This window comes from Accipiter gentilis, chromosome 34 (assembly GCF_929443795.1).
Source record: "Accipiter gentilis chromosome 34, bAccGen1.1, whole genome shotgun sequence".
Taxonomy (NCBI): domain Eukaryota; kingdom Metazoa; phylum Chordata; class Aves; order Accipitriformes; family Accipitridae; genus Astur; species Astur gentilis.
The window spans coordinates 11,909,290-11,981,378 of record NC_064913.1 but is presented as its reverse complement, the minus strand read 5'-3'; the positions used below and the strand labels follow the sequence as shown (position 1 = coordinate 11,981,378).

The 72,089-nt window shown below is 38.8% G+C and overlaps 1 protein-coding gene across 1 annotated transcript; it reads left to right on the top strand.

Moving 5' to 3' along the window:
• The first annotated feature begins 30,974 nt into the window (after positions 1-30,974).
• DCN (decorin) lies at positions 30,975-70,484 on the top strand. Its single transcript, XM_049792203.1, has 8 exons — positions 30,975-31,157; positions 35,245-35,477; positions 51,559-51,671; positions 61,661-61,874; positions 62,063-62,176; positions 63,403-63,496; positions 68,082-68,220; positions 68,959-70,484. Exons 2-8 carry the CDS (start codon positions 35,273-35,275, stop codon positions 69,151-69,153), a joined length of 1,074 nt encoding a protein of 357 aa, XP_049648160.1. The 5' UTR covers positions 30,975-31,157; positions 35,245-35,272; the 3' UTR covers positions 69,154-70,484.
• The last annotated feature ends 1,605 nt before the right edge of the window (positions 70,485-72,089 follow it).

Genomic DNA, 72,089 nt, shown 5'->3' with positions numbered 1-72,089 from the left:
AAAAAAAAAATCTAGACGAGAGCAAGATCCAAAAAATCAGCTCAAATGGGAAAAATGACACATCCGAATTACGACTACGAGACAGCAAAGTCTCTACGTTGTCAGTACAGCTAATTGCTGACATCAGTTGCAGCATCAATGGCAAACACCACCCTCTGTGAAGCAAAAAGTGCAACGGTGCCACAAAGTGTGAAATCACCCTTGCAAATGCTGAGCGAGACACTTGCTGTAGCGTGCGAAGCATCAGGGCAGATTGAGGAGGAACCTATGAGATCTTCCGGCTTTTTAGTTCTCTGCTTTCAGACGTTAAGTTTCCTTTACTTGGTGCAACAGAATTTGTCTGGAGAGCTGTAGAGAGAGACAGGAATCTGGGAGGAGAGATTATTTTTCAACATAGTAAACATGGTATTTCCAGAATTCCCTTGTATGTTCACCATCTACCAGTCTGAGACTATCCAGAGCACTAACCCCCTTTACACATAAGAGCTTTTTAGGCACTATCAAGCTATGAAATCCCTTTCTGAAATTTCCTGTCAGTTATCTTGCCATATTTGATATTACCTTGTTATTTGTAGTATATAGATAATAGAAGCTTAGTCCTGGATTTCAAAGTTAAGCCTGTAAGCTGGCCTGTGGTTTCCTACTAAACAGACATTTGGAAAATAAGACTTATGTGGAAAAGCTGAGAGAGCTGGCTTTGTTTAGTCTGAAAATGAGGAGCTGAAAAGGCGAACGATAACAGGTACGCCAAGAAAGCTACACAGAAGACAGTGACTGATTGGATTCCTGGATCACAGGGACGAGGATGTGCAGAAGCTGGCTTATTTTGCAGCAAGGCAGATTTAGATCAGACGTTAACTGAGCACTGGTATAGTTACTTAGAGAAATTGCAGAATCCCTTTAATCATCTAACATATGTTATTTTGAATGCACAGATGCCCGTATGGCACAGAAACACTTGGAGCTACCCCTGAACATGGGGATGGGCTGAACATCTGACCTCTTGAGGCACCTTCCAGCCACCTGCTTCTATGATGGTGCCCTAAGAAAACATTACTGGGACAGCCCCTGAAACCTGCCAGTGTTGCAAGAAGGATGTTTCTACAGGTGTCGCTCTACCTGATATTAAGCAGAAATTGAGCACTGAAAGGGTGGAGTGTTCGGAGACAGTGATACCCAAAGCAGTCAAGATGGGCATCAGAAGGACCGCCAGCAGCCCAGCAGCCCACGGTATAAGGTGTTGGTGAGGCTCGCTCTAGGTGTGCCAAGCAGTTGGGTGCTGTTTCCCTGCAGTCCTGTGGAGCCCACAGGGTCCGTGGCTTCCCCTGCCACCCCCAGGCACTGCAGGAGCTGGGCATAGCCAGTCAAATGGGGAAAAGCAAGATTTCAGGAGGAGAAAGACCACTCTCTCCCTGCCTTGGCCATCCAAGAAGTCTGACCAAAGCTCCTACCAGTAGCTCTGGTGCCAGAAAAACCAAAACCATTCCCTGTTCCTGCTGTGCCATCCTTCCCACGTGTCACCCTCTGCTCCCCACACAGACCCAGCTTGGATCATTCCACCTTCTGAGATCCTGTGGGGTCTCTGTGGGACAGCCCCAGACATTTTCTTTTCATGAAGACTCTAGATCCTATCCGGGTAGAAGTCCTCAGGATTGCCCTGCTATGGATGGTGCTGTGGCTGTGTTGTCACAATAACGAGTTGTGGAGTGCTATAGGTGACACGATGTATGAAGACAAAATGACTCAAAGACTCAAAGACTTTTGTGGTGCAGAAGTTTGGTAGAAGTTTCTTGAAACTCCTTTTTTTCTGTGCTGATGGTGGCTCTGCATTTCCCAATCTTGTACAGAAGTGGAAATTCCAAAGTGCTCACGGAAAAATTTTACTTGTGGTCTATGACCAAGCCATAGGCATAAAGTACTGGAAACATTGTGAGAGAATTTTACCCGTCAGCTTGGCAAAAACTAGCAATATTTATTTATTTATTACCTAGACTGGCTCAAGCATTTAAGTGGTAAGCACCAGGACTTCCCAGACATTTATTTATAGCATTTTTTTTTTCTATTTCTTAAACAAAACAGTTTGTATTTGTGATTGCCAGCATATCCTTTTGCACTCTGTACTGGTTCAGTATTGTCTTAACAAATCACTAAATAAAACATCTTCCAAATTTCTGAACTAGTTTTGCTTTCTACCCTGTTGTAAATGAAAAGCTTTAAGAAATCATTTCTGGAAGAGGCCCTGTCTTTCTTTTGGGGATTTTTTCACCAATTAAAAATGTTCATAAAGTATGTGGATTATGAGTTTGGTTTTTAGTTTTCACTGCTCTTGTGTTCAGTGGGCTTGAGTCTGGGCCTCAGCACTACTCTGTTGTCACAAACTGCCTTTTTCTGACTTCAAACTTGTGAAACTTCTGTAGGTGTAAAAAAGGACCCAGTGCTTCAGATTCAGGGAGAAGTAAAAGGTTTTATAGTTTCCTTAGTTTGCCAAAGACTGTTTAGGTTTACTGATACATCCCCCAAAAGGAAATAAAAATAAATGATATAAAATATTCCCCGCTGTTGAATTTGTGCTCAAGACATCTTACAGTGGAGCTTTGCACTTACTGCAGTGTCAGACAGAGAGGAAGAGTGAAAGGATGGCGTGAATGCAAAAGAGAGTTTGAGCTAGTATTTCTTTTTAGAAATTATGGCTGTGAACCCTGAGTCTCCACTGCAATTTCCTTGCTCTTCTGTAGTACCAGCCATTTTACAGTCATGTCCTTGAGAAGGGGAATGATACTTTTTTTCTTTAAATTTAACAAGAAGAAATTTAAATTTTATCAGTAGCACACTACAATGAAATGAGCAGTTTCTACAAGGCATTTATGGACATGCGCGCTTTTTGGATGGTCTTTCCAAATTCAGCTTCACATATATTATGAATCAACAGCAGTCTCTCATTTAAGGCTTGGACATTTAACCATCTATTGGACTCACAGGCAATGTGGGTTCTCGTTCAATGCTCACATGCTAAATTATGAGACTTTATACATTTAAATGTGGATTCAGCTTTGGATTTCTTCTCTCCCTTAGTATCTATCATTTCACTGGCAATCTCATGTTTAGAAATGCGGCTGGAGTCTCAGCAGCAACACATTCATTATCAAGGCCTTTCAGGTAGTCCAGATGTCCAAAAGAACACATGATTTCATGAGACAGAAATTTCTTTAACACAATCTAGTCTATTTACAATGAACACCAAGCCCCATTTGCTTGGAAAAGAAGAGGTAGATGGAGACTATTTCCTTCCTCAAATTTTCCAAGTCTTCAGTCTTTCTCTTTTAGCACCTTCTCAGGGCCACACTTGTTTCTCTTACTGTTTCCAGACTTTAATTTCTATCTGTTTCTGTCAAAGCAACCAGTTTCAACAAAAAAATGCCCAGTTCTGTACTCTCATCAGTTTGTGGAGACAGCTCCACCCATATTACTCAACCTCTGCTGAGACGTTGCCCACATCTGGAGCTCTGGCTTTGAGGGTGCCAGTCATCTTATTCTGGGTAGGAGCTCAACGGCTTCTTCCGTTTGGTCATAATGAAAAACGATTCACATATTCATGGCTGATAAACATATTTGCTGGCAGCTCTCCAGTATGAAAGATGTAGGCTGACAGGTATAAAGCTGACATTTAATTTAGCTCCAAGAGAGATGTTCCTAGCGCTTTATTTTCCAATGGAAAAGTTAAACATTTCAATTCATGCACAGCTGACGAATGAATACCACCTCTGACCCCCAAAAGCAAACACCCCCACAGCCAGTCATAAAAAAAAAATACACAAAAGATAGCCAGGGCCTGATTTTTGTTCAGATTTCATTGTGTCAATTAAAAAATTGCACACAAATTTCACAGATGAAAAGAGGAAAAATGTGATAATTAAACATTCTAGTTTGGCAATCAAGGTTCTTAAAACCATGCTGAGTGTCAACAGTTACAAGTTCTTTTGGACTGATATTGCAGCTTCCATCCCTGTGGAAACAGCTGTCATTATAGGCATTGTATTGAATCATGAAAGGAAGAAATGAACTCTGAAGAAAGATTGATTCTCTTTCTGGAAAATTGCAGAGCTTTCCTTTTCTCCCAAACTGAATTAAACCAGCAAAACCACAATTAGCTCAAAACAGATCCCATTTTTTTGGAAGTAAATCTTGCATTTCACGTAACGCCGGACCGACACCTCACCATGAGGTCTGCAATGCCGCAAAAGGGGTCTGTGGACTTTTCCAAGCAGAAAGAAAATGCATTTCCAAATGACACTTATACTGCTTTTCCAGCGCATATAACACATGCTTTCATGTCTCTTAAGAACATTCAGATTAACCTATTATATTAATGGGAAGCATTTATGCAGGCCTTGTACCCCAAAGATCTTTTACGATTAGCCTGAACTATTTATCGGGGTAGACATGAGATACATTGTTCTTCTTTCCCACATAAGTCGCTACATATGTAAAACATCACTGGAGGTCCTTCCTTTCTTCAAGCTGACTTTCCCTGCCTCTCCACATAAGTTTGCCTATTCCAGCACTTCTAAAGCACTCCATATGTTGATGAATAAACCGTCATTTCCCACTTGTAATGAGATTACTCAGTCCTTGGGAGCAGATTTATTAGCTACAGTTATTTCATGTCTAATCACAGCCTTACTTTCCAAAAAGAAAATGAACAGGCATGGATTGCATTTGAGAGCTTGGGGTCCTAAATATTTGGGTTACGTCTATGTAGACTTTGTTATTTGGAAGGAAAGCAAAAGGAAACAATAAAAGGCAGAGGGGGAGGGCTTTTTACAAACCTAGGCTAATAAACATGAAAAGTCTGTCAGTGGACTTTCTGCACATGCTTTAAAGTTTTTACACAGGCTGAATACACCTTCACCCTATATTTGTCCAGCAACGATGTCATCTGTTATGAATAAATGATGAGTGACAGAAAAATGCTATGGAGGGAATATGCTACAACAGTGGAATAAACAGGCCTTGTAGTAACTGTGTGGTGAGAGAGACTTTGTGTGAGGTAGAAACCACATTTCTACCAGACGGCATGGGCAGCTGTCCTGGAGGAGAAGGGATATGATGGGGCCCAGCTGTAAATCTTGCTCTCCCAAGTATCGCTCTGATCCCAGAACCTCTCTTGCAGAAGAGAGAGGTTTGGGAAAACTAAAATTCAGGTCATCTTCCTCTTTCCTACACATCCTCCAAGGTGAGATTCAGAGGGAAGATCCAGTCAGAAACTCGAGCTGCCAGGGCAGCTCCAGATGCAGCCTAAGGAGGGTTCTTCGAGCGCTTGGAGAACTTCCCACCTAGGGGAGGTTTGGACCTGTAATTACCATGCACTGACTCACCTCCGTCTAAGCAACAGCTGCCTCTCCTGCTGTTTCATTATCCCTGTTCCTTTCAATGTCCCCTTTCTCCTTATCTTTCCTTCTAGTCAGTGTTTTCCTCCAAAGTATCGCCCCTGTCCCTGACGCTACCACCAGCCTGAGGTCTGCTGCCTCTCCAGGGCTCATGTTTGTGCTCTCAAACCCATTCAGGAGTCTCTCTTTCTTGCCTGTAGAGATTCAATGCTTTTTGCAGCAAGCTGCAGCTCTGATTCTTCCAGGCCTGCCTTCTGGGTTGATGGTAATATAGTCATTCTCCACTGCTAACACACCAATAAACAAGGAATCAATAAACAAGAAATCAGCCTTTTTTCAGTTCCAGAGTTCCCTGGGGTGTCTTATTATATGGCTAGTGCAGTTTTGTGAGATGAAATAATAGAAAAGATAATTTTCCAAGCATATTTCTTAATGTGGAAGTCCACTTTCCACTGTTTCCCTTCTCTTAATAAATTTGTTGTTGCAGGTTGTGGGAATTAGTACTAAAAGTTATCATTTAGTTCAGAAAGTCTTACTGGCTGGGAAGAAGTAGTATATTTGAATATAGGCAAATGAACTGTAAATATTTCTTAACCATGGAAACCTTGGTTTGGTGATCACTTCACTCCTACAGAACAGTCTAGTGATCTTCTCAGCTTTCAAGGGAGAGACATATTAACCAAAAGATCCAGGCAATGCTATTGGGATTTATAGTGCTCACTGGCTGAGACCTCTCTCACGCTGTGCCTCTCTTGCCAAATTACATGGGAAAAGCGGTATAGTGCTATACTGTTAAAATAGCATACAGTTATATTGCCTGGTATATTTGGTACTATCACTTTGAATCAATACATTAGTATATTTAAGATTAGAGCTAGGAATTCAAATGGAGAGAATGGACAACTCTGGGCATTCTACCAGACCCCAACAAATAGCACATTTTTGTTTTCCCAATAAAGGCCAGACCCCCAACTCAGCACAGGTGGAGAATGTTTGGAAAGGAGGTGCTTTTATGCATCTTAGGAATCAAAGAAGCCTCAAGCCTGCTCTATTGTGGGTGCCCGCAGGACTGCCCTACCCTAGGTTCAAAACTGCTGTTTTCTGAAAAGGAGGGACTTTCAGAGACCTCTGGCATTTTACAGTCTCTACCCAGACCTGGGCAAAGATGCAGAACATGGTATAAGTATTCCACTTCTGGACTATGAGGTGCTTATGAGTGCTTAATGTGGCTTTGGCAATGCAGTACCTGCAAGTACCATTATTGTCTACTTTTTTGTGGACACTTTACTTCACAAAAGTTGCTAAGCATACAGTAGGAACAGTGAATGCACTAAAATTGTACCTAATTATGGCAAAACTTTAACTAACCTGCAGTTGTCAGCAACCAGGACACTAAATATTAATTACTCCAAGGCATTTGATGTGAAAACAAAATTAGCCAAGGTCAACCAAAACCACTACTGCCCTGTAGTAAAAGGAACTGGAGGTGATGTGCGTTCATTTCTTCCCTTTTCCGCTCTACTAAAACTTTCCTCACCAAAATCTCTGGCATCTTTCTTTTAGACCTCTGCTCAATCACATCATGCTTGCCATTCCTGCTTTCTTAACCCCTCTGAACCAGACTCTCCCATTCTTTTATTGTTCCCGTCACTTGCCTATATGTTCCCTCCTATTAATCTGCTGAGCCAGCTGCTATCCTTCAGAAATACTCCCTTGTTTCCATTGTCCTGCTCTGTCAGTGTGTCTCTTATGGCTCTTTTATTCTTATCCTTAGTTTTATATATTCTTGTCCTTAGCAATATGAAATTATCATATATCACTACTTCGTGATATTACTCTATTGCTTATTTGCTTTGTGGTAAAATTGTACAACTGTATTTGGTGCCTTGATCACAGGTCTTGAAACATTAATATAGGCCCTGTGGAAATATCCCACGATGATTCCTTCACCAGGGAATGTAAAAGTGTAAGAAAAGAGACAACAAAAAAAAAAAAGTAAGGCAAAGAGGGAAGGAAGGAAGGAAGGAAGGAAGGAAGGAAGGAAGGAAGGAAGGAAGGAAATGAAGGAAGGAAGGAAGGAAGGAAGGAAGGAAGGAAGGAAGGAAGGAAGGAAGGAAATGAAGGAAAGAAGGAAGAAAAGGAGGAAAGAGAGCACAAGCACTGTAGTGTCACATTGCTTTATTCACTTATCACTGTCTCTTCACATTGAAGTATTGCTAGCATCTTAAAGAATGGAATATGAGTTCCTTAATTTTCCCACACATCTTCTTGTTTTTACAGTCTCACAACTTCTGAAAATCCCAAACTACAGCAATCAACTTTAACATGTAACTTTCCTCCAAAAGCCTAACTGTGACCAGATTGTCCCTATACAGCATTTGTGGCCAAATTCTTCTGCTTCCAGCACATTAGACCTAAAGGTAATGTAATTCATATAACTACTTTTAGTTACATACTCCAACCATCACCTGGGAAATAAACATAGTATCTCTCAAATCTCGCATATCCTTACTTGAAATCATTTTCCCTGTAGAAACGTGTCCACTTTCAGGGTGTGAATTGTTCTTAACACCTAAAAACTAATGAGAAAACTGCTGAAAATTATCCTGCAACTTTGGCTGAGAAATTTGGTTTTCATACATGTGGACATGGCAGAGGGGAATTCCAGAGATTTCTGAAAACAAAATTCGAGGTTTGAATGACAGATGGTTTGTGCATTAATGCAAAGAACATGGGCTAAACTGAGTGGCATGTATGCTTTTTTTGATGAAACTGGAATATCAGCAGCTATAGGATACATTTTTGGTTTTGCTTTGGGAAAAGAGGGTTATCTTCTTTTAATTAGCAGTGACAGCATGTAGGGAACACCGAAGAGATTTGCTCTGTGCCAAAAATCTTCATGGGGCACATAGGGTCTGCACTTTGAGAAATTTGAACAGAAATGCATAGCATCAAGGGCAAAGTTTACTAAGGGAACAAGACTATAGATTCATGAGATGGTGGCTACAGCTGCAAAACCAGTATGGGAAGTTGCCACCCCTTGTGTACTGCCTTTGGTCATTAATTCATCTCCTGTGCTGTCTCCTCAGTTGTAGAGTTACAGTTGGTCATAGTGTTAAGCTGTCAAATAGCTCACTGAAACTACCACAAACAGCTTTTCAGAAAAGAGAAAATGTCTTTGTTCTTCACTCTCATTACAGCAGTGGTCTTGTGGGTGCAGAGAATTGAATGCAGGGGATATTCACACTGTTTTTTCTGTTATGGCCAGCCCCTTATCTGACTATAGATATAAAAAGTCCACCAAGCAACATATGGAAGTTGCTTAGGTACCTCTGAATGCGCTTTGTCTGTGCAGAGACACCCTTGGCTGAAATGACTTCTCAAAATTGTAGCTCATGCCAAAACTCAACTATCACTTAGAAAAAGGTCTTCCAGTGTCTCTGGGAAACCCAGCCTGGCAGGTATGCTCTGAACAAACCTGAGAGATATCGTTGAGTCCAACAAGAAGTTAGAAGAAGTTACGCCTTTTGTCGTTGTTGTTGGTCGCGGGGTTTTTTGGCAACCATGAAGTGGAAGACTTAGATTTATGCTCTTCAGTTTGATGGGATTCAAGATTAGCTACCCCAATTTCCAGGATATTGCTTAGAGCTTTGCCCAACCAGAAAGACTGAGTTGGAGCTACTCTTGCTTTTCAGTAAACCATTTTTAGTGGGCTGGGGAAGCTACGAGGGGTCTGAGATCTCAGTGAGTACAAGTACCACCGAGCAGATGACTCACCTTCTCGGGAAGATGGGGTCCATCTGCTGCATCTCTATATTGAAAGTGTACAGTCAGCTCCTGGATGATAAAGAGAAACCAGTATCAGCCCCGCACCTAGGTTAGTGTCCTCACTGCCTCCCCCAAAGAACTGGTAGGGGGACTCTGTACGTCACCATGCCAGGCTGAGTTGGGGAAGCCGGCAACCTCCCAGGAACAAGTATCAATCTACTATTTAACATGCATGCTATAAGCTACAGTAATAAAATAATTAGAATTCTGTATGCCCAATAAGTTCTTCTATCTGAACTGAGCAGCTTAAATATTTCAGTTTTATAATAGGGATTCTTCGGCAAACTTATTTGTTGGAATTCCTATGTCAGCTATTTATTACAAAAATTTTACTTCTCCATATAGTTTTGAAAGACTTGAGAAGGCTTTTGGCTTGGCATTTTTTCCTCTACCCTACTGCTTGCAAAGATAGTTTGAAATACATTTTAAAATGTAATTATTTAAATGTCATTCAATAGTGTAAGCAGTGAGCTTGGATACCTGTGGCTATGTAGTCACACAGCTACACAAGGGGAACAAAAAGAAACCATGGTAACAATGTTACTCAGAAATAACACAGATTGGAATAATCAGTTTAGGATGGAAGAATATTGCAGAAATTATGCAATTTATAGATAGGCTAGTATACTATCTGCCAGCAGGCAGCTTTGCCCAAATTTGTGCAGATGTGTGGTTACTATCTTTATGACTAGCAAAACGCTTTGATAAGAGGCACTAAAAAAAGAAAAGAAAAATTCTAGTATTTTATCAATTACAGTAAGAATAATGTCCTCATATTTGCTTCACTTAATCCTTATAGAAAAGTTCATTTTTGGATACATGGAAATAAATTTCAAAATTACTCTTCTGATAGAAAGGCAGTACAACTAAACTGGACATTTTTTCAAACATTGGCATATTAAAGCAATATTTAAAGCCTAAGCTAGTGATTTTAGAGAACTGTCTTTGGTAGATTATGTTAAGAAAGTAGTCAAAGAAGTTAGTAAATGCAAGAAGACTGAATACTGTTGAGCAAACTAATATCCCACTCCTTCAATCCCTTGAGCAGGAATGGCAATTCTACCTGACAGGAGGGGAAATAGTACTTGGTGGTATAATAAGTTGTAAATCAATTAAAAATACAAGAAGTAAATGAATAATGAATGTGTGATAGTCTGCCTATTTATGAATCTTTTCCTCATTTTCTCTCCTCTGTTTTCCCCAGTTCCTGCACACTCCCTAGCACCATTGTTTGGAAACATTTTAATGGGATTTTAAAGACAGAATAAAGATCTCTGAAATGCAACATTCTTCACATGGCAAATGTTTTTCAAGCACAGCTCTGGTAATTGTTTTCGTACTGGTATGTGTGAAAGAGGGCAGTAGATATGATTCCTCTTATGCTCCCAGAGAAATGAGGCAAGAGAGGTAAAGACTGCATTTTCAGAGGGGCTTATTGATGCTTTATTATTTATAGAAGCTTTTGCTTAATTTGATACTCCTTCTCATTCAACTATGTAGCATCCACAAGTCTTGTGAAGTCAGCTGGTAACAATGAGAGCTCAGCACCTTGGAAATTCTGGACTTTGAGTATCTAACAACTATCCACACTTAATACAATTTTTGAGTATGAGGCTGTGAGGCTTAGCATAATGCAAGAGAGGAATTCTGGTGCCTTTAGAGGACACACTCCTCCACGAACAGCTCTCCTCATTTCTTCACACCTTTGGAGAGTGGCTCCTTGCCACATGGCAGCCACTTCATCTTCCTCCTCCTCTCCTTCTTCCTCCTCCTCCTCTTCATGTCACAGTAACAGGTTCCTGGATCAGCTTGAGGGTCAACAATCTGCTTCTGTGTCAGTGATTTGCTCCCTTCTGCCACAAATGTCCCTTCTTACTTAGACCACGGATATTAATATAGTGAGTCCAAATTCAGGCTTGAGAAGAACAAATTTTGCTAGTTTGAGAGCAAGTAAATAGGAATTCCTCAGTTATCATTTTCTGCCTTTATACCGAGTTTTATTTCGTATTCTCTTTTGATATGTTAGCCTTACCTTTATTTTTCAATGGTTTTCCATCAAAAACCTCCTTCCTTTCCAGAACTTGCAGTTCAGCAACTGTATATAAGCAAACAGTACATGAGAAGGAGTTCCTAAAACCAGCAGCAGACAAGCTGCAAGCCAAAAGCCCCTTTGTCTTCAGTGTTAAAAACTCTGCAAACCCAGCTGTTTGATGATAGTGCAGCATCTGAACCACAGTACTATTGACCTTTTTTAAGAGTTGAAATGCTGTATAAGTAGTGAGAACAGTACATTTCTCCTTCGGCTTTGGATAATACTGGGTTTATAAAGACCTTGTGCTTATGCTGTTGTCTTTACTGGAGTTTCTGCCTTCATGTCTGCTGACTGGCTCGAGATCTTACTACTAATATGCAGGAATCAGCTGAAAGCTTCATTTGCAACAACCTTTTTGTCTGAAAATATCATGTTACTCCTTAGAGAGTGTTTTCTTCAAATTACAGCTGCTCCAACAATCTGACATCTAAGTCATTCAAAACAATGAATATTGTACTCATGCTATTGAGGCACAAAATGTCTTTATACTTCATCAGGAAATATTTTAAACCAATAAACAGGCAGGCAGAACATTCATAATTAAGGCTGCCAATTTGTCCTCAGTTCACATATTTTTTAAACAAAATACTATGTTGTTTTTCTGAAAAGAAAAAGAAAAAGTTGTGCAATTAGATACGAAGTCTGAGATAGCTGCAAAGGAAACCAAAGTTGACTCCTCTGGAACAGTGGGTTAGGGGTTTTATGCAGTGGTTGTCACTGCTGCTGGCATTTCCCTCCTCCCACAGACTCAAAAATGCCCTTGGCCTTACTCTGAAAGAAGCACTTTTGCTGTGACAAAAGTTTTTTTAATAACTCCCCCCCGCCCCCCAGGAATGTGATTTCAGTCTCCTTTTGAGCAGCAAATTCAGTCTCTCAGGTTTGGGTAGTAGTGCTATTATCTCGAGTCCTTTCTTGGTAAGGAAGAAATTGAACCTCTGATCATAATACTTACTTGGAACTTAGCACAAAACCAAGAACTGTTTCATTAAATTAACTTCTATTAGTGCTCCTCCTTACCAGAAATAAGGAAAAAATATTTGCCTTAAGGAGGCAATATTAATTTCAATACTCAACTTCAAGAAGTCAAAGTAAGTTTCAGTCCCCTTCTATTTTTGATAGCTTTGCAATATTTATTTTTTTATTTCTCTTCTCCTATAGTTGAAAAATGAAATTATCCCATTTCCCATAGCAACACAAAACAATGGAAAGCTGTCTGTGTATACATTGGAAAAGGTGAAATGATAAAATTTTAAGTTTTGTGACAGAGAACTCTGAACCACTAATCAGTATCAAAAGTGTTTGGCATGAATGATGAAATAGCTCACTTCCTATGGTACCAGGCCTAAAAATGACAAAATGGGACAGACTGCTAGATCCAGGGAGAGGCCAAGGTCCCCTGATGATATCTGCACATGTAAAAAAAAAAACCAAACAAAAAAAAACACTGGAAAAGAGGACAATGGAACATCTCCATACTCCTGGCTTCAATTTAAATTCAGGTTTTTTGTTGTTGTACAATTTCCTGACTGCAGTTATATTTATATTTATACTCCCTCATGCATAATTTGCATTATTCTGCTAAATATTTAAGCAACTGTCATAGTACTAGTTGCATTTTATGACTCTCTATAGTAGAGAGGAGTAAAACTGCCTTTCATTTTCTTTCTGTTATTAGTTCCCAATCTTTTAGCTTTATTTTTAGCTTGTCAGCTCTCTGTTCTCTAATTAGTTTTAAGGAAGCATACAGAACGCTAATATATTTTTAGTTAGTAAACCCCAACACTGTTTAATAAACCCAAACGCTTTCCTTTTGTGTCTATTTACAAATGATCCTCATGCAGGTTCAGTAGGATTAGCAGTGAAACATTTCCAAAGGAAGTTTGTAAAGATAGCATGTTTGCAGTGCTAAAGGTGTTAAGCCAGGCATTTCACAGTCTGTAAGATTTATCAGCAGAATTTATGCAGGCATACAATATATTTAATGAAATCACAAACGGGTTGCAGTCTTCCATTTGGCTTTCCACATTCTTCGGATTTGAATTTTTCGGATGACCTCTGGAGGTAGGCTATCATTCTGAAATAGCTGTAAAAAAACCCGGTTGGCACCTAATAAAAATGAATACAAAAACTTCCAAATCGCCTGTTCCTAATTGCCCAGAAAGTGTGAATTAGGCTCTAATCCTTCGGGTACTTTGCTTGCGTTTTACTGCACCTGTGAAGGGCCCTTGGAGAGGGTGGGAGGGATGGTGGCTCAGCCCCCCGGCTCTGTCCTGTGCCTCCAGCACCTGCGGGTCCAGCAGCTTCACTTCATCCACCTTCTGCAGGTGCAGCCTTGGTTCAGACAAGCCCAGGCAGCCTGGCACGTCCCGTAGGCGAATGTACCCCCCGCTGCCGAGGGGTGCCCCGGCACAGGGCATCGGCACTGCTCCCAGGAGCAGCCCCCAGAAACGACTTCTTCATTCATTCACTCTTCACGCAGCTGGGAAATCCAGTTTTTTGGGAGACCCCTGGCACTTACCTTTTCAACGTTCATCATTTTACCAAGGCTTTGAATGAAACTAGGGGAAAAAATTGTGACTGGCCAAATTTTGTCAAAAATAAAGTGCCTCTAGTAGTAAGATACACCTTGACAGTTCATATCTGTACCAGCAGTACACAGCTGGACTATTTGGACTTGATGATTTTAGGGTTCTTTTCCAAACTTAATGATTCTAATTCTAACCTTCCCAGGGACATGGCAGAGTCCCCACCACCGGAGGTTTTCAAGATGCAATTGGACAAGGTGCTGGGTAGTCTCACCTAGGCTCCCTTTCCCACGCAACGTTGGACCAGATGATCTTTTGAGGTCCTTTCCAACCTGGGCTGTTCTACGATTCTGTGATTCTATGCTTCTATTTATATGTTAAAGACCTGGATGTAAACTCAATTCTTCACTCAGAGCACATTTTTTAAACCAACACTGATGTGGTCACAGTAGTCTGAAGAATGATTCAACAGCTCTTAAGTAAAAGAAAGAGAAATCATCCATTCAATGGTGTACTCAGCTGCTAGGAAATTATCAGTAAGCCCCAGGAAAATGCCCTAATTATCAGATTCAAACAGGTTTCCATTGTGTGAAACAGTCCAGCCGTACACAGGGCTAATAACGGCACAAACACAGGATGGAGAGCAAATGGCTCGGTACTAATTCTGCAGAAAAGAATCTTGGCATGAGTCAGGTATGTCATGCTATAGGAGCAAAGGCAAAAAAAAAAAAAAAAAAGAGGATCTGTTATATACATACAGGAAAACTCCCTGTGAGATATACAAAATAATTTTTATAACCTACAGATATAGTCAATGTTGGGAAAGCATCAGCGGGAGTCCAGTTTTGGGCTGGTGTGGACCCACAATAAAAAACAGAAGACAACACTGAGAAAGATCAGGGGACAAGAAATCGTGTTCTCTGAGGAAATCTAGGGGCTAGAAAAGAAAGAGATGCACAGAAAAAGGTGTACAAGCTACTGAGACTACAAAAGAGACTATCTGGGTGCTGGAGGCGGCTGTCTGGGGAGCTGTAGGACCTTTGTCGCCCACGGCCCTCAGGTCCCTGGGCTTGGCAAGGGCATCTCAGGAGGGACCCGGCTACTGCTCGCCCTGTCCTTCAGCTCCAGGTGGGAATGGGTGTCTTTGCATCCCTCCCAGCTGCAGGTTTCTTCTCAGAAGAGGAGCTGGGGCTCTTACTCGTAAGCCAGGAATCATGGCACAAAAGACATGCATGGTTCGTAAGTGATGATGCTTGTTTGTTTAGGAAATAACATCAAAGAGTCAGGTTTAAAGAATATTTTCCTATTTTTTTTCATAGTTGGGAGTTCTGGGGTATGTCTCAATGCCTGGCACCGAAAGGTTTTATGAGGTTGTTACAGGCCCTGTAACTTCTTGGCGCCTTCTCGTTATTTACTGTTGGTTATTGCAGTCAAGAAGCAGAATTCAAGAGTTTGGTCCAGCAGGTTTGTTTAGTAATGAGCAAAACAGTACTGAGTTAAGAGTTCAGACAACATATCTAATAATAGGTGGTTTACATTTTAGCTATTTCTTTTATTGGAGAAGAAAATTATTCCCTGCTAGCTATTTCATTTCCATATCACTTCCACACTTCTTGGATGTATGTACAAGGTGTATCAAGAAATATGAACGTGCATGTCAAGACCAGTATGTTACTTAATATTTACAGTTATTGGGTTGACTAATATTTATGACCATCTTATAGGGTATAATTTTACCCTGGAATAATGCAAGCAATAAGTTACCTGTAGGATCCTAGAGATTGCTTGTCTCCATGAATCATATCCAAAATCTCAAACAGCTGTAAGAATATTCAGAAAATGTGAAGCTGTCCCTAAGAAAATAGTCAGCACCTGTCTATGGAAACCTTTATATGAAAACATGAGAGTTAGACATTTCACGCACCTACTAGAAATAAAATGTATTTAAACTGGGATGAGTTCTGAGTTATCACTACATTTTCGTGTGTATGAGGGCAAAATATTTTCAATATTCACACAAGTTGTAAGTTACATTCATTTTGGTTTCTGTATTTATTTTTACTGAACTTATGTACACATGGAAGTTGTTTCAAATGAATATCTGAATGTTACGTCCAATAATTTCTCAGCCCTTTGCTCAAAAGGAATTACAACAAATGTCAGTAGATTCCAAAATCACTGACAGTGAACAATTCAAAGGCAGAAATGGTCCATTTTTGACAGAGAAGTTATTTGCCAAGAATAGTTACTTGAGTTCAGTGACTTTTGTTGTTTTCTAGCTGCTGTTTTTGTCAACATGCTTGTACTTTCATGAGTGCTGGTAAGTGCAAGCTAATGCCATCTTTCAAAAAGATCACTTGGATGGAACATAAAAACCAGCCTTTCAAATGTCACTTAAATACATGTCATTTTAATATGAAGATTTATACTACAGCCTCTAGAGACCTGAAATGACAGATAAGCCTTATTTTCTTGTTACCAGATAAATATTTCATAAGAAACACTTCTAGTCAAAGAATCAAAAGCTTTACGACCTCAAACTTTCTATTGTTTCAACTTTTCAGATGGCAGAAATACGTTTTCTGGCATATAAAACTACTCTACTTGATATTTAGAAGTACTCCAAGTACGTTAAAAAGCAAAGAGGAATGCTGCCAAGAAGCCCGTGCATTGTCTGGCTAAGACACTGAACGCTAATTCACTAGCAGAGGCTGGTACTCTGCCTACTCTGATACTCTGCATGTATATGGTAATAAAATAGAACTCAACACTAACTAACACATAGCAGTATATTACATGCTCATTCCCAAACATCTCTACATGAAGAATGTCAGCCCAATCCCACGTCAGGGAAAGATAAAGTATTAGATACTGGAGCTGGGAAATGCTAAATGGTTTCTTACAATTAGTGGAGAAATACGCAGTATGGACAAAGTCCATTAAGTGAAATTAGTGGTCCTCCTAAATGTGTTCTGCAGAAGTAAAATACAAATCTTTATTAAAGTGTATGTGAGCCAACATTTTCCTGTTTCAGTACGTGAAATATCTGGTTACTCTTCCTGTAATGTTTTATTCATACATGATTTCACAGTAGCTTAAATTTTCTAATACAATTCCCCAAATACATACTTATGTCCAGATATGTGGTCTCATTTTAGAAGTGCTGAATTCCCACATCTCCCACTGAGCAAACACAACAGAGTTGATGCACAAAATTGACCTATTTATTTATGGTCATATTCAACATCCACCGAAATTAAGGAAAAAAGTAATTCCCTTGTGTGTAGTAAGATGAAGGAGTTTGCTAAGTCCCTTAACTTTAGGCACCCACTCAAACAATTTTGTCAAAAGAACCTTTGAAATGCCTAAAGAGAATTTGGCTAAAAAGTTTGGGTTTGGAGGAAAATGTTTATTTCTGATCATTAACACTTATTTTGGAAAGTGTGTTTCTAAGTGTTTTCTACCATAATGGTTGTTGATAAAGAACAGGGGCAAACCCCTAGATATTACAATATTTCTTATTCAGAATATCACACAGAGTTTTCCTTACAAACTATTTGGGGGGAAATAATTTCTTATTTTTCAGTGTTCTGCTATGAGGCAAAAGAGGTGTATCTGGACAAAAATGAAAATACCCTTGAGTAAATGCACCATAATAATACCATTCAAGCTATTTTCATATCTCAGCTTATTAATTCAGGCAGTTTCTCACGGCCTCTCATATAATCTATTTATACTGTGTCTGTCTGAACAATATGTGACTGAGAATGGTATTTATTTTACTTTTACATCATACTGGGAAGCGTTCATTGCCCTCTTTTAAATAAGCATTTAGAACTTCCTGCTTCTTGTGAAAAAAAAAAAAAAGACATTTTCTTTCAAATTATGTACAAAACTGAAGGAATTTGGAGGAAAAAACCTCACTTATTGAATAACTTGCTCCAAAGAGCAGCAGTATTTGTTAAATAAAGCAAATAAAAAAAACTTAAATGAAGGAAATAATTATTGGAGTAATAAACCTTATTAAAAAAAACACCCCACACAGTGCATATCCAGTCAACAGATTTGCCTACTAATTTATGAATGCCCATAAGCCTTGTGCTTCCCTCTGGGCCCAAGCTACACAAGCTTTCCTACATGCCTGTGACGGTCTTTACTCTTCTGCTCTTCTCACCCCAGAACTACACCAGGGCAGCCCAGCTGAAATATTGAGGTAAAACCCTGGCCGGCAGTGGTCAGTGAGCAGCCAGCTTGCTTTCAGTGGCCTCTGTGCGACATACAAACTTGAAAGGAGTCTAGTGCTTAACGATATTATTCCAGTGTTCAATCCACTCTACCTGTTATTTAGAAATTTCTAAAAAGCCCACTTTTTAAATTAAGAAACTTCGAACATAGAATTTGCCTTGTAACAATACAGGTTTCTTTTTCTAGAAGGGACTGAAGAAATTTCTCAGCATGACAGAAAGTAGAACGAAGTATAACCCTGTGGGAGTGTTCAAGCATACATATTTCTTAAGTCTTGGTGAATAATGGGAAAAGATGTCAGAAAAATATATGTGCTAAGGGAGGAAAACTTTAAGTGATTCAGTCTGGCGAGCCATAGGCGTAGCTTGAATTTTAATCCTTCTCCATCTAGCACTCTCTTTCCCCCTTTTTCTGTCTTATTTTTTCTTTATTTTCTCCTTCAATTTATTTAATACATTTATTTATTCACATTCAATCTTATACAAGTGATGTATTTTTGTCACAAGAGATGCTCATTCCCAGATACCACTTATTATTTATAGCGCTATCTGCTAGAGCTTAAACTTTTCAGATATTCAAAGGATACACATTTTTGCATACTGGAATGGCTTATATTTAGTAGCATATTTAATACAAAATACAATGAATATAACTACTTTGCCTTTTCCATATCCACCCTCCAAGAATGGCTTTCACAAGAAAATATCTGGATTGCAAACAGTCTCTTCAGTGCCAGAAAAAACTCTGCTGTCTCTATACAACTCTAGAGTCCTGTTGAACTGCAGTTTTAAAGTTGCCTGGCTATTCTTTCATGTCTACAAATCACATCATTGTGTGTCCCAGTGTTAATACATTCCCTCAGTAACTGGTTCATGTGAAACGGGTTGCTATAAAATTTGCATCCACATTTTTATTTTACCAGTGAAGAGGAAAACCCAGGCTCAATGGCATTGCAAATTTACTCCATAACTTCTTACTTCAGACACATATGAAAAGACAGGAATCTTTTTTTTGGACCAAATTAAACAAACCACAAGATTTCTCTGAAATAATATGTACTTCCCACGAAATATTTACAGATGATCTCTGCAAGAGTAAAAAGAACTAAATCAGTCCAATTTAAATGACTGCTGTAAACCTGGTTATAGTAGGTTCAAGATAGCCTTATATTAAATTTTAATCTTCAATATTTACACCAGACAAACTGAAGAAATCTAAGTCTGCAATCCCTCAGGGAAAATAGTAATTTTTGTGGACAGCTTTTTTTTTTGCACAGTCTCAGAAAGGTCTGCTACTCCAGACATTTGAAATAGATGTCCAATTTCATTCATTCTCTGCTAAATGCAGAACAGTGTTCAGAAATTACATCCAGATTATACGTATATTTTTGTTGCTGATCTCTTACTCTGTCTTCAAGACACGATGGTGTTTGCCTCCAATCTGATCAGAGCTGCTTTTGCCAGGTTCTCCTTGTGTTGATTGATGTGCCCACACGATCACTACACAAAAAAAGACAAAAGGAACCGAAATAAAATGTTACTACCCCTAGTTTTAGGACAGTTCTCAGAGCTTTGGCACTGATATTCACTGTCAACCCTGAAAAGGGTATTTAGACATTAGCCTTTTAATGGCTGAACTCACATTTGTTGATTGAGCCAATCCTGAAGTCTACAGAAAAGCCAGGAATTCAAGACAGTCACTTTTTACACTGTTTCAATGGGAAGACGACGCATCAACTTTTCCTTCTTGTTTCAGAATATGTAGTCATCTTTGTTTTTAGAGAAGCCGTTCTTTTTGATTTGTGAACTATTTTGTTGGATTCTGAAGTAAGAGAATTACCCACTGGATGTAGGTCTTGTTCCATTACTGTAAGTAGTTAAAGGCCGTGAGGGAAGGCCAAGCAATCAAATAATCCACCTCACAGTTCTTTAAAGTTTGATTATAAGCCACTAAGATGTAGAAAACCTTGGCAAGCTCAAGGCTACTTTTCAGACAAAGTTGGTGTCATCATTATTCCACAAAAGGGGAAACGAAGCTACAAGATGTGATGAAGTAATCAGAGAAAATTTGTAATTTTCACATGGTAGGTGGTATGGTGCCTTTGTATCAGATACGAAGGTATAGGTTTGCTCGTGTTCATATATTTTGAAGACATGTAAGAGAACATAATATGGTGACAAAGATTCCGTCAAAAAAAGGGCTGTTCATCCAAACCTGGGTTTTCCTTTCAATTCGTTAAGGCTAAAAATAAGAAGAGCTTTAATCACTGTCAAGGAAAAGGTAACTAGACCAAGAGTCAATCCTTTTGAAGATTCGTTACTGTCAATACCTCCAGAGAGATAAAACACAGGACTTTCTAGTGTAGCAGACAAGGCACAGAGGATGATTGCTCCACTCTTCTAGGCTCTGGTGAAACTCATATAAAGTGTGAGGCACCCTATTTTAAGATTAAATTAAGAGAATCTGTGGGAGAATAAATGAATCATCAGAAGAGCGGGAAAAAAACATATAATGAGAAATGGTTAGAGGATCAGCAGTTGTTCAGAGAAGTCTTAGGAAGGAAATGAGGACACTCCAACTGTGCAAAAAGTTGCTGTGAAGAAGACTGATGAGTTGTCCCAGAGGAACTAGAACAAAGAGTAACTGGCTTAATTTGCAGCAGAGACTCATGGTTGATATTGGGAAAGCTTTAATAACCATCAGTAGGGCTGAGAAACAGGATCCGGTGCTGGGCAGTGGAGCTCTCCTGGATCTGCCTGGGCACAGGGAACAGAAACTGCCGCGGGGGGGAATCAGCATCCCTGAGAGGTGTTTTACTTGATGTCGCCTCACAGCACATCCTACATTGCTATCGTTAGTGTGATTTTCCTGCTGCGCTTTGTCATAAGCTTGCGGTGGAATACCGCTAGTGAGAAAACGTGTGCTGGAGCTCCTCCTTCGCAGACGTAGCATGCAGTATATACACTATAAAGTGCTGCTGGGTTATCAGCTCAAAAGCATATCAGCATCAAAAGAGTGTTTGTCACACTTGTGTCTACAGTTTTTACAGACCCACAACCCCTGACACTCGTGTCAAATTAATTGTGTTAGCTTACCTTAGATAAAATATACTTTTTTTCTGGAAATTAATGAACACAGAAGGAAACCACTCCGTTATGTTTGGCAACCCTGTAAACACTATGTCATATTTACTATGTAATATATAGCTGGTTAATGACTAATGTACATTTAAATAAAAGAGATGTGGGACTCCAGCTTACAGTCACTCTTATTGAAAAATCTTATTGAGTTAAATAGGAATAAAATAAATGTGCTTTTACAGAAATGACTCAAAACCCAAGAGAACCAAATAATGAATGAGATTCTTTCAACAGAATTTTTACATGGAACAGGATGTAGAACAGAGCTCTATAGTAAGAATATAATTTTTCCATTAATTTTCCATTTGATTGTGTTGGCTGTTTTAAAAATACTATACAAAACCAATTTTATTTCCTGTTAAGTACTTTTGGACTTTTTCATACACACAACTCAGACAATCAGATTTCCTATCTGATGATTTGGGGTCTTTTATTCTTCAAAGAGCTGGATGGTTATAAAGACAAGCAAAAGGATATTCTGATAAAATAATTTAATTATTAAGACTCTAAATAAAAATACATGTGGATATAAAGCCATTTCTCATGGTGATAGAGAATATCCTTGAGTCCAGTTACTGCCTGTATTGAGTATACTGTTCCCCCAAAGCAAAGAGACTGGAAGAAGTAAGAAATTGATGCACAGTTTTCTGTGCCTTATGTAATCATGAGTTGATAGGTCTTGGACTACCTCTTGGACTGCAGAAAAGCTAACAAAGAAATCCAAAATTCAGCAAGAAGTGGTGGATCTAAACCAAAATCAAGGTTTTACACTTAAGTCTGGGAAATCTTGGCAAAGGGCACACTGTAGGTCAGAGATTGATAAAGCTATTGCATATGTCACATCAGTCACTTCTGTTCACCAGCTTTATACAAACAAAATGAAACTAGGAAAAAAAGAAGGTAAAGTACTCCGGATGTCAAGAAATGTCGCATTTAATTAAGTCACAATTTGTACTAATTTGCTGTATAATTGCCAGCTGCCCTGACTCAAGAGTTTATAGTCATAGCAATCATAGGGTCATCACAATATTTTCTATAGTCCCACTAAGCACCCAGCACAAGGCTTATCCCTCCTCAGTATCAAGCAGTAATTCCTCTTCTCCTTTAGAGTACAAAATGGCAAATCCCTAAGTTCACATCACTTTTTAACTGGACAAGATGAAAATACACACTTAAACGTTTGCTTTGGTGAAAAACGGGCATACATAAAAGGCAAAATTCACATTTTTTTCAGAACAGGCCAAGCAATGCTAAGACTGGTAAGGAAACCAATTCAAGCTACAATAAATATTGTACAAACTTTCATTATAAAGCAGTAATTTGACTCTGTTTTTCCTTGATGAAAGATATCTGACATTATTTTTAAAAACTTTAGACCTGAAATACAAGAATGTGACTTTTCATCTTCTGCAGCCACCAATCTTTTATTATAAACAGAAAGTCATATTATGGTTTCATTTTTTAAAAATAAAATATCCTGAGGTATAATCTTATAAGAGAAGCCATAAAAAAATAATACTCTCAGACAGGCTGAACCTTCTTTGAAGATTCAAAGAATACTTTTAAAAACTACAAAAAACCATGTTGCTGTCTGCAGCATATTTGGCAGTTGCATTTCATAGATTTTATAGTTTTTTATTGCCACCAATTTTGTTCTCCTTTAATCTGAAACATACAGTAATCAATTATCAATTCACTATTCAAAAAAGCAACTATGCGAAGAAGCTGCTTGCTTTGGAAAAGAGCATCAAACTGCCTCAATGAACACAAAATCTGAGAGGTTGTGGGGAGACTTACAGGAAATGAGGAAGAATTTCAGTAGATGGGAGCTCCATAACTGTACTAAATTCATATAAAGCGGTTGGCCAGTAATGTTTGTGGAGTCAAAACATACCGAGAAATGAAGCTATGTAAAGTGGTAGCAGGGGATGAAATAGAGATCTACCCCCAGAGCGACACGTTTTGTTGTCATTATAGTTGAATATTTGAGCTTGTCAGCCTGGTCAGGCCATTGAGCCTCTCAGCCTGGCAATGCCACCTCCTGCACGTCCTCGTAACGTTTATAACAAAGGGTATAAAAGAACCCACTGACTTCAGGTGACTTCAAATTTAGCACTTCAAAGCCACAGAACAAAATAAAAATGTATTAAAGTAATCTTAACCCTAAGTAACCCTAATTTGCCCCTGCAAGCCTGCTGTAACCCAAAGTCAAGAGGTTTATTTTGTTGGAGCTGAGGGAATGCAGTGTCTTTGGGACCTGGAAGAGGTGAGGTTGCAAAATGGAGTCTGTAAACCATATAGGTTTCTGTCCTGGATGTGGACTTGACAAATAGATTGTGATTATTAGGCACTTCAGACTAAATAGCTGGTGACCTTTAGGCTAAAATATAACCCAAGTTATAGCCATAGTTGGATAGGTGAAAAAACCCCAAACATAAAGCCACAAAAGTAAGGCTTTTGTGAGGCCCAAAAGATTCTACAAAGTCCTCGCAATGATTAAAAGTTTCTTGGATGTATTTTTAAAACTTGTTTTTCCCTCTTCTATCCTATAATTTGAAAAATAATTGCTTATTTTTGTGACTTAATTCCATTGCTTCTTTTGCCAAACATTTCTCATTTTAAATTGACACAAAAATGGCATTGCAGGCTGCGTGAATGGGTTACGTACAGTGTGAACTCCTCCTCAGAGCTGAATTTTCTAATTGTACCTGAAAGATAGGTAATTCCTTTTGCAGAGGTTATTTAAACAATTTGGAAGAGACACAAGGGGCAGGAACACAGTGGAAAACCTTTAACAACATGACAAATGACTGTTCCAACCTGTCCAAGTCTCAAGATCCAATTTGCAGTGGTTTTGGTTTTATAAATGAAGAGCAGTCTCTGAATAGATTTTTGCTTGCAAGCATATGTGTGGCTTCTTCAGAGGCAAGCTTCCCATCTTGTTATAAAAAGCTGATACATTCATTTTGAAATATCCTATTTAATTTTTACATGTAAGGCAAAATAACTCTATCCTTAAATTTAGTTGGTAGAGTCAAACTAGTTTAACATACTGAGATTTTCAAAAGTGGTTAGTTGGTGTGGGTGCCTGGCTGTTTTCTGTGTCCATCCTCCAGTGCATTATGCAATACCTGATTTTCAAAACCTGCTCTTTGAAAGACTCTTTGAAAATCAGACCTATTAGAGATATTTTGGAAAACTGTTAGTCACTTTTCCAAACTCCTGACTTAGATCTCTAAGGGTTTGGGTTCCTGGTATATTAAGATAGATGAAGATGAGTCAAGAAATTCAGTGGCTAAACTTTGAAATGGCATAAATCATAGGATGCTGCAATTCCAATAAGATGGTATGATTTATGTCCTGGGGGTGTGTCATGCTCATAAATTCATCTATTACGTATGCAGATCTAAAAACACCCAAACAACCAAAAACCCAAAAGTGAGAGAAATAAATGCAAACCAAGAATAATTTATAATCAAATACTAGCTTAACTTTTATTCCGTTGAAACAATGGATATGCGTGTTATCCTCTAAATTAAAATGTAGCTGGTCTATTTGGAACAGAAGGTTGCTCCACGAAGACGGTATGGAACAAAGAAGTAACTGAAAAACATGTTTGTAAAGAAGGAAATAAAACAATGAATAATGTAGAAAAAGTATAGCCTTCATTTTTTCTGATTACCAATAAATATTCCACTGTAATTCAATAGCTGAACGAATTACCATCACATGAAAAGTTTTTACATGTAGAATTAAACTCTGTTTTGTTTAGAAAACCTCACTATGTTTTATCCAGGATGACTATGGAAAATTACGGTTGAGGAACATCAGTGCAATTACTTGGTCAGAGCAATCCTCTGAAGAGCTTATTTATAAGAATAAAAGTAGAATATGCTTTAAATAGTAGTGAAAAGAAAGCCCATATCTGGTTAATAGCAAGTTAAAGTGAACGACTCTTCAGATGCTTAATGAAATGCAATGGATTTTTTTAAGGAATAACAATACTGTAACCTGGAAGTATTTAATGGCTGATGACCCTAATTCCAAGTGATCTTGGAAGAAATCTGATTCTATATTGATAGAAAAAGATTTTTAAAATATTCAAAACTTTTTTAAAAAAAATTCTACGCCATGATAGTGTGAAAATGAATTTAAAAGCTTCCTACTGCCCCTTTTTATGAACTTCCATTTCACCCTTCTTGAAAAGCCTTGTATTCTACTTTTCCATGTCTTCAAATCAGGTAAAAATTGAGTACAGTGTGTAGTGTTCTCATGATCACTTCTCCATCTCGAATGCCGGATATTGTCCATGCTATTTGGACTCTGCTCCCACATCATTACTTTTCTTTACTATGTTTTTAAATTGACTCAAATGCAGTGAGTTACTTCAAAGGTTCAAGAGTTATGAAAAGCACATCCTTTCCGTTTGAACGCCACAGGGCACACACACCCTGTTTAGACAGGGTTGGTTCCCATGTAACTCATCGTCATCCACCTTAGGATCCTCAACAGCTCTTCTCTATAGTGAGGTCACAGAATCCAAGCAAAACTGGTAAGTTTTGTGCTGTCATTGCTTATATCTTCAAAGTCACCATTTCATATGTTTAGCAGAAGTTAGTCATTATTTATTTCCTCAGCAGATTGCCAACATACAAAAATCAGCATTTTAATACAGAGACACAGATACAGACACTAGTGTAAAGGTCCTTTTTTTCTATTCCACTCCTTTTTCCAGGACTTTCCTCAGTAATACAGTCACTAGCTCCCCCTGAAAAAGTTTACTCTCTGTGATGACTAAATTGGAAGTCAAGGATGACCTGGCTATTCACATGTTTTTCATAATCTGGGAAGAGGCTGTTCAGAGCTGCACAGGATGTGTCTCATTTTGAATGCTGGTTCATAACCCCTGACTAACAGAGGACATGCAAGGAGTATAGTTCCAACATTTGCATGAATTACTGTCATCTTTTTCTAGGGCATTGTGTAATCCAGCTGGGATGATGAGGCTTGTCCAGAGCATGACCTAAGGGCCATCAAAATGAGAATTAAGTTTTGGATTTTTCATCTGAACTTTGAAAATGGTTGGACTCCAATTCAAGAGAGTGCAAAATAGAAAGAAAGGCCAAAATCTGATGAAACAGCTGCTCACTTGAAATTTCATCTTCTCTTACCTAAACTAATCCTCTCTCCTCACCGGTCATCACTCCCTCTTTCATGGCCCGCACTCCCAGAGTGATGTTCTTTCACTCTTTCCTTCATGTAAGCGATTTTCTGGAGGGCAGGAGGCTGCTGACACTCATACAGAAGCCAGGCAGGAAAAAAATGCAATGCTGTCTGTCACTGAAACACAGCAAATGGAGCACCAGAGTACTAATATAGACATATATCAGTGTATATGACAGCAAATGTTTTTGCATATGTTTTCTTCACCATTATTTAAAGGTGAAGAGGTAAAGTCAAAGTGGGGTTCTGGGGTCTTTGGTCCATGATCACTTTTACTTTTCTCTCACTCTTTGTTTCTAGGATGGCTAGGAACTGCGAAGACTCATACAAAGTCTAGTTTTACCTATTTACTGCAGTTTTGAGCGAGAGAGATAACAGTGATCTCAAAATGTATGTCTACGCTACAAAAGCGTGAGCAATAGTTAGGACAGGCTTCCTCCTCAAAGGTGGAAGTTGAGTTCAGAGCATTTGAAATCATAGTGAGTAGTAAGGCTACCCTGATAGGTGGTTACATCCTGCAGCTGCTGGATGCACCTGGACAAAACAGTTTGATTCAGGAGAGAATAGAAATGCCAGCAGAAAGGAAAGCCAATGTCGAGGACAGGAACAGATTAGCCTCTCCAAAGAAAAGAGACCAAAGGAAAGGACATGATCACATGTCGGATACTTCAGCTGAGGACAATTTGAATTTGTGTCCTAGAGTGACCTGTAGATCCCACAGACCCTCTTCAGAAGAGTGCAGGGAGATGACGTGAGGGGAACGCGGTACGTGTTCTTGCAGAGTGGGAAGGGGGAGAAAGGAAGACAGACAGTGATGGAAGAAACTATTACTCCAGAGAGAAGGCTCTCTCTTTGGAAGTTTGGTTGCATTTTATTCAAACAGTTATACAAGACGCGCTTTCACAGCCGCAGAAAAATAATGCTACTGGTAGCACACGTCCAAAATCTGATACATTGGCCCTTTTGATCTGTAGAAATGTCAAGAAGTTGAGGGCTATCTTTTCTGAGGTCACAGAGCACTGAAGGAAACTTTGATACTCAGAATATCCAGAAATTACATTTCTGTCTCTTTAGCTAGCTTGTCCGGCTGTGCCTGGGTCAATATTTACCCCGATCAATGTTTACTAAGCTCGGGTCAATATTTACTCACATTTTTAGTAAAGGAGCTCCATTGCTATGGTAAAGAACAGCTTACTACAGGTGATTGGAAGAAATTATTACGCATAGAGTAGAAAGGAGAGGAGAGACAGGGAGTAGTATATTAGAGAATGTGGAGGATGCCGTGCTAGGGAGCCAGTAAAGCCCAGGAGGTGGAAAGGGCCCCCGAGAGGCAGCCAAACAGGGGATCTGGTTTCATCCCTTCCTGATGGGGACTGGCACTTACCTAGCTGGTTCATGAGGACTTTGAGGCGGATTTGCCTGCCTCTCTTCCTTACCACAACAACCACAACAACGCTAACCAGTCTTTGATCATCAAAGCTGGGATCTATTAGAAGGCAGCTCAAGAAAAAAAAAAAAAAAGCCTTTTTCTGTAGTGGAAACTTAGAATGAGGAAGAACCTGAAACTCCAGGCCACCATGTTTCTGCAGGACAGATCCTGTCCTCCTGCTTTGGTTTTATTCCAGTAACATTCTGGATGGCAATAAACACTACGCTTTTTTTTTTTCCCCCCAGGCTCCCCCCCCCCCCCCCAAAAAAAAAAAAAAAGCCTTTCTTTCCACCCCCCGGGGCAAATTATGTCGGCTCCCATTCTTCTGAGGAGTCTGCAACCTGTGCTGGCAGCGCTGGGTGCCTGCTGGACGTGCCTCTCGCCCAGCCCAGCCCCAGGAGCTCTTCCCCCAGGGTATGTTTGCTCCTTACCGGGCAGCCGCTCAGCTCCTTCCTGCAGAGATTTCCACCGGACCCAGGCAAAGCAGTCAACAGCAGGCAGGTTTCCTGTCTTCTCTCCCACCACTGCCCTTTGAAAGGTCCACAAAATGAGCTGTGAGCAAATGAAGCAGATGCTATCCATCAAAATTTAATAAAAAGACTGTTATATAAATAACATTAACATGCAGTTGCCTGTAACTTTCTGGAAATCAGTATTTGGAGCAGCATCTAGCCCTATAAGTTTGTTAAATTGGAGTAATAAAGTCATATAGAAACCAAGGTTTTTCTAAACATGATTTTTTTTATACTGACTGAGCTGTAGTCAAAGTAGGTCAGACTGGGAAGGAGAGCTTATCGATGCTGGGCCCTGTGTGCGGTCATGGGCCTTAAAATTACATAATGACTTAATATTGTTGTTGGGTTGTTTTTTTAAAAAAAAAGTTGTTTATCTTCTGAGTGCCAAAGCAGGGGGCAAAGAGTGGGGTTAAAGGAATACTTGTATCAGAAAGGATCCCACATTCCCATAAAAGCACACAAATGACACAAAACAATGAACAGGGTACTGCACCAATATTCAATGACCCGAGACCTCTCCCATTCAGTTGCTCGGTCCTCCACATACTCCACTTTGCATTTCAGGTGGGCTTGGACACCTGACACATACCCCTTCTACCTCTGGGTATCGACAGGCAGTGCAAGTGTTTTCCTAATTCCTAAAGGTAGTAACACCTTCTCCCCTCTGAGCTGCTTTGGCTGGACTTTATGGCAGAGAAGAGCAGTTCCCTCTGCGGCAGAGTGGGAGCCCCAGCGCACCCAGCAGGCACCCAGTGCTCCACTTGTTCCCACCTTGATCGTCATGGGTTTGTTTGACTCGTCCTAATGCATAAGACAAACAAGAAGAAGAGGTGGCCCTCCATCCCCTCCTGTGCCTCCAAAGAGATGACTAAGCTATTAAATTATAGCGCCTTTCAACCCGCTAACAGATATCAGAACAAATGTATTACGATTTTACTGGGAAAGGATATGAATGGCTTTTGTGAAGCAAACTGACAACAAGTTTACCCTGACCTGTTCCTCATCAAAATCTTGCTTTGAAATGTTTTTAAACACCAGATGCAGCCGGTGACCAAGGTTCAAATAACTGACATTACTAAGATGCAGCCAAGATTTCAGCAAGCCTCATGGTGACACTTCTGGACAAAGATAAGGCTTTGTTGTAAGCATGAAAGCTTGGAACACCACTAATCATATGTAGAAAAATGTCACAACAAAAATCATTAGCAGTCTTGAACCCAGTGGAGAGGCAGGGGAAAGAAGTCAGCTCAAGGACTAGGGGCGAATAAATGATCCTTGACTTTTAGAGTCAACTATATGAAGAAGTTGTAATGCAAGATGTCTGATTACACCTTTGTGCTACACTGACCAAAACCAGCAATTATTCTACCATGTTTTCTTCCACCAAAGGAGAACAATTATAAGAGCTGTTTTAATGGCTCTTCTTGAAATTAATGAAGAGAATAGCTAAAATTTCAAGATTTTATTGTGTTTCTAAAAAATTCATGTCACATTCTAAACATCATGTCACATTTTACAGGCTTTAATTTCAGATTTGCACCTGGTCTTAGCCTAGGGGCAGAAATAAAAGGATACAAGTCAAAACACAGAGACACAAGCCTCCAGTATTTAGATAGGACAGCTAGCAGCACAGGGAAGCTACACATGTTCACAATGTGTTTGGATTACTAAATAAATAGTAATTATTGTATTTGCTCTCCTTTCAGTTTGCTGGACTTTAAAAATTGTGCAGGAATAGAGTAACTGCATTTTAGCTTCCACTGATATTTGCGTCAAACCAGAAATTACTAAAATAAAATATAAATCTGAACAATGAGTCAGATACATTTTTCCTTTCATGCTTTAGAAAATCTCCACTGCTTCTTAAAAAACCCAAAAACCCAAAAGAACCCACCCCCAAAAAACAGTTAAAGCTAATTTCCCCTCTGCTTTGCTGTCCTGGTGAGAAAGCAGTAAAAAAAAGCAAAGTTTATATAAAGCAGTTCTAACCACAAATGTTAGAATCGCTCTACTAATGAAAACATGATTTTCATATATATCAAAACCATGCTGTAGTTTGAAGAAATACATAAAAACTCTATTATTAGACAGGATAATAGTATATTACACTATATACTACTTGGTATGACAATGATTATAGCATAAGCAAAGGCAGGTTGATATCTGTTTAAATAGTTTTACCTAAAGCTACCCCTTTCTTCTGATATTAATCTCCACTTTGACTAACTCCAAGATTAATTTTATATTATTTCCTTGAATTACAAATACTATAAACAAGAGGAGCAGCCAAACATTCTTCTCAGTAATGAGTCAGAAAAAAAAACATAGTTAAAACCAAGAAAACTTTCCTAAATATATGTTGTAGGGACATAAATAAAATAAATAAGATGAATTACAGCTAAGCATCTGTCTTATAGTGTACAAGTAGTTTGGGATTCTAAACAGATGAAAAAGAAATAAAGCAAATGAAAAAGAAAAAGGAGGAAAAGAAAGCAAAAGAGCTGATAAAGTTTCTGGCTACAATACAGGAGACATATCATTACCATATGATCTAATGTGGGTGTCAGCCTGGATTGTGTTCATTGAGAGAAACCTTATTTTTTAACTGTGCTATGGAATAGAAGCAGGAGGGTTTTCCACCAAGTGACAGTCACTGAGCTGAACTTACCCCCTCCTCCTTTCCACACCTGCAAAGCCTTTTGCCTGGGTTGAATATTTAGTTTAATTACATCTCAGCTTTGAGAGCTCCTGTTGCAAATCCCTGGATTAAAAGGTACGGTTTTCAGTAATTCTCCTGAACTATGCTGCACTAATAAAACTTCAGGCAAGTCTACGGCAAGAACTAGTTGAATTTTAAGAGAAGCAAGGAAAAAATCCTACTAAATGTTTAGCAATGTTAAGTTTTGTATCCAGCACTTTTGTTTCTTGGGAACATGAGAATGCATTCTCAAGGACTGTGCAGATTTCCTACTGTTTATTTGACTGTTCTGTCTCTTGTTTTGATTTGTGTAAGCACTGCTATAGTCCTTTCTTTTTCCTTACTGTAAACTTTTGCAGCAGTATATTCTCTGTTTGCAATCCAGTGTTTAGAATCGGTGATGTAGTGAGTGTAGAAAATGCGTGAGTTCTTACATTTCTGTTTTAAACTGCACTCTGTGATTTCTTTTTCATTCGGATTTCTTCATATATTTTCCAAACATTAATGAATATAATTTCAATTTCAGAGAAAAAAACCCGTAGTAGTTAGTTAAACGGGCTCAGTGTATGCCTTTGTAATGTTAGAAAGTGCTACGTTACAGTGTACAAACAAGGGACTCACATTTAAAGAAGGTTCCTATGAATGAAATAGTAGAAAAGAAAATGCCTGGAGTTGAAACTCCTGTTAACAGAGTTTTAATCTCTGTAAAACTTCCAGCTCCTATGTTTGCACGTCTAGAGTTTATTACACAAAATGGGTAAAACATATAATGTAGGAGATTTTTTTTGAAACTGCACATATTGTTTAACTTGTCTTTTGTGGCGTTTTGAGAAGTTTCTGACAGTAGGTGAACAAATATTTAAAACTTAATATTAAGGTAAACTGACAAGAAGACCACCAATACAGTGGTGACGTGAACTGATGAAGCATATTTCCAGTGGTATTTTAAACTGAAATGTGGCCAAGTCTATGGTATAGTTTCCTCTGTTTGTGGAAAAGTCTTCCTCACTGTAAACACATAATTAAAACAAATTTAAACAGTTATGTCTTGCAGACATAAATATTTTGTCACAGACCTTTAAGAATGCAGATTTTTTCCCCCTCTCTATTTCTTTTGCTAAGTGAAATGTAAACATTTCTTACTAGTACAGTTTTGTGTATATTTTTTTCTCTAACTGTTTATGTTCATTTACACATGCAAACAATAGGAACAGATATGTGTGCCTGCAGTATGAATAAGTATAAGAATAAAGATACGCAGACACATATCTATTCCTATTTCCTGATTAATAAGTAGCTTGTCTGCTATTTTCTCTGCTGTGTCCTCAGATTAGATCCTTGATATCCTTTGTTGTCCTACAGTTTTCCTTTATACACAACTCTTACTGATTTTATTATAGTTTTGACAAAACAGGGACCAAAGGAAAAGGCCTGCTACAGGGTTTAACTCAGATAAGTGAAGTCATCAGTATTAGTGTGAAAAATAAGTAAAGTGTGAAGACGTTTCCAAAGTGCCTTTGCATTGTTTTGAGGTGGGTTTTTTTGAGGGGTGGTAATTTAACTCCAGGATAAGATCCTGATTGTGCATTCTTGGGATGGACGGTGCTTCAGCAATGACCCTGGGGGGGGAATACAAGCAGTTTTAAATATTTAAAAATATTTTAAAAATATACAAATATGTAAAAAAGAGCTGGGGAAGCTCTTTAAAAAGTACTGACTGCCAGTGCCATGCCAGGATTGGTGTGCAGCATTCCCAGTGTTGATGTTAACGTACATTCTGAAAAATACTTTGTACTGGGGTAATGTTTTATTGATCATTTTCACAAGGCAGCTTATTAAGATGAATGGTGATGATTTAGCAAATTTGTCTTCCCATTGCAGACTGTTAATAAATTGCATTGTTATTTTACAATAATTCATAAGTAATAACGATTATTTCACAAATCTTGGTTTAGATTAAACCCTGGTAAGACCTCACCACCGGGTATTAAGACCACTTTGCTGTGACAGCCTTACTGGTCCGTGTGTACTCTGCATGCATCATGGGGGTGTTGCTGGGGAAGGGACACAACCCCAATGTCGGGGGGGGGGCCAGGGCAGGAGGGAGCGCAGGAGGATGGCCCACACAGGGACACAGCCTGCCCCTGCTACATGGCAGAAGTTTGCACAGCACCGAGTTGGGCTAACAGGTCGTGATAAAATGCTCTGACCCTCGTGGGGTCTGCGAAACCCCTCAGTGCATGCAGTAGGTAATACGTCAGCTCCAGGAGTAGGAAATACCTTCGGGTCCAATGAAGGAACCAGCTAGGTCTCTTAGAGAGGCAACAGAAACGGTGGTTTACTCCATGTGAAGTCACTTTGAAGTCTTCGGGACATCTGAAGATGTTAGATACCTGCCTTCCTGTTAGGGAGATGACAGAAATGATTTTAAAACACTAGCCTATTTTATAAGGTAAAAAATCCTATCATCGTCTCACGACCGAGCCCTAAAGGTTTCTGCAGGCTTGCATTATTGGCATCTGTAGGTAGACATTAATAAAGGGAATTGAACCCAGGCACCATATAGATTGTATCTAATTCCAGGCCTGAGGTTTTTATTTATTTAGCTTTTTTTTTATACTAACCACTCCTGTTAGAGTACCTGGATGTGGTATTCGAGAAAGAGAGGCCTCAGTATATACTACTCTCACCTAACATCAGCTGCCCATGTTAGCCATCTACCTGGTAGGTTCCATATGTCAATGTAGAGAGGGAGACAGTCCTCCTCCTCTGCCTCTCCCCCAGTTGTTTTATCTTTCCATTAGTCAATATGGAGCTGAAAATGCTATACCACGCCCCTAACTGTTAGATAATTTCTACTAGAAAAAAATTAATCCCAGCTAGCGCCCAGACAAGACATTTTGGAAGTTATTGACCTTAAGAAGCAAGTGGACATTTTTGCTTTCATTACAAAGAACAACATCTGTATTCAGGACTATGCCATCCGTTTTAATAAAAATCTCCTAAATAAATGGCAAGTTTGCCTTTCTGTCACTTGGCAACTTGAAGGCAGGTTGCCTTATATTTTTTTGTGGCTTGTTTTTAGATCCATGAAGGTTTGTGAAAGATAAACTTCTTCATATAAAATAAATAGTAAAAGAAATTAATTTTCAGAAAATTAGCTAATCCATACAGCCATGATACAAAACCTGCAAACAGCTGTTTTGTAATTTCTCCTTAGCACACAACAACACAGGTAGCACAATGTACGGTGTGTTGAAATGCATTTAGGCCTAGGTCCTGAGAACACGTATTTAAACAGTTTTCCTTGTTAATATCTATGGCAATACGTATTTGTGTAAAGTTACTCAAGAGCATGAAAGCCTGCAGAATGAGGCCCTGAAGTCCCATTACAAAGTGTGCTGACAATACCACAAGCATCAATTCAAATGCTTATGCAGTGCAAAGCAGAGGATTTTCAGGGTGCTTTGTTTATATTGTAAAAACCCCTAGCCAAAACTTTGGAAAGAAAGCCAAGAACGTCCAGTATAACACAACACTGTATTCCATTTTATTGTGGTGTTTAAACCAGGAAAGAAGTATAGCTCATTTAAACAACTAAAGATCTTCCCCCCTCTCTCCACCCTGTCACTAGATCCTACTCTTTCTCAGTCAGTTTTACTAGGCTATAATTTAAAACACACAGCAAGCTGGCACTTTAAAAAAATATTTCTCAAGACATGAAATACTGCATTACAGTGAGTTTGGGAACCTCAGGTTCATCCCCAGGGGACAAACTCATTGCTATGAAACAAATGCTAATGAAATCAAATAGACTGTTATTTTGGCAGAAAACAGACACATGGAAAATGTGGCTTATTGTTTTGACTGTTTTGCATAACAAAGTTGACAGTGCTGCCTGTTCCTAATAAATATTACTCTAAATATGCAAACAGATGTGTTTACAGTTGCCTTTAAACTGCTCTGTTAAAAAACCCCAACCTGCTATTGACAAGCAGTTACCAGACTCCTATCACATAACTGTCCTATTTTCACAATTCATTTTCATTTATTGAAAGGAACAGTTATGCAATTGGTGGATATGCTGGACCTCCTTCAGCAGGAACTATGCAGCTATGGGAAACTGATACTTTTGTTGTAAATCTCCTGCTTTGATCCCTAGGTTCTGCCCGGAGTCGATGAACTAAACCATGAGGCTGGCTCTTCTCTTCGTCCTGCTGCTGCCAGCATGCTTGGCCAAGCCGTTCCACCAGCAGGGCCTCTTTGACTTTATGCTGGAGGATGAAGGGTCGGCCGATATGGCTCCAACGGACGATCCCGTCATATCTGGATTTGGACCAGTGTGCCCCTTCCGCTGCCAATGCCATCTTCGCGTGGTGCAGTGCTCTGACCTAGGTAAGCCCAAGAGTATCTTCATAGGGTATATACTTACATTCTAGCCACAGGTTTGCAGCCGAGATGGTGAGGCTGCTCCGCGCGGCTGCTCCGCAATGGGGTTTTTTTTGTCAAAGAAATATGCTACAGCTGCTGTTAACTAGAATGTACTATATAGAGTAGGCCATAAAGCCCTGACAAGACGAACATTTGTTGTGACCACAAAGAATGTTTGATTTTTTAATGTGTATTTTGTGTATGTACATTTCATTTGTTCTTTGAAAGACCACAGATTTCTGTAGCGGAGAAAGTAACATTTCAAGGCTGTTCCTTCAAATGTATATTAAATAAATTCAGTGATGTCAGATGTGGGGATGGAAACATTTTTAAAGGTTCTAAATAGCATGGTGCAAGCTCCAACACCCTTAATCATACTGTCTAGTACCTCAACATAGAAATCATCCCATTTCCATTGGAATACATGAGCATGGAATAACCAACCCTGAATCATATATGCTGGAACCAGCTCTTTGGAGGAAAGAGCTTGGAAACACTCCAAAACAATGAACACATTTTGGAGCTCCTTATTAAATATCTTTCTTAGACACTGTTCAAGCTGAAACCATGAGAACCTTTCTCACAAACTCCCCTTACTCCCTCACGTACAAGGGCTTGTCTGCACAGTCAGACCAGCAGGATGTGAAGCCATGCCTGCCATCACTGTATTTGACTTTCCCATGCAGAAATCTTAAGTAATGAAGTTGACTTCAGTGAGACTGCTCTTGGTTTAAGCCAGTATTATTCAGTCTAAGCCAGTGTGCAGTGCAGAAAATCAATTAAAGTTGGTTTTGCTCACAAGGAAATTAGGCAATTTATTCAGTGGACAGACAAATAACTTCTCTTATGATTTTACAGAGTTGTTTTTTTTTTTAAAAGTCTTCTTTCAGCTGTTTAAATGTATAGCTGGGTGTTTCTCTTTTCCTATGGTATAGCATTGGCTTTGATAATTACTGTGAATCATGGCACAAATCCACCAATTAGGACCTGGGTCTCATTGTGGTGGGTGTCGTGTAATTACGGAAAGGAGGGGGGAACATTAGTTACATCCCTAGAAACTTCTGTGAATTTATTAAAGCAAGCCACATAATTACGCAACAGATATGTTTGGCAAAGGCCCAGTGAACAATGCAAGCCAAGTTGCACAAATGAGCACGGACTAACGTAGCCATGCATTCATAAAGCTTTCACAGTACTGTCCCTGTTGAAAGATATTTTCTTTTTTTTTACCATTTAGGTGCCAGATAATAGCAAACATGGGGTGGGAAGTGGGGAGGAGGTTGCCCCACATGCCATGAAGTTCTTAGGTTTTATTGTTGTTACACTGGCTAATGCTGATGGAATTCAAGTTATTTTGGGAACTTGTCCCCAGTCTGCTTCAATTCTGCAGAACGTAAGGAGCTTTCACTTGGTAAAAAAGTAGAGATGTTCACACAGGGACCCTTTGTTGCTGCACTTGCTGCCATGTTTGTTCAGTTCTCCTTCACAAACATGCGGTTTCCAAAGGGTTGCACCACAGTCTGCTGCCTACAGTTGCTTCTGGGTTAACAGAGTCCCATCCTGACAAGGAGACTCAGAAATACAGCAATTAAGGCCCCAGGTCTGTGTTTCCCAGATAATTTCGAGAGGGGTGATAAGAAAGAGATACATTCTGAGCTTGGTTTAAGCCCACATGCTGCAGATACGGCACTGAAAAGGTTTGGAAGCAGCTGAGCTGATAACATCCAGCCTCTGGGCCCGAAGGGAGACAGAACTCCCCGGGCTTAAAATACGCAGCCCTGGAAAATGAATAATATTTCTCTGGCAGAGCTCAAGGAAGTAATAATCACTCGGAGCTCCCCAGCCCTGGCATGAAGTTTCATCCATCCTTGTCGCGTGAGGCTACCACAGCCCCCGACGGGTCAAGGCCTGAGGCGGAGGTCCACCAGGCCGCAGGGCCCATGGCCGCTGCGGCTGGCCCCGAGAGCTCAAAATTTTGTTGCAGAGTTGGCCCCCAGAGCTCAAAATTTTGTTGCAAACTATGGAGGTCGTGCCAGGACGACCTAGCGCGCCGCTGGGCTGTGGGATGACGGCCGCTCGGGGCACGGCGATGGGGAAGGCAACGTGCACGCAGGAACCATGAAACCAGCAACGACGGTTCCACCTCCCCGCTAACCACCGCTCCTCGCCTCTCAAGCTCCGGGCGTTTCCGACCCAACCAAATTAGCTACCTCCCTCCCTCAAAATTATCGAATTTAGTCATCTAGTCCCACGGGTGCTAATTGAAGAAAAACTGCAGGCAATAACAAGACTCGTCCCAGGGATATATTAAGAGCTTACTAAATTAAGTCCCACAAAGGAAAGTTGAAATCTGGATCAGGATCTTTCTTCCACTCGCTCTCTGCCATGGAAGGAGGGCTACTTAGGGTGAGGTGTCTTCTTCCTCAAAATGCTTCTTTTTTGTGCCCAAGGGGGCATTTGCTATTTGTAAACTCTGGCTTTGTAAGGAAAAAACCAACTGTCTGACACAGAGTTAGTGAATAAACCACAGGAGAACTATCACAACCAGGGTCCAGAGATCAGGTTCGCCCCTTGTCTCATGAGCACTGGATGGGAATAATAAAAAAAAAAATAAAACCCAAATTCAATAAAAACAGTGAAAAAAAATGCCCAGTGGTCCAATTACACTCTTGTCAGCTGAATTTTTGCATTCCTGTACTTTTAAGCTTCAGTCACATCTTCCTAAGAACATACTTCCAAATTAATTTATTTTGCCTCCAAGCCAAGAGCTGAGTTAGCAGGAAGGAGGACGCCGTCTTCTCACACCCCGAAGAAGAATTCTCTCCGAGCTGCTGTTACTGACAGATCGAGAGCAGAGCCCCATATGCCTACCTTATTTGAGATGTATTACCTTTGTGCAACCGGCTTAAGGTTCTCATCAAGGAAAGCCACTGCAGTATCATCATAAAAGCCTTTCTGAATCTGCGTCCTGTTACTAAAAGGGAGCCACCACTTTTTAATCATGCCTCAGTATAGGGCATTATTATGCTATAGCCAGACTTTCTATAGAAATCACAAACACCTTCCTTATTAGCATGCACTACAGGTGGGGAGTAGCTGATATAGCTGGTCAGAGGCAGCTCTTCGTGTTTTAAAATAATAAATACAGGGAAGATGTGCAGTCCGTTGGCCAGGCAAACATGCCTCGTAAAAGCCCTAGCAAGGATTAATCATTCCGTTTAAAGTCTCATCCTCCCAAAGGGAGTCTCAAGAAAAGGTTCCTCCCAGAGCGCCCTGGTAGGCAGGAGGACACGTGTGATTACTCAGCCCCTCAGCAGATGCAGAATGCTCTATAAGCGCATTCAGAGGTGGTGGTCAGAGCTTTATTTCACCTTCAGATATGTCTGGCAGCCCCTTACGAAGTGAGCGGTGTCCATGTTCTGCGGGATGCAATGAGATCACCTTCCTTGGAGACTTCACAGGACGTAGGGGTGTCCCTCCAGCCCTCTTGCCGTGAGCATCCGTGGAGGCTTTGTGGTCTCCAAAAGGTGTGCGAGAGATGGATGTCAGTAATCAAGCAGTATTACAGCTTAAACTGGAATTTCACTCACAGCTCAGCAATGCAGGGTTTCTCCAGCTGTAAAGAAGGGTATATTAAAGCTCGGCATGAGTGTCGGAGTGTGTGTTTGAAAAGCACTTTGAGGTCAGTGGGTGAAATGCTCACAGATATGTAAAAGGCTATTCCAGGGATAGGGTAAAATGAGGCAGTTTACCTAAACACATACAGTGTCTAAACTGTATTAACTGATGGCTCTTCAACACCTGAACCATGGTAATGTGACAACAGCTAATCTATTTGTCGACAAAAGATGATTTATCTCATTGTATAAAATCTTCCAGAAAGATCTGAACACCCATTTTCTGATCATGACTCCTTTTGGGAACCTCATCTCCCACCATAAAGGAAATTATCTCCTTTGGGATATATCTGGATTTGAACTTCTGTTGTCAGCATAATATCTTTTTAAACAAAAATAATACGCACCTCATTGGTGATCAGTCTCAGTCTTTTTATGAGTTCAAGACAACAGATAGGATTACTTAATATTGTGTACTTAGCTTTAGAATCCCTGCCACTATTTGAATGTTTAGCAACCTTTCAAAACCCCAATTTTTAAAGCTAAATGTTTAGCTCAAAACCTTACAAGTTTCTAAAGAGGTAATAAGAGAAAGCATAAATCCTTAAATGGTGAGACATTAACAAATTTAATTTTTAAACAAAAAAGGTTTTGTTAATTTATGTTGTAATTGCTGAGCCTTTAGGACAAGTTATTCCATGTTGTATGCATCTTTTTCCTTCTAACAATAAGGACTAGAGACTTATTCCTTTCACGTTTAATAGAAGCCGAGGCTCTCATGAAATCCCCTGACTTCAGGGAACTGGATCATTTAACAAAAATATTATCAATAAAAATGGAACCATGAAATCTGGAAAGTATATTGTCACTTATACTGAGAGTAGCTCCTGCATCACAATACCATGGCCTTAAAACTGAAGACTAAATGCCTTTTTGGACAACATTCTTTAGCCAAACATAACTGTCATCACTGTCATCAGACAAAAGTCATTGGGCTTTTCACATGCTATCTGGGTGAACTGTAATACTCTAACATGTTGGAGATCAGACTGGAGGATCTATATGAAATATTACAGGTATTATCTGTAATATAGGAGTCACCTCAGGTGATGTTAGCTGTCTAAGAGTCATCTGGGCTCCTTTCACAGCCACGGGGAGAGTTAGTCAGCTGCCCCATGGGGAAGTTCATCCAGTCTAAGGTAGATGTCTGTGACAGAAAGGATACCTCACTCTTGGAGAAGTAAACTGCCAACACAGGGTGTCAATGACTCCTCGAGGCTATACAACTTCCTTTCAGATTAATGTATGTATGATAGAATTAAAACATGGAAAAAATAAACTCAGGTTACCAGCATTATTTTGTAATAAATTTGCCATAGGTTATTAAAATTTTTGTATATATTCAGCTTAGATAAATTTTTTGGGGATGCCTTGGAAGTTAAAGAAAGCATGAATTAAAGCCCTATACTCAATACATCCTGAAAAAATTATTAAGTCAAGAACCCAATAATTAGAAAACACTCTTGAAAAGTTGTCAAGAAAAAAAATATTTTGGCCGGGATGCAGACTGCTTTATATCAACAAAAAGTCATTAGCTTTTGCCAGTGTAACAGTAAAAGACAGGCCTTGTTGTAGTGCTCCAATTCCAGTTCCAGTTGATAAACATGATTCTAGGCGAAAATTAATCCACTCTAAATACATCCCTTCTTTATTAGCTGCTTACTCCAAGGTAACAGTTACCAACTCTGTATGTTTTCTTTTTGTTTGTTTGTTTGTTCGTTTGTTTAGATTTGTTTGCTTGTTTCAGACAAGGAAATGCCATTTAAGAAAGCTTAGTGGCAGGAATGGAAATCCTGACTGCCAAGTCCAAGTGACACAAGAAGTGACTGTTTTCTGGTTTGCACTGTGACAAGGGCTCATTTCTAAAATTTCCCAATGCACAAATAAATAGCGAATAGATAGCTAGTAAAATGTGAGTCAATTGTTATAAGTCACATCAGGTGATTACAGTGCTTAAAACTTAAATAATCACGGCTGACACCTACTAGTGTTATGGACTTCTATAGTATGTGTATTATGTTCTTAACACCTTTAGAGGGTGTATTACTTGGTAAGACATATAACTATTTAAAAACCATCCATGTTTTCACAACATAAAGCCTGCGTCGTTCAACTGTGAAAGGTTCCCAGCCAAGTCTTAGCAAGAGCTAAAGAGACCAAAGACTCCTTCCCAATGTTCCCTGAGAACCCACTGCCACCAGGGAGGATACCTAGGAATTTGGGTCCTATTTGAAGCGATCAAAGATAACAGTAAAGAACCACCAATATTAGCCTCCAGCTACTCAGGGAATTTCTGCTCACAGTGTCCAGTTACCATGGTATTTACAAAAGATTCCAGTTTTAAGCAAATGTTCAAAACACCTCTCTCTAACCCAGATTTGAGAGTGTTCCCTCCTTATCAACTCTGGACTCACTGGTCTGTATTTTGCTTTACCCACGTCCTGGATCTGTCATGTGATTAAGAGGAAGTGGGCCAAAAGATGATAATATGGTTACAGAAAAAAAAAAAAAGAATTTTTCTGAATATACTTTTATCTTTTCCTAAAGTTCAAATCTAAGAATATATTCTTCAAAATGCATCACAATTCTTTTTAAAACTTATTTCTCCTGTTTTACATGCCTGCTCTGACAAAGAATATTGACAAATGCTGGAATTCTGGGTCTCTTCAGTTGGATTATAATGAACGTCTCATTCACACAGAACATTATTGTCCTTTATACTATGAAAGCAAAGTAAATAGATGGAGTAGAACTTGCTCATTGGCTTCTCTGCAAGGAAAGAGATGGAAACAATGAACACAGACACAAAGGGACCTTCAGACCAAGGACCATGCCCGTGTGGGTTTTTTTGGAGGGGTGGAGGGTACTGAGTTGTAGTTTTCAACTTATGGGACCAATTATGGGACTTGAAGAGCTCTGTACAAATGACCCTGTTAGCAGAGTTACATTTGCTATACAGGCAACTCTACTGCAAACTTCTTAGGCATTCAGTAGGGAATGAAAAAGGTAAAAAGCAGTATTTAAAGAATTTGTGTGCTCTCTGCATGCATGCTCTTAAGTGAGAGGGCACCCAGGACAGCATCCCATACCAGCTTTGTGTTTGTTTCCTGGAATCTGTTTGGAGTGCTTTGAGTTGCTACAAAAATCTGTTAAGGAGAGGATGCTTGCAGTTTTAATTTCAATAAGAAAAGGAATGCAATAAATACTCACATTTAAAAAAGCAGTAAAAACGAGAAACATTTTCCACCCACTTAATTTCATGCAACTTTAGGGATTTAATGGTAAAACAACAAATGGTCAGAATATTTATAGAAATGCTACAGCATTTAAAACATGTGCAAGTGTAAACGGGGCTACAGTCTGGTTCTGTAATAGATCATCAGCACAATAGAAATGTGCAATAGGTCATCCCAGCACCAGTTTCTGCTTGCACCTCCCGCACCACCGAAAATGTGAAAGCCTAGGACGACCTCAGTTTCTCTGCTGGAGTGCATGTTTTCCCTTCTACTGCTCCAGTGTGGGCCTCAGAAACCAAAGAGGCTCTCAATGAATTCCTGTTTACGGTGACATGGAAGAAGAGTGCTTGTAGTGGTGCCATAACCAAACTCTTTGCTGAATATCTCTACCTAAGAGGCGTTAAGAGCAAAGGCGCGAGTTGCCAAAGAGGACTAAAAAGTTTTGTTATCATTTAGCTCTGATGCTATTTCTTTCTGTAAGTTCAATTAGGTCTTCAGCTTTGATTTCCACACTTTCGGATTGGGAAGATTGTACTGGTCCTTTACCACTGGGAAGTAAGAATGGGAAAGGAAAGGTGAACAGTGCTAATAAAGTTGGTATACTAGCAGCAGCCCAGAAAAGAAAAGGAAAAGAAGGGATAGTACGAACATGAAAAGGAAAATCTTGCTTTTTCAAGGGAATCTATAACAGAGATGATTAAAAAAGGAGATGTATAGAAAGTTTCAGATTCAGGAAAGGAAAAAGGAAGAAGGAACTTAAGAATTGAACGAAAATCTTACTGTTTTCAGGGTTAGGGGGCAAAATTGATTTTCTTTTCTTTATTCTTTCACTCTATGGCAGAGAGTTTACATCCTCTGGGCTGGAGATGACTGTTACAGTGATAGCTGACCAGGAAAAGGTCTATCACTAAATGACTAACAAAATAAATAAGTAACTAATCAAAAATATCTGAGTTACAAGGATATATATACAACATCATCTAGTAGAAAGAGGGAACTAGCAGGTCTGCAGACTCCCCGATTCAGCCAGGAAATTCTCTCCCAACATTTATTTAAATGTTATTCACTCTGTCCAGACACAGTCACAGCAGCTCCTCCCGTTGTTTGCTTGCATGAAAGTAGATTGAAAACTATCCTACAACATTTACAAAAATTGGCCATGTTATGTTTAGAAGTACCAGAAATAACCAGGAACATATCTCTGCCCTCAGGCCATAATAAAACTAGGGCTGTGCAATGACCGTGTGGTCAGAACAGGAAGGGGTAAGTTTACTTGAAACCAGAGAAGATCCCCCCCCAATGACTCTTTATGGCTACAACATTATGTTAGTGCTAATTCTGGTAAATCCCAAAGTAAAGATTGAGGGAGCTATCCTTAAATTCTCATCTGTTGCCTGCTGCTTAAACTGCGAACCAGGCAAACATTAAATTATATTACTCCAAAGGATCATTCAAAATGTAATCTGTTAGATAATGCTCACTTTTCTGAGTCACTGAAATGCTCTCTTCTGACTACTGTAAAACGCTTGTAAGAAATAAATGTTTCACCTTAATGCATGAGTACTCATAGATAGTACATCTGCATTGCATCCACTTTGACTAAAGCCATTATGCACATGGTGCTGGCAGATTGCATGAATCACACAGGACAGTTGCTGTTCCCTGATGGGATGTTTTACGTCTGTAACCATGACAGTGGGAAATGTAAAGCTGGCAATTCTAGGAGTTCAGAAAACTCATAATATTTGATTTTTTTTTTTAGCTTAATATGTTAATCCCTGAAGTCTCATGATTATCCCTGAAGTCTCATGATTATTTCAGAATATTTTTCTGCCTTTCTAAAATACTTCAGTGCTTCCTGAGAAGGCATATACCTTCCAGACATTTGAAATTAAAAGTCAGTTAGAAAAAACACAGAAATAGAAGTTGCTTGATTTTTAGTTTCAAGAATATATCATTACTCTTAGGTATTAGCTTTTGGAGCCAGGAGGCTGAATCTATCTGTACCAAAAATGTGACTAGCACTGAAAAATAATTCATAACATCTGTAGCTTGCAATATCCGTTATACTTTGAAATATGTGTTCACTACATGGAGTGGGTGGAAATGGAAAAGAGCAGTTAAAGCAATGCATTCATTTTTAAACCTTTGCTAGGGCCTTTATAATTATTAGTGGTATCGTAATGGAGAATTATGCATGTGATCATAATGTGTGAATTTGTTTCTATTTTTCTGTGTTTCTCCCTTTGTTCTGGGAAGCAATGTTGTAAACGTTTGGAAAAAAAATGCAGTGTACTAACTTATCAGTAGGTCTACCTTTGTAAGAGGCTGCCTCAGCAGGGGATGGAGCTCTTTTTCTTCTTCCTTCCTATGGCAAGGGTCAGCGGTGTACAAAAATAATCATCTGTGATAAAAATAAGTCCAAAACAGATCTTAATGGAAAATGAGTCTTACAGACTGAAAAGCAGGAAAAAAAACTGACAAATGGTTGTGAATCACCTGTAAGAAGATGTATTTTAAGTGTCCTGCATTCCAATGGACACTGCTTTTTTATATCTCTTAGAAAAAAATTATTACTGCTGATTTCACAGCAAGCGAGGGGAAGGTGGAGAACAAACTTTTACTTTGAAAATGGGAGAAAGAAGGAGTCTGTGGATACTTCTCCGTAGAGAAAGACAATTGTTTCTTATTTTATGGATTGTGGGATGCAAATAATAAAACTACCCCTATTTGCAAATCCCACACAATAGAAAACAAATTTCCAGTAAATACTGAAGCAGATAGCCTGGGAAAGCATCAGTGACCTTGTCTGAGTCCAAACATTCAAAGCTGTGTTAGGGTCCTTGCCATCCTTCCAGAAAGCAATTCTTGAGTCCTGTGATTTTCCGTGACCGAGTACCCTGACCCCGTAAACTTGCCGTTCGCCTCCTTTGCCCCAGAGTCCACTCGGGGCATTACGAAGGGTATTGACCCCCGGGGAGGGCTCCTGCCCGTCAGGGGGATGAGCAGGGCAGAGCACACAGCAGCGGGCACAGGCAGCTGCTGGAGAGGCTGCCTCCGCCGGGAGAGAATCCCGGTTGGGAATTACATGTAGCTCAGCCCAAATTCCTCAGCTGGCAGCAGCTGTTTGTGGAAACTGAAGGAGTCTTGAAAAGAGCCCCATTTTATGGCCCCTGTGATAATAATCGTGAGTGTTGCAATGTAATAACACGTGTATCTGAGCTACAGCGTTCAGATGTCTCTCTGACTTTTGGCCCCTTCTCTCCAGCTGGGGAAGGGAAGGATTATTCAGAGGAAAAAGCCCCATCCCTGCTTGTTGTAAAATGGATAGGTGGAGGGGAAAAAACCACCCTGAAAACACCCCTCAAAACCAAACAAAAAAATGAAAACACAAGCTCTGTTGTGTTGTTAAAGTTGCTTATAATTGGCACTGTTCACATATTTGTTATTTTGACTATGTGGTCTCAGTGTTGCAAGGGTGCAATTCTCAGGGCTGTGTCCTCGTCTCTGGGCTACAGACTCAGACTCCCGTTTGCTTAGTCTCCCTCGCTGGCCCCATAAATCTTGCATTCCTTTTCTGCATAGTGGTATGGCTTCAGCAGAAACATGGCTCCGGGCCAAGTTGCAGACTAACTTGTGGCTCTTACTTCTGAGAAACTGGAGCAGCGGACTGAAACCCCTTCTTAGCGAGGAGGCTTCAAAAGCCACCCTTCGTCTTTTGTGGGTGAAATAATTCCACGGCCACTTGATCACAGCAGGTTATTCCCTCAGCTGCAAAGTAATAAAGCCTGCCTCGTATATCAACCCCCCTAACGTCCCTCAGTCCTCAGACTATTCCCAAATCCTTGCTACATCTCCTACACCTGTTTGGCTGGCTTAGCGGCAGCATACGCTAGTCGGGCTGGTGCAGTGATACGCAGGAGATGGGTAGGTACTGATTGCTGCTCTCTCAGGGACTGCATGAGGGCCGAATGATACCAGCCTTGGCTCTTCTCTCCCTAATTTCTAGTCTCATAAAATCTCCAGACCCATCAGCCTTCTGTCCTCTCCAGGAGGTGAGGCAATCCCAGCTAAACAGCCAGATGCTGTAACTGGCTTAAGAACTTAGAAAAAAACCCTACACCCCACATTGACAGGATCCCACAGAGACAAGCCTGATTTCTGCAAAGTTACCTTCTTCTCCATCCTCCCACTAAGGAGGGATTCCTGGTCCTGTTACCCTCTCCCCACCCAGCATCTCCTAGGTGACTGTAGATGAGCCTTTCTGTGCTCCCAAAAGTGACCGTGGGCCCCTGTTGTCTGCGTGAAAGAAATCTGTTGATGATCCAGCTCTGCTGGATTTCAGGGAATACATTCTGATTGTGTTTGTTATTCCAAAAATCTGTGGTGTAGTGACTAGTGTAAGACCAAGTTAGGAAAACTTCTGCTAGGGATAATAAAAGTTCAGCTGATCCTGACTAACAAAAGGAAATATTTCAAGCTTACTTAGACACTTTTTTTTTTTTTTTTTTTTCATTTTGTAGTTCTATGGCATATTCTGTTCTTTATGTGTTTTCATATGCATGCATTTTTACACACATACTTGTACACTGGTGGCAATAGTTGAATGCTACAGGTTGATAATGTAGAACAGAAGAAAATTTCTACTTATAGAAATCTGCAGAGAATAATACAGATCTGACCTGTGCTACAGGAAATGATGGCTGTTCAGCTTCTATAAGGAAATCATGATTTCTCCCAAAGAAATATTTTAGTGCAAATCGAAATGGTCTTTATGACTAAGGATACCTGAACTGATTTATTAGATCCCTTGTATTTCCAGAATCCTTAGGCTCTGAATTTCAGTGTAAACAAGGATTTTGGAAGGGTAGAGCTGTACCATTTCTACTTATTTGTGAAAAGGTAGAATTTTAAAAAATGTATTTACCAACTTAAATAATAACTAACTTAGTTTTATTCAACCAAAATAAATAAAGACATATGTATTTTCAATTTAACATACAGTGGGAAAGGAAGAAGAATCTAAATTTTTAATCAGTTATAAGTTAATCCTAGGACCCAGAGGCCTGAAATATTTCCAGGGAACTGAATACCAAACTGTGTAGCACTGATTATTCACATAAAAAGTCAGACTGCTATGAGAAATTTTCCTATGGCTTTTTAAGAAGCAAGCTTTAAGGTATAAAAAATCATAGCCAAGAGGTGGAATACTTGCGTAAACTGTTCCTAAAATGATTGAAAGGTGACTCAATTGGCACTTTCCAACAGCAGTTCCCCTTTCAGTTGGTATTACATAAATTTCACTGGAAGGCATTTGTAGGAGGACACGCAGTCATACTGTACAACAGGCCTTCAGAAGTGTAGGGGCATCACTTGAGTTTCTCAGGAATGAGTAGTAAGGACAGCCCACAGTTCCCCTTTAAACTTCCCGGTCTCCCAGACACAGAAATTCTGTTCCAGGAGCCCAGAGCCATTTCGGCCTCTAGCAGGATTACGATTTTCTTGATTCGGTTCAAATTCTGCCATGCTGTCATGTTAGTTCAGGCTGCCCCGTTCATCAGAACTGGCTGTCTAGTGGCCTGTCCTGACCAGAAAGGTTTGAAGGTTTGCTCTCCAGGCAGGGAATCTCCAGCACAGGGACTAGTTTGCACTACACCGATGCCCCTCTGACATGTATCTAACTGGAGATACATCTACCTATAGAGAGACCTGGACCTGCAAGGCGAAGCCCAGCTATTGAAGCCGATGTAGATGTGACAAGTGGTGAAATACTTGGATCCAGTCCACACCTCAAACACAGTTTAGTCCTGGATTACTTAGCTGCTGATTTTACAAGGCAGTGTCCAGATCCACCCATTTATAAACTCTTCCTCCACTGGAGAGCTCCAGTTAATGTAGCTTTCAGCTGGAGGATGTCCTAAACTGCTTAATGATATTGCAATGTCTCTCCAGCACCCGGGGTGCATCCTGTACTCCTCTATGCTTTGCCCTTCAAAACTCATACAAGTGAAGAAAAAAATCAAATATAATTTATATAGCTGTTTTCTGAAACATTTTTTAAAACAGCTTCAGGAAATCCATACAGAATATACATGAGATAGGTAATAAAACAAGTTTAATATTTGCTATTGTATTGTACATCCTTCTAGTTTCTGGTACAAGATAGGAAGCTTTTATAAATCATATTTCACAAATGGATATCTGATTATTAAATCTGTCTTATCTCTATAATATGAAACATTGAAAGTTTAACCTCATTGCTCTGAGAAATTATCAGTTTTACCCTATCCAGGGATAGCACTTGAGCTTTTTAGAAGCTCACATGTCAAGCTTGATATGTACAGTTGGAAATTTAGTTTGAAGTTTAGTCTCTGGCAAATTATCCTTTCAGTGGCAATCTAAGTGTTCCTACAAAGTATATTCTAAGGGCATCACATAAAGGACAGCTGTATAGCTCTCATGTGCCTGAGTTTCTGCCATAAGCACTTATTTACAGATACCAGTCTGCTAATACAAATGTACTGTCAACCAGAACATAGAAATATTACTTTGAATACAAGTAATTAAACCTTTTTTTATATTTATATATGAAAAATGCTATAAAAGTTGCTAGACTGTAAGAACTTCTTATAACAAAGTTATGGTCTTGAAAAAGTAGTGCTTTTTGGGAAAGAATTTTTAGTTGCTGACATCATTCCTGTCTGCTGAGGACAGAAACTGTCCAAAGACAACCAACATACAAATTATACGGTATCACATTTTTATATATTTGGAACTCTAGTCTTGCACTTCTGAAAGTAATGAAGGTTTTGCAACTGCCTTCGGTAAAAATGAAGTCCACGACCAAATGAAGAAAAGTTATTTTAGTAATATGAAGAATCTTAATCTGTATCATATATTCAGGCACTGAATATCAGTCAGGTAAACAGGATGAGATGTGAGCTTTGGCTTTTGTCATTTTATGTACTGTAGAAGCTTTTACTAATTCATCCCAGGCTGGATGATTGTGCTTTTTAAAATATTTGGATGATGGTGTGATTAAAATTCAGCCAGGTTAACCTATAATGTACTCAGTTTTAATAAATATCACATCCAAATGTTTTAATAATTTTTTAGCTAACGTTAGAGAACTTATGGGTGGGAAAATAAATTTGAAAGAGTGGCTAAGATGTTTTTTAAATTCAGAAACCGAACTTTTGTAATGGTAGGACAACAGAACATGTTCTATACGGACTAATATTATCAATTCAAAAGTGAGATTAGAAGAAGCAAACACTTCAAAAGCGTAGGCCTCCTGCACCCATATGTAGATAACTAAAAAAGCAATCTTGTTTCCAGAATTTGCTAAGCACCAAACAGGAGTAACAGGTACCAGTAGGATCTGTGAGATGCTCAACACCAGAAGATTCAGACCAGGCACCTAAAGACAAATTGGAGACCTCATCTGCATGCAGATATGTTTAAGAATATGGCCAAATCTATAATGAATTCTTAGTGCATCGCTAGTTGTAGTAAAAAGCTCCAGTACACATCGCTGTGGCCTCTCTAGAGTTTATGGTCAAGTTTTATAGTTGTAACTAGTTAAAAGGATTAGATATTGTACCAAACATATACTTTTTATCCTTCCAGTTAAGAGCCAACCATTTTTTTACTCTACATATACATATATCTATATATATTCTAAAAAGGATTGAAAGAGAAGGTGTTTTGCTTAACATTGGATTTTGACAGAGAACCCTACTACATTCTAGGTGCGAAAACGCATTTGTGATGAATGTTAAACATCACGAACCACAGAATTGCTGAGTTTGGAGGTCACCTCTTGAGATTGTCCAGTCCACCCCCTTGCTAAAGCAAGTTCAGCTAGATCAGGTTGCTTAGGGCTGTGCCCAGTCACCTTTTGAATACCTCCAAGGATGGAGACTCCACAGCCTTTGCAGGCAAAGCATATCTTATCTCTGGGCAAGCATATTTCACTGTGTTTGCAATGCCATGCTTGAAATTAAAATATATAGGTTTAAAAAGATAATATATAGGTATGTATCTTTCATCTGAGAACAATATCACACAGTCTGCCATCATACTGGGGAGACACTGGTGATACTTGCTGAGAGAACTTTCCCAGGAGAGTTCAAATATAACTTTAGAAATATTTGTTAAAAACTTTGCTGGTAGAAAGACTGTCCTATCCAGAGAAGTCCACTTTTGGTAGATGCCCATATAGAGACTTTATTAGTATCTATAAATTTTTGCCTACCAACCATTCATTTAACATTTCACATTCTGTTAAAAAAAAAAAAAAAATAGACTCGTTAGGAAAGAACATTTTAATTTTGTGGTAAATCAGAATGACTATAAAAGATTTGCTCTATTCCAAGTCACAGTATGAAAGGAAAGCTGGGTAAAGCAAGTGTTATTTAACACTAAATAATTTCATTTCCATGACTTCATCGGACTTACATATCAGCTATTCAGAAAATAGTCCCAAAGAGAGTCTTTAATTTAAACTGTCTGATGTTCTTTTGGCAGTTGTAGTGAAACCAAGAGATTTGTTCTCCAGAAAACTTGGACATAGTTTCAGATGAAAGAAAAGGGGGGAGGTGGATTGGATTTTTTTTAAGGTGGACTTTACTGCAAGTTATTCAGTTACTGTCAAACAAACAGTATTTTTTCTGGAAATGATTATAATTAACTATCGTACTTTCAAAAAAGCCTACTACCTTTTAAATAGCAGGAAATGTTCTCTGTCCACAAAAGCTAACATACAGTGAAATTAATAAATACCATACCTCTTTCTGAAAGCAATTCTTATTCACACAATTGAGTGGGATTAAACATGTTAGAAATAATTTTCCCAAACTCAATCCTTTGCTCAAGCTATAACTCAGATATATACCCAGAAAAGGGCATAATGGAAATGAGAATAAATAAATTTTGATTTGACATAGCAAAATAAAACTCCCTTTGACTGGCTGGAGACAGAAATACTTTCAGATAAGTATTCATAAGCTTCTTCAGGAAATGAGTTCTAGAAATGGTATTTACTGAAAGGTAAATATTGCTAAGAAAAGTACTGACCCCTATTTGAAGTTTCTTTCAAAGTCAATTTTTTATTCTTTTCACTGTCCCTAGGTCTGGAAAAAGTGCCAAAAGACCTTCCTCCTGACACAACTCTGCTGGACTTACAGAACAACAAAATCACTGAAATTAAAGAAGGAGATTTCAAGAACTTGAAGAACCTTCATGTAAGTGTATAAATGAACTAGCATTTGCCAAAAAAAAAAAAAAAAAAAAAAGTGGAGAAAATGTGGTTTTGGCCTGGTACTCAGGTTTTTAGAGAAGACTGATGAAATACTCTATGATCTTCCTCCACCAGCCCAGCCTATTTATTTCCTTTCCCATTCCTCTCCCGCAAACTCTTCTCATACCACAGAAGTTTCTCATCTCTTTTCAGCTCTTCATACCTGTCTCCTGTCCATTCAGTCTCCTGATCTCCACCAAACTTCTCTCACCTATTTATTTATGTTTTCAGTCCCTTTGGCACAGTGACTTGATTATTTCTATTTAAAAAGTAGATCCATCTCAACCCTGCCAACCCACTCACTTATTACTGTATTCCTTCCCTTCCCACCTCTGAGCTCACAGAGATTTGTATCGACCATGTTTGTCAGCAGTTTTTCTGTACCAATTTTAGTTCAAGAACCTTTTCAAATCAATCTTCTGCCCCCTGCACTACAATGAAATTGTGTTTTTGCAACAACCTTCTCCTAGCAAAACTCCACCTTCATCCTCCTTTACCTGCCAGTTTTTTCCAACATTGCTGTCTGTTTTCCTCTTTGCTGAAATATTTTCCTTCCCTGGTTTCTGTGACTGCCTTTTTCTTCTGGTTCCCCTCTTCTTTTCCAAGTTTCCATCAGACAACTACCTTCCTCAGGTTCCAGATTTTTGTTTCTCTGTCTGAGGTCTTCCTCCCTTATTTCTATACTTTTTATCAACATCTTAAAATTTATACCTCACAGTCTTGCCTCAATTTTGTTGAAATCTCTTTCTCTCCAGATCAGAAAAAGGCTATGACTTCTCTGCCTTTCAAAGTAATAGCCCAGCTCAAGCATATTTCTGAAAAGATTATTTTTCTAGCCTTTCACCAACTCAATTTATCCTCTGTATTGTTCCAGTTGATCCTTTTTGATTAGAAGCAATATAAACTACTTGGCTTTCCTTTCCTGGCTCTTCACAGCCTCTTTCTGTTCTATTGTTTTCATTCACAACCAAGAAGCCAACTCCCACTTTTTATCTGTTCATGATGCCAAAGCCATCACCCAAACAAGCATTGTTTCAAACATTGCATCTGCATTCAGCCACTCAAACTTGGGGAAAAAAAAAATCCTAGAAACATTTATCTCCTTAATTATGTCCAAATTCCCTCTTCAATTTTTGTTTTAATGCACCATCAAGAAGAAAAGGTTTTAAAATTTTGTAGGAATAGGCACAATGCCAGTCTGTCCATAGTGGAGGGAGCTGCACGAGTAAATCACGATGAGGTTCATCTCATCTAATTTTAGTATAGGTGTTTATACTTGAGCCAGTTATACAGATAACCTCTACAATCAACAAAGAGAAGTAGGTACTTTTACCTCACATTTCATCTGACTTGGTTTTAGAATGAGGTGACTTGTGCCCCAGAATTTTTTTTTCAATTCCTCTGCTTGGCTACTGAACAGATTTGACACCCTAATTCCTGCCCACTTGTTTTGGTTTTCTTCCACCTCAGAGAGGAGTCCTGTGTTTTCAGTGAAGATCATCTGCAAGGTGCTAAAAAAGAGAAAAGGCTTGTCAGTGAAGTCAATCTTTTCGCAATCCTTCTTCATGACACTGCATGAAATGAGTCAGAGCATGGTATTGCAGATGAAAAGCACTCTCCCCAGTGACTTCTGCCTACCTGGTGCTCAGCTCAGGTCTCTGTTATACATCCCGCTGTGAGTTAAGCTGTTGTGAACTATGTCATCTCATTGAGTTTAACTCTATGGATTTTTTTTTCTTTCTTTTATTACAGCGGATATAATTTAATAGTGAATTAAATAGGTAACTCTTCAGGGAAGAGATTCTTTCTTTGTCTTACTCCCAAAAGTACCCAATACATGCTTAGGGACCAGTGGAAATCATACAGAAGAGTGACAACGGTAACGTAAGTTTTAACAAACAACCTTCAAAACAATGCAGTTTTCCTGGATTTACTCGAGAACAAAAAATGATCTTCTCATCTCCTCCCCAAAATAATATTTAGCCATGCAATACATTTATGTAACTAGGCACCATCTTTACTCTCAGCAGGCATCATTCTTCTCCTTGTGTAATATGTGGGAATGATTCCCATTCCCCACCTTGCAATTAAATACTCTTCAGAGTCATAGCGAAAGGGAAATATTGTTTTTAGATAACTCAAAAACTTCGTTGTTGACAGAGCTCCATTGTCACTTTTGTTTTAAGGAGATATGTGTGCGTGCGAGACATACATATATATATCTCTTGTATATGCTTTTGAATCATATTCCCTGATAAACATGGCTTGTGTTAGCGTTACACTTGACAGTGTGATGTTCAAAAATTTCTAGACGTCTTAGACTTTACTAAACCTTCTTATACTCTACTAAAGCAGGAAGATTTACATAAATTATCAGTATTATTGTTCCAAAATCTAAAATGATCAGCAACTGTAGTTAACCTCTTGCATGAAGTGATCACTTAGGGGAACAATTCCTCAAATCCCAATTGTAATACATCTTGGAAAAAAATGAACAGTATAGTCAGTTTATTCCTTTTGAATATTCTTTTAAAATTCTTTCCTAATTCCTATAGACATCACCAACCACAAGCGTAAAAGTTTTGAAAGAGATTTTCATGAACAAGCCTGGTTGAACCTAAAGTTTGACTTGTACTAAAAATCAGATGAAGTAAGGAGAAAAGAAAGGATCTACCTATAACCTGCCCGTGGCTTCTCTTTCAGCACAAATGTAACTGCTTATGCTCTGAGTGCACAGTACATGGAAATATAAATGAAAGAGAAATTAGTACCTACAAAAATATCCTTTGTATCAGAAAATTTTCCTGAGTAGGTAAAAGAGCAGTTAAACTTTGCAGCTGTGGAAATATGGCAAGCAATTAGAAAAGGATGCAGCTAAGGGAACATTTATCTGCAAATAATAGCTGCCTTCCAGAAAACACCAGAGTCAACAGTTTTGGTGCACTTGATACTTTTATAGTTTTAAATTTATCCAGGAAAAAATGGCTAAACTATTACTGTTGTACTATAAAAACTCAGTGAGACTTCACACTATTTAAAAATGAAAGATAAGATCTATTTTTTACCAGAGGACTTGGGAGAATAGGAAAAAATTGAAGACAGTCTTTTTTTAGGGCCGATGACCGAGTTTTGCAGCTTCAGAAAACCGTCTGATATTATGTAAAAAAACCTGCTTATGATTTAGACCTGTGGCAAAACAATCAGAGACACGCTCTTGGAAAAGCCAGGAAAAAAATCTTCTATGAAACTGTCAGAATTTTCCAGGCAGACTGACACTTCTGGATAGAGTACAGTACTTTGACCCCATGGACACAATAAAGAATCCAAAATACTACATGAGTAAGCTCTCATGCAGAGTGAAGGAGGAGTCTACAAAAACAGCGCATGGAGTTGCATGCTGTGTGGCAAAGCCAAAGCAAACCAGCATAACACCTGGCACTTGGAAAAAGAGGTAAAAGAAACTACTGTCTATTAGATCACTGTAAGAACAGCACAAACAACAGAATAGTGACGTCATGCTTTTCCAACAGGAATTTTTCAATGGCACGGTGTTAGTACAGCAAAAGAAGACGAATGCGCTATTGGCCTGAAATCAAATGGAACATTGCTTAATCTAAGCTGGCAGAACTATGCAAAGCCATGGTTGTGCATACAACAATGCTAAAACCAGTTGTATTTATACCAAAAGAAAAGACCTGCACAAAAGAGATAAAAGATTTAAACTTGGGGATTACTTAAGGTTATGACCATATCCACACTAAGGGATTATCAACACAAAATGTATGGGCAAACAAACTGAAAAGCCCTTTGTAGTAATATCAAGTGGAAAAATAATGTATTGCATTAGAAAAGTTTCATGCACTCTTTTTTTTGATCAAAAGAAGGCTCTCTATGGAGGGATGAGAGCCCAGATTAAGTGAAGAAAAGTCTAAGAACATCTTCCAGGGATACAGAACAGCTCCCAACAGATCAAAAAAATATTAATGACAGAACACAATTGTCAGATGACTCATTACAGCTTCAGTTCCCTTTTCCCAGGCATAATTAAAAGAGAAGTTAAATAAACATAATGCTCTGAATATCACAGAATGAAGAATCAGTAACCACCAGCATGCTGTAAAAAGCCAAAGACAGATATCTCTGTCCAGTTTCTACCTCTGAACCCAAGTCCCACTACCACCAATGGCAGACATTCTTAACAGGACTGAGAGATACCTGTTTTGATTTTTTTTTTCCCACTTGGTGCAGCTGTAGGTTTCTAACAAATATTCTGAGAAAAAAAGAAGTTAATCTTTCTGAAATGCAACACTCCCTTAGAGAGCTGTCATTTCCTCAGACTCTCCTTTGCATTGTGCTTAACACACAATGAGATTTGCGACTGAAACAAGTGTGTAACATGCCACGTGCATGCAAAACATTTTTAATGTGAAGAGGGTAAAGATCTTTTTGTGTGAGGAAAACAACAGAAGAAAATACTTTGAGGTCCTTAACATTCTGGAGAGAGTCAGCATACTAAGCTAATGAAAAAAGGAAATTCTATAGAATACAACAATAAAAGAAGCAAGTAAATTGTGATAAAATGAATGACCAAAATGCTTGCCTCAGTAGACAAGGACAGGGTTGAAAGATTCTCTAGAACTCCAGAGCATTAGGATTATTTTTTGTTGGAGCTGGACAGTGTAGAGCCAGCTGCTCCCTGGTCATCTGTGCACGTCAAGTTACACAAGACTTATCAGGGAGAGCTCAAACACCGCAAAACTAGATCTGCAGCAGGCTCCTTGGCTTTGTGAGATTATTGAGCAAGGTACTGCGGATGTGAGCAAACTGCTTTCCACAGTCGCCTTTCGTTTGTATTGACAGGCTGTTGTTTCAATGCCTTGCCATCTCTTTCCCTCAGTTCATTCATTTCTTCCTTATTGTTTCTATGTCGTCCCTTTTTCCTTGCCTTTCTGAGCTATGTCCACTTGATCCTAGGTTTGACAGGGTTATTACCAAACCCCACCAAAGAATTTAAGTAACAACAAATAAAGAATAATTGCACCATCATGGGGGTTTTTATACCTTTATCCTTTTCCTGCTTTAACTGCTGATCATGGGCCCTTCAGGAGACATAACATCTGGAAATCTGTTCAGAGACCTCCTTGGATTCAGGGGCTCTTAGTTCCTTCAAGTTACCAATGTTTATGAATTTTCAAATGAATTTTAAAATGAATACTTCTTTTGTAGAATTCTGTCTCCTGGTATAACACAATTAGAGAAGAAAGTCAAGTTCTGGTTTATATTTTTTGTGTTCTTTGTTGTTTCGTTTTTTTTTTACCTAAGTGTACATTCACTCCTAATAATTTTGCAGAAAAGTTTGACTATATGTCCAGGTTATGAGTATGACTTGACAACTGAAAACATAAGGCAAACAAAAAGGACAAAATTTTTTATTATTTTTATCTGGATCCCTGACTCCTGAGCTTACAATTCTTAAGGCATTACTGTTCCTAGCAGAACTGTAATAAAAAGCAGGTAATAATGTAATACATAACCCAGGAAATTAAAGAAATTCCATCAGGTCAGCGGATTGACTTTTCAGTTTAAACCCTGAAGGACGCATGCATCATTAAAGATTTGATGTTAGGTAAGAGTACCATCCCCAGCTGGCAAAACAGATGTATCACCACTTATTACGGCTGATAACAATTTGCTGATCATTTTACAGTTCACTTCTGATTTTGGCAAGGTTCTTGCTTCAAACTATTCTAAACTAAGAAGAACAGAAGTAGGGATGAAACCCCCTCAGAACAATCCCCTGAGATTCTCACATAATGAAATTACACCAAAAAATACAATCCCCTGCTCCGCACCCCCAGACAGGACATAAATTGTAAGTTTTGGTTAACTCCAAGAAGAGCAACCCATGCTAGTTTCTACATGATTGCCACATGCTCTGTCTGCAGTTTGTAAGGGTGTATTTTGACAATAGCCTGCCAACAAGTGTTCCAAAATTTTCCTGAATTGTGAATCCTCCTTTTTGTTTTGGGAATAAATATTTGAAGTAGAAACCAGGCCAGAGGGAGCGAAATGGCCAGACTCCCACTGACCTCAACGCAGCCAGCATCTATTCCTGTCATACAGTGATTTTTTTTTTTTTTTTTCCCTGACTACACTAATACCAGAGGTGTTTCAGTAAAAAAGTAAGCCAACTTTGGAGCAAAGCTTGGATTTTTTTTCTTCTCTGAGCACCGCTTAGACTGCTGGTCATGATAAGGTTGTCTGTAGGTATTACCACAGTGCGATATTATGACAGAGTCAATGTTTGCATGTTGTATATGACAAAGGAAAAAGGCTTTAGCTCAGGAAAATGAGGCTGGAAGCTAATTTTTCTCTTCTCCACAGGAAATTGCTATGAACCCTCTAAGCCTGACTAAGTGACATCTTTAATACTTGATGTATTTGTGCCTCTTTGTTTTCTCTTTCTTGCCTCTTTTCTTCCCTATGGCTGAATCTCTCTGCATCCATACCAGGTCACGCTGAAAGCTGTACATTCGTGCCCTCAGCCTTTTGTACTGAGAATCAGTGATGTGCTTCAACTCCTTTTTTTAAGTTTTGTTTTGTTTTTTTTTTGGGGGGGGGGGGTTAGGGAGGGAAGTACAATTATTTAAAATATCTTTTTCCTTCCACTAAAAATGGAGGTGTGGAAGAAGGTGGATTTTTGAGTAAAAGTATCAGTTCCTGTGGCTCTGTTCTAGGCATTGAGATTTCTGCCTGTTCATTTCATACTAGCAGCATCGCAAGTGCTTTCTGTGGCCAAGGTCTCCAGCACTTTCAGCACTTTCAGGTTGACCTTTATTTTTCCCTCCAAGTATTTCTTGCCCTGTACAAACTTTTCATATGTCCTTTAACAAGATGAATAGAATGCCCCGTCATGCCATCTGGGCTTTATTCAGGATAGCTAGTCCATGTGGCATGTTTTTGCCTAACATCCCTTCCTCAATAGCACTGCCTGCAGATGTTTTCCCTAGGTTTTTCTCCTCTAGTTCCTGTTTTCACTGACCTCTAAATTCCCCTGAGTTTTTCATTTTGTTTTATTTTGGTTTGGTTTAACTTTTGTTACATGCAAACCATACGGGGCACATTCTGAGGAAAGTAAACAGCATTGCTCCGAGGCTAATAACTTCGTTCTTTAAGTCTTGCATATAATAGAGTTATTGTGAAGTGGGAAAGGAACCCAGGGGTATGGCTTGCCAGGTGCTATGCTGGTGTGTTATCCTCATCATTTGCTGTTGCTCTGGGAGACAGTAAAACTTCTCTTGCAAATTCTGATGTGTGGGTTTATTTTTTTCTTCTTTACAGCTGCACAACAGTGTGGAAAAATAATGCAGGTTTAAAATACCAGGAGCGGGGACTTGCAGAGCAGGGTGTAAGTGGGAAATGATATTCTGGTACAAAAAGTTGCAAACTACAGGTTTGTGATACCTTCCCACCTTATACCACCATACATAAGTTCCCACTGTGAAATCAGTATTTTATAGATACCTTTGACAGATACCATCATTTCTAAGTGAGACACTTATTGAATGTTTGAGTAAAACAACAATTCTGTGCGTTTCCCCAAGGTAACATCATCATATTCAGGAGAAAGCATTGGCAAAGTAGAACAGATTAATCCTAGATACCTAGGTAATTTCTGGTTTTGGTCAGGACTCTCAGTTCTGCTCTGAAGGGCTGTAACCATCTTCTTAACATCAACTGCTCAGAGAATATTTACACCGCAGTGCCCAGCTTAATGTATACCTATCTATTTCCAGCAAGAAATATTTCACATCAGATCATCAGCTGTGATAATCATAGCCCAAACATTTTTTATCTAAAAGACAACAAAGTTAAAACAAATCAAATTAAAAAAAAAGAAAAGATAAGGCAGACTTTCAGCTGAAATAAATGACCAAGCAGTACAAAGCAGGATGCAGGATAAAAATTTCAAGTGCTGATAAAATGGGTCTAAACTCATTGAATGTTGACTTAGAGATCTATGCAAAAGAAATCCATGGTAAAATTAAGGAAAAGAAAAAAAAAGTATCTAGCAGTAGCACCTTCAGTTATTCAGTTATTATGATAAAAACAATGAAGGAGACTCATCTGCATAATTCAAGCTGTATCCCTCGTAATACCTGGACTGTTTTCCATGTCCTAATATTGTTCAGGTAGCTGTATTACACTATGGGCAGAATCTACATCTGTATCACAATTCTGGCAATGGTGTCTCAGGAAACTATACCTGTATGTACTCCATGTGTTCTTATAGCTCAGGCTCAAATAAAAGAGAGCTGGGGCCATGGCTTCCACTGACCAATATATTTATTTTGGGAGAGGCTTATTGTTAGGGAAATACTCTGCTGAACTGTAAGTGACCTTTTCTGCCTCCTGTTGCAAACGTGTTCTTGCTAGCTAGCATACAAAATTAAAACCAGATATGCTCAGCTTTACGTGTACTCAGTGAAACCATGTACAGAACACATTGCTTGCTTTGCTCAGGATGATCTGCAAGAAGCATCCATTAGGGAAAAAACACACATCAAATACCATTTTAAACTATCTTCTCAGCTCTCTTTCAGTTTTCGTGATGGAGAGGTGCTGTCACAGATGCTGATGTACTTCTCGGCACAGTTTTAATTCTTCACTGATTGTGGAAAGAGTTGAATGCTCAATTTTCCTCCAAGAAACAGACTAAAGTATAATTCTGGAAATAGTAAAAATGTATTAAAATGCACTGAATGTTAACTATAGTATATGCAATATAAAAATTCGTGGTTTAGTAGCAGCTGTTGCCTTCTGTTTCTGAAAATAACATAATGGAGTCAGTGAACAAAGATGCTCTATAGCTATTCTCTAGTAATACATATAAGTAGATATCATATTTATTCTACCTAATTCACTGCACAAACATACAGCTCTGTAAGTCTGATAAGTAGACAGCAAACAGATGGAATGTTAAGATTCATTCTGATATTTATCGTATCTGAAATCCTTTCCATTAGCTGCATTACTGTTCTGACAGTAATGGGACTTTCTCCTCCCTTTCCATGTCATGGTTGGTTAATCAATACAAGAGTTAGCAGTCATGTAAAATTTCAGAGGCATACGGAGACCACTTATTACAGGTAACAGAGCTTTCACGGAGGCCTTTCTCCCCTGACCGTACAGAGAGCTGATTTGCTTAGTCACCCTGGGTCTGGATATCACAATTGTTGTGAGAACTGGATTAGGCACCTACACGGCAGGCAGAATGAATACGGTCCACGATCCCGAACTGCCAGACTTAGAGGGTGATGCTTCACATTGCTCCCCTTCCATACCAAGTTACGCTTAGCAAAAAAATAGCTTATATTTCTGCAAAAATGAGGTTATTCTCAGACAGAAATCTAGGAAGTGCAGTCTGTAAGACTAACAGGAAAGAGGCGATGACCTGCATATTTTTATTAAGCTGGGTTGTGTTTTCACTGCATTGAGTCATAGAATTTTCTGTTCAGGAAAACTGCTTAGGATGGCTGTGTGATGATGGGTAAGGTATAAAAGTATCCTCAGAATAAACAAAATTAGAAAAAGCAAATAAAACTGTTAATGTTAGTTTTATGTGAATGTCTTATTCTTCACAGCTTTCAAATGGAAGGGTCGTACTTATGCTTGGGTATAAATTATGGATGCTAACAGAAGCTGCATATGCCTCAGCAATGAAATAACACTTGTATTTGTTATGTAGGCCTTGCTTATCTTTTCTTGTTTCAGAAGTTCTTAATCGATTTGTTTTAGTAGTGCATTGCATTTTCTTCAGCTCACTAGCTTGACCGTCAAAAGACACTAGAAAAAAAATCATTTTTAAATGTTTCGTTCCTAAAATAATTTCCCTAGTGATCATTTGAGATCTCCTTCATTATTACCCCACAGGCATTGATCCTTGTTAACAACAAAATCAGCAAAATAAGCCCGTTAGCTTTTGCTCCTCTGAAGAAACTGGAAAGACTTTACCTGTCCAAGAACAACCTGAAGGAACTCCCAGAAAACATGCCGAAGTCACTTCAGGAGATACGGGCTCATGAGAATGAGATCTCCAAGTTGAGGAAAGCTGTCTTTAACGGACTGAATCAAGTGATTGTCTTAGGTACGAGCATGAGAAATTATAACAAAATCAACTCAGTGTTTTTTCAAGATGTTGTTTTTAGTTCAATCAGTGATTTTATGTAGAAAGCCAAGAAATGCTCCAATAAATTGTTCCTCCAAATTAGCTTTGACCTGAAGGATATAGGTACCTAGACTGCAGCACAGCTCACGACCATGTTTTGTTGGCAGAACTAGGCACCAATCCAATCAAGAGTTCAGGCATTGAAAACGGGGCTTTTCAGGGGATGAAGAGGCTCTCCTACATCCGTATCGCAGACACCAACATTACTAGCATCCCAAAAGGTAAGAAATTCAATTAATATTTCAGAGATTTGCACAGTTATAATACAGTGACTTCCAGTCAGCTGGAAAGAAACGATTATGGAAGCCTTTTGAGTCAGTCCTTAGAGTATCCGTTAGTTGACTACTTCATTTTTTGGTCAGTTGACTTTTATTGGTTTAGAAACTTTTGTTTTTCTATTATGAGAAGCTCCACAAGAGGTGCAGTGTCAAAAGTAAGGCATTTTATGTTACTTTGCTTTTCTTGTCTCATAGCTGAAACTGGAAGAATGTTTTCACCCTCCAACCCTGGTTGGTGAGCCTGATCAACATTACACAGCTGTAAACTCATGTAGAATGAACTGAAGTTCTACAAGCATAAAATCAGCCCTCCACAAGTCTGTGGGTTTGAAGCCAAAAATACTATTCCTATACAAAACAGAAACATTTGCCATTTTTAAAAGTACTTCATTGCAAATTGCTACAAAATAACAACTTCAATATAACCTATTAAAAAAAAACACAAACCAACAACAAAACAAACCAAAACAGAATGGTTCCAATCCAAAGGAAATTATATTCAATTTATTCATACATCAGCCAGCAGACTGTTTTGAAATAGCTAAAAACTTTTTGAAGGTTAATACTAGTTGTTATTTCTTTCTTCCCACATTTCCTGGTTTGGATGTCCCTTTGAGGGACCTCAGATAGTTAAAATATTTGGTTCCAATTTTTTTTTTTCCTGATAAGCAGAATTTTAGTATATGCCTAGTATGTGTCCTACCTAAAATAACATCAAAATTATTTTACCTGATCTTTATAATCTCATTTTCTGCTGCTGTTATTTGTTAAATATCTAGGTGTCAAATGTTCGTAGATTTCTGCATTGTGGATAGTCTGGCTAAAATGAAGGCTTTTTCTCTTACATTATTTTATATGTCCCATTTACATAATCATGAAGGCTAGAATTCATATCTGAGAAGAACTTCATTTAATTGTTTTTTAAGAATTAACTGTTCTATGATGACCTTAGGAGCTTGGTCTTATTTCATGTCAAATAAATTGTTACTAGCTGTTTTCATTTTCCCTGATTGTGAAAGTTCCTAGTTTCATTCAGTGAATTGTTCTTGGCCATGTCTAGTAAAAATCTTTTTGTTACTGTAAAAGTGCCTCAGTATAACACAAGTCCTTTAAAAAAAGGTAATAATCCAGTTTTATCAAAAGTAATTTGGTGGTGGTCTTTCTTTCAGGCCTTCCCCCATCCCTTACTGAGCTTCACCTTGATGGTAACAAAATCAGCAAAATTGATGCTGACGGTCTGTCTGGACTCATCAACCTGGCAAAGTAAGAATTAATTTCTTCTTTTCACATAAAATACTAGTTGAAATTGTAACCACCACACACACAATTAGAAAGCATCATTCTGGGCTTCATGAGTGTTATCACCATTGAAGAAATATGTAACTTAGCAGGAAAATCTTCTAAGGACTTGTGTACTGACTTAAGAGAACAAAACACTTTTTTTTTTTCTAACAACACTTTCCAGCTGTTTCCAATTATGAGTGATGTATGCCCAGGACAAATGTTTCTTTGATTTAAAAAAAAAAAAAAAAAAAAAAAAAAAAAGAAGAAAAAAGATAAAGAGAGCAATTAGATTTTTTATTTATGTCATGCTTCTTTCATTGTATCTTGATCTTTGTTTTATGCAGTTTTCTTGGGCACTGCCTTACTCATGCAATTTGCCCTGAAAACTGAGGAAAAAAGCATATGGGAACCAAAACTCCCTGCCCTAATGTTTCCTTTGTTTCTCCAGAAAAATAAGTCTGCAATGAGTTCAAGAACATGACAAAAAAATAATCATACAATATAAACCAAAAAGTGTCAATTTTTCAGAGTGATTGTACCTTGCTAATCTGTGAATATGTTGTTGAATAAGTTTCTCTGACTGCAGGAAAATGTAAGAATTCCAAAAGAAGAGGTATAGACATACAGAATTATTTGTGAATTAGTTCACATTAGATAACATGCTAAAACAGTAAAATGGACCTTTACTACAAGGCATTTTAATGCTATACTTTAAAACTTTTGTATGAAAATAGAAGTGTAACTGATCTGAAAGACTGTTAATCAGATTACTGATCTAATTCCTGGATCTTCATCTTAATCATTCTGCTTGTCATAATGAAGGCAGAAAACAGAAATAAAAGAAAGATTACTGAGCAACTGGAGTTAAGTTCACTGCTGGTTAGAGTAGCTTGGACAGCAATTTAGTGCAATGAAGTATGTAGTAACTTAACACCTATTTCGAATCTGACAATTCCAAGTGATAAAGCTTAGAACAGCTTTCTAGAGCTTGTAAAATAAGACATTTCAGCTCATGTTTGATGTTCATATTTGATCACATATTCATCCCTGTGTAAAAAAAAAAGTCTGCTGCTGGATTTTAATAAAAAAAAAAATAAAAATACCATAATTATGGGTTAAGGGACTATGAAGCAGTTACTGTTTATGATAGAGACTTAGTATAAAATAGAATATCCTCCAGAGAAAAGATAAAGAAAACTTCCAAAACCAAAACAAGGACATAACTACTCAGGTAGAAGGTAATTTACTGGAGGAGGGACGTGAGGGGTGGGCGAGCTGTCCTGCAGATGACAGAGTTTTTCTGCTTTTTCACATTCACATTCAGAAAACACTACAGTCAACATCACATGGACAATGTTGTTGGAAGTCCTTCTTAAGACAAAGTTTTATGCAGCAAGTGCTGGTCAACTGCTAAAAATATCTAACCTCGGGCTGCTCCTGTTGTGGCTGTACTGTACGGAGAAACAAGATACTCTGTTGACGGTGGTGTGGAAATTTGGAGCTGCTCAGAGTAGGCACCAAGCTTTAAACTGCTCTCTGGCTTGTGCTCAAGCAGGCAACGTAAGCGTAGTCAGAAATCCTCTTTTGTAAAGTTGAAAAGTAAGGCAGAATACGGATTGGTGAAAAAGGAGCGCATTGGACATAACACAGGAGACTGATGAAGAAAGGAGGGAGCGATGGGAGAGCTCCAGGGCAGCATATGGCATAAACCTAAGGAGCAGCACGCCCCTTATGTCACAGAAACAAGCTACCCCAAACCAGGTTTTATTTACACATCTAAGTCTTCAGAAACATCCGTACGGGGTCAGACCACTCTCCTCCTGGATCGTGTCAACTCATGCTCAACAGCCCAACAGCCGTTCTAAAGCACAGTTAGACTTTGAGAAACAGGTGATTTTTCTGACTGCGTTAAGGTGTTTTGACCTGTAAAATGTTCCATGCAAGAGCTCAGTGTAGATCTACTGCTCGTTCGCTTTTGAATTCTTGAGTTCTAGCTGACCATCACTATTTGTCCTTTTTGCTTGTTTGTTTTCACTGTAAAACTACTCTTAAGTCTTTCAAAAGTCTTCATATAGTGCTGCAGTGGGAAAAAAAATAATCTCATGAACGTAAACCGAACAAAGACTTTGCTGGTTATGTGCAGGAATGAGTTCCACAGGAGGATATATGCATTACACAACTGACGTTACTAATGTCTATATCCCATTAAAGTTTACTGAAAAGATCTAGCTCCATACAGTGGAAGTTGCATCAAGCCCAGAATAACAATGATGTTGAGGAGCATGAAGTTTGTTTAGAACGAAGTGGAAATGGGCCAGCAGGGAAGTTGGAGACAAAAGAAGGTGAAAAAGTATTTGAGAATTTCTTCAATTTTCAGATATGTTTCTGATCATGCTCTTCAATGATTTACAACACTGTGACTAGATCAGCTAAAATGCTGGAAAAATGTTACCTATTTGCTAATATAAAAGGAAGTATATGTCAATATATTAAGCAAGAGTGATTTTTCAACTTCTTGCCTTTTTTTTTTCCCGTGGGAAAGAGAGAGATGAAGACCATATTCCTTCCTAACATTCTTAATCACCCTGTATTTTACACACTAATATTGACTTATTTCATTTGTAAACATAGCCCCGAGTTGCTGAGAGTTTGTTTGTAACACATTTAGATGAGATGTAATTACATATAATTTCACTGCTTGTGGGAGTTAGATCCACTTTTCTACAGACTCCTCCAATTTCATTCTTTCCCTGAAAGACTTTCCCCGCATGAGCTAATGCAGAGTTGGATCTTGTCCATCCCTATGGTGTGTAAAGGGGTTACTTTTACTTCAACAGACCAATGTGAAAGCCAGACCTGCTGTTTTTCATGCTAGTCTCCCCAGGTTTGACACATCTACTTGTAGACCTGCATATGTAGCAAGCATATATTTAGATATGTGTCAACCAAGAATTTATAGCCTTCTGCCAAAATGTTGGGGTTTTTTTCCCAATCCTTTTAAAGACATTCACTATGAGCACCCATCACTGAGGTCCTTTGAAGACATTCTGTAGAACTATAGACCAAATTGCTCTGTAGTATCAAATCCCCCATCCTTTCCTAAATCTTGATGTACTCTGCTCAAAAGGAATTTTGTTCTAATATCTTTTGAATGAAAATTCTTCCTGATCAAGTTCTGGCAAAGATATGGGGTACTGTGAACTGATTTCTGAGTGAAATAAATCCCTGTTGATGTCAGTGGGAGATCTCATTAAGCTCTCCTTTGTCATTTAATAGTTTGACAACATTGCAACGTTTAAATAACTATGATATGACTATTTGTATTATAGATAACACCAGTTAGCAACATCTTTCTTTGTTTAGTATTAAAAGGAGAAGTATAAAATGTGCTTCCATTCTTGGACAGCATTATTTCTGGAAACAACTCTGCCATAAAGATCAAACAAGAATTTTTAGTTCTGTGATTTTATGCTAGGTCCAGATTCTTACTTTTGAAGTTGGCACAAGCTACAGAGAATTACAGGTAGTAGATTACTGTGAATAAGACTTTTTTTAAAAAGTACTCATCCATAGCAAATGGAAGACAATTAACTCTATCCCAGCTGAAACCAGGACACCTATATTAAATTCTTTAATTGATTCAGTTATTAATAAACCTCAGAGCATTTTTCCCTCAAAATTAAAGAAGACTGCTTAGAGAAAAAAGATAAAGCAAACTAGATGAAGTAGGTTTAGCCTTTATACAAATAATTTTCTCAAAGGACAACACTCCTGATGATGATAACTCCTGCAGAATTACCACTGAATTCCTCACTGCAACACAGAGCATTGTAACCTATGAGAGTCTCTTGAAAAAATTCTGTGGTTTGGTAATTGCAAACCAAAATAGCATTAACACGGAAATACACAGATAGGACCAGATTTTCCAAACTGGACATAGGTTGTGCTAGTAAACGTGGAATGTGGATGTATAAAGGAGGAAGGATGATTTTGTGATGAAAGCTCTGCACTGGAACCTAGGAGAAATGCGTACGTCCCACTTCTGTGTCCTGCTGAGCAGATCATTATGTATGACTCGGCTCCCGTTTCCAGTCTGTAACACATCTCTAACTACAGAAGTATCTTAGGAGGATGTGGTGAAGATTTAAACTCAACAGTTCTGGTCACCTTGGGTTATGTAGTTTGACAAGGAAAGTTACAGCCAGTGCTCCTACAGTCATGCGAGAAACTCTTAATCAGCTTTTAAAGAAAGACTGGTGCCTATGGAGATACACAGTACGTATTTACAGTGGGATTAGTCATATAGCTCATGAAAGTATGCAGTACCATGGGCACAAGTTGAATGATATCATGATAATTATCATAGTTCACATCAAATGTCAAAGTTATTTAAATGCGTTCATCTAAACTAGCTCTCCATGGTGACTCTGCACCTCATGCATAATTCTGAAAATTAGCCTGGTCTGTTCAACAACACTAGTGTGGAGAAGTAATCAACCCAAGAATGATGGTTACGTGGGCAAGTGTAACATATTTTTTAATTTTATTTTTCTTTTTTTTCCAGATTGGGTCTCAGCTTCAACAGTATTTCTTCAGTTGAAAATGGCTCTCTTAACAACGTACCTCACCTGAGAGAGCTCCATTTGAACAACAATGAACTTGTCAGAGTACCTAGTGGGCTGGGTGAACACAAATATATCCAGGTAAAGTTTATCACACTGCCTCAGAGAGCAATAGTTGAAAGATTCCAAATAGAATTTGTGCATATTGCAAAGACATGCAATGTGCATTTCACACCAGCTGCATTTTTGAGGTCTGTGTGGCTGGGTAGCTAGAAACATGGCTTCTTGGAACCAGTTAAAATCTGTCTTCACTTGGACTAAGATTTTACGGGAAAGAAACCTCCCAAAGAATGAAGACTCCCAAATGTAAATCGCCACTTGCATGTAGCTTGGGAAAATTCATCAGAAATGGTGACTCTGGAGCAAGGTAATATTCATCAGCTATTTTAAATCTTCGTTAGTGATTACTTTGGCTCTGAGTCCTGTGCAGCTGCACTCATGAGAGTGAAAGCATTAGAGCTAGAGAGAAACCAATTAGCACCAAATACATTCTTTATATAGACCATATGCTTCTGAACCTCAGCACCGTATTAATAATTCCACATCTTTGACTCCTGTTTTGGTTACAGTATGATCGAATGATAGTAATGTTATTAGATTGCCTTGCACAGTTTCTGCTCACTCTGTAGAAATTATTTCTAATTGGGTCTACTCTAGGTATTTCAAAAGGTAAGCAGAATCTAGCATCCGTTTGGAAAAAAGGATATATTATTACTCTGTATAACATTGCACAACACGCACCTAGTATTTGACATAAAATCTTTTAACTTATTTGCTGCAGTAGCTGTATTTCTCACCTCTGACTTCCATGCTTTTCAGGTGGTCTATCTTCATAACAACAAAATTGCTTCAGTTGGTATCAACGACTTTTGCCCTCTTGGCTACAACACCAAAAAGGCTAGCTATTCCGGTGTGAGTCTCTTCAGCAACCCCGTGCAGTACTGGGAGATCCAGCCCTCTGCTTTCCGGTGTATCCATGAACGCTCTGCAGTACAGATTGGAAATTACAAATAGATGTCTAAAGATGGGGTTCGGTTGTGTTTCAGATAAAGTCCCTGTCGTAATAGGCCTGTTCACAAAATTGTTGCTAACAATTAATGCCAAATACCAGAAACTTCACTTTAAAGTGGAGATGATCCATTGATGTAGAATAAATGAATCATTACAGATGTACAAGATCAAGCATACCATCAAAAAGAATTGCCAACTGTGCTTTAAACTGACTTATTTCAGCCTTCTTTTCCAGCATGCTTTCTGTGGTATTTTTCAGTTTGCTGAATGCTACAGGTTTTCAGATTCCACTGTATATGAGATTCGGAGTAAATATTTGTCAAGCTATGATATAAAAAAAAAAAAAAAAGATAGTGATTGAGGTTATTTTTATAGCCACACACACATAAAAAAATAGTAGAGGGAAAAAAGACTCTCCAATCATCTTGAGCCTTGAGAAGGTGAGAGTCACCTCCTTTAAATTTATTTCAAGCCCTGGAGGTTTAAAAATATCCACTATAACAGTAAGCTAATTCTGAATGTATCTGTTTAGCAGAGGCAAATAAAGTTGTTGCTAATGTCATTATTTTGGGAAAAATAAAATAAATTCCTATTGTACACATAGTTCTTTAAAGTTTGCCATTCTTCTAGAGCAATGCTATTCAGGATTAGCCTAACATAATCCTATTGAACAAAATAATGAGTAGACTGCAGTACAAAACTTGTAACCTATGTCTGGAGCTCAATGACTAAATTTCTCTAGGGCAAATCCCTCTCACCTTAGTCACAAGAGCAGTTTTAATGACTTCAGTGAGACTGCCTTGCAGAGTATGGTATTAGGGTTTAGTCATTGGTATCAATCCATGTATATATCTAAACCAAAAATAATAGCAGTTCACTGTTCACTTGTTCTGCATTGTACATTTGTCAGCATCCTTTACTGTTTTTGTTTTTTAAACAATGTTTTTAATTGTCAAGTAGAGATATGCAGGCTCCCCGTCTGATGAATTTGTGGAATTTAGATTATAAGCAAAATCATACGTATAGCAAAATATGAAGTGAAATAACTGCAAGGCCTAGCTGGACATTGCTGGGACATCATTCATAGAATTATCTTCTTAGAGTGATTTGAAGCCCTCTGCGAACTGGGATTCTTCAACCCATACCAGTAGGTAGCAAGCACATCAAAGGTAGGCTGCACATTTCTACTGCCAATCTACAAAGCTAAACATATACTCAATAAAAATGTCACCTTAAAAGAATCTTCTGCAGCCTCTTAATACTCCAAGGTCAATCTCTCTAATTTGTAAAACTTATATGTCATTTATATTAAAGAATAATGTAATACAGGCAAACTCCAAAGTGTTTGTCTTTATTTTCTGGTTTGATAGCACAACATAGTGTGTCAGAACTTTAATTATGATCAAGTCTTGAAAATTAAACATCTTTGGCATGGTGATAGCTAAAGTAAGAGCAAGCTGTGTCAAATTCTCTTGCCTCAAGAAACTTTTTCATGCCTAACACTCACAGGCATTTTTTCTAGAAAATGAATATATTCTCTTTATAGCCGTCCTTTATTCAAGTAGTAAATAATTAGAAACTATTGTGATTTACTAAAGCCATTACACAGAAAAATCGTGTTTGCGGTCTTGTTAGCTATCTTCTTCATATGGTAGCCAACGATTTTGCCCATTTGCGTCAGCTTTTTCTTCTGGGTTTCACATTTTCTGAGTGTTATTTTTAAATAAAACTAACAGTACAGGATATCCTTCTGTCACTGGAAGGAAAACCCTCCAGAAATACAGCAGGTAGATTTTTTCCTTTTGGTTCTTGGTTGGATATATGCTATTATTCAGAGAGAGACTTCATGCAGAAAGCTGAGCACTGGCATTTCAATAGAGAACAAAGGCATTGTCTTAACTCGACCAACTCCACAGGGTTTGTATGTACACGGTTCAAATTAGCAGATACAGATACAACTTACAGGAAGAGATTTATGCAATAAATAATAAGAATTACTGGCTACATAAATCTTCATATAAACATATACACAAACTTCCCATTTCTCCCCTCATGGCTTTAAAATCTCTCCATACTATGGCTTTTCTTTCAGATCAGAAGCAACTTTAAGTCCAGAAGAAAACAGCTGAGGCTGGTACTCCTCTGTAATACCCATGGTATGTCCCATATCAAGCTTGCTGCCCTTTGTGCTAAAGCACAAGCTATTCCTCATAAAACACATTCCCCACTAACAGCCGAGGGCTGCAAAGATAACAGGACTTTCCTGATTCCCAGTCCTGCTCAATAAAACAGAATAAGCAAATCCTATAACATGAGACCTCAGCAAGATCATGACAAATTCAAATGATAAACACAGGTTTTCCACAAATTGGGCAGCCATACCTACAATATCTGACTGACGGGACCCTATCCACACACAGCATCTGCAAAGACTTCAAAGCAGCGGGAAGCCTAATACTTTTAAAACTGCTTTTCATATAAATACAGAACAGATGGCTCTTCCACTTAAAAAAAAAAAAAAAAAAAAAAAAGAAAGGAAAGACAGAAAGAAAAACACAACAAACCGAAACAAACTATAAACAGTTGGGCAGAAGGAAATAAGAGAACTAAAGTAGAAAGCTTTTAGGCCCAATAGTGCGTCTCCGATCCTTCCATAAAGTCTGAAGATGGTAAACAGTCACAACTGTAGGACTCAAACACATAAAGGAATAAACCCCTCGTTTCCTGGGGCAGCCTAAGGCATCGCGTCCCCTCCTGCACCCCTGGGCCACAGAGGGGTCACTGCAGGCAAGGCTGCGAGCATCTCTGGGGTGTGAGACTGGACCCTCCTAGGGAGCCTGGGACCAAACATATCCTAGTAATCGGAAAATTCAAGCTGGTGGAAACAAGAGATACGAGAATAAAGAGGTGTAGTGACAGATCCTCAGCTGCAAGAAGGA

Bases quoted from the DNA above. Each gene is read 5' to 3' on its own strand.
- DCN (XM_049792203.1), top strand. From the start codon at position 35,273: ATGAGGCTGGCTCTTCTCTTCGTCCTGCTGCTGCCAGCATGCTTGGCC. The intron at 61,875-62,062 runs GTACGAGCATGA...TTTTGTTGGCAG, and splicing joins GAATCAAGTGATTGTCTTAG to AACTAGGCACCAATCCAATC. The intron at 63,497-68,081 runs GTAAGAATTAAT...TTTTTTTTCCAG, and splicing joins GGACTCATCAACCTGGCAAA to ATTGGGTCTCAGCTTCAACA.